This window comes from Lactuca sativa, chromosome 8 (assembly GCF_002870075.4).
Source record: "Lactuca sativa cultivar Salinas chromosome 8, Lsat_Salinas_v11, whole genome shotgun sequence".
NCBI classification, from domain to species: domain Eukaryota; kingdom Viridiplantae; phylum Streptophyta; class Magnoliopsida; order Asterales; family Asteraceae; genus Lactuca; species Lactuca sativa.
In genome coordinates, this window is record NC_056630.2 from 79,519,619 (window position 1) to 79,591,707 (window position 72,089).

General features: G+C 39.5%; 3 protein-coding genes across 3 annotated transcripts; 1 reads left to right on the top strand and 2 right to left on the bottom strand.

Moving 5' to 3' along the window:
* The first annotated feature begins 15,176 nt into the window (after nt 1-15,176).
* LOC111896083 (uncharacterized) lies at nt 15,177-17,072 on the top strand. Its single transcript, XM_023892103.1, has 5 exons — nt 15,177-15,730; nt 15,818-15,894; nt 15,995-16,226; nt 16,343-16,479; nt 16,846-17,072. The coding sequence occupies exons 1-5, from the start codon at nt 15,177-15,179 to the stop codon at nt 17,070-17,072; spliced, it is 1,227 nt and encodes a 408-aa protein (XP_023747871.1).
* A 7,473-nt stretch (nt 17,073-24,545) lies between these two features.
* Nucleotides 24,546-26,194, bottom strand: LOC111896054 (sphinganine C4-monooxygenase 1). Its single transcript, XM_023892079.3, has 2 exons — nt 25,689-26,194; nt 24,546-25,333 (listed from the first exon to the last, which is right to left on the bottom strand). The coding sequence occupies exons 1-2, from the start codon at nt 25,908-25,910 to the stop codon at nt 24,779-24,781; spliced, it is 777 nt and encodes a 258-aa protein (XP_023747847.1). The 5' UTR covers nt 25,911-26,194; the 3' UTR covers nt 24,546-24,778.
* A 40,380-nt stretch (nt 26,195-66,574) lies between these two features.
* Nucleotides 66,575-69,070, bottom strand: LOC111896106 (origin of replication complex subunit 6). Its single transcript, XM_023892130.3, has 10 exons — nt 68,769-69,070; nt 68,615-68,661; nt 68,426-68,530; nt 68,265-68,345; nt 68,053-68,164; nt 67,916-67,978; nt 67,722-67,809; nt 67,538-67,608; nt 66,891-66,987; nt 66,575-66,801 (listed from the first exon to the last, which is right to left on the bottom strand). The coding sequence occupies exons 1-10, from the start codon at nt 68,982-68,984 to the stop codon at nt 66,725-66,727; spliced, it is 957 nt and encodes a 318-aa protein (XP_023747898.1). The 5' UTR covers nt 68,985-69,070; the 3' UTR covers nt 66,575-66,724.
* Nucleotides 69,071-72,089: the final 3,019 nt, after the last annotated feature.

Below are 72,089 nucleotides of genomic sequence, written 5' to 3' on the forward strand. Positions count from 1 at the left end.
AGGACAAGTTCTTCCGTAAATTTTTTAAAATAAAAGGAAAATTTTTGATTTTATTTATTTTAAAATATCCTTACAATGGCATCAGTGGAAATTTTTGTTGCTTATAAGATTCCATTAATAGCAAGAGTGGAAGTATGAAATTGATTCTTTCATTTGTGGTAATGTCTAAATTTACCAAATAAGGAAAGATTCTCATCACCCAAGTTTCAATTGGACCGGAACTTGGAATCATGCAAGTTGTATAGCATGATGAATGAGAACTTTCAAGTATTGGAAAATTAAGACTAATTACTTGTTCACATGGATGTGTGAGTCAAGTGAAGGACTAAGGGATCGAGTACACAATCTTGTGCACTGATTAAGTCCACCACAAAAGATCGATAAGATTATTCGTCATAATTTACTATAGCTCAGTAAATATGGTTATACTTACAAGCTTAAGTGTAATTCTGAGACATTGGACAAGGTTCCAATGTATGGCAGAGCGAATAAGAAGAATCAAATTAGGTAGAAGGATAAAAGTTTCTCAAATCTGAAAAGATGGGAGAGAGTACTTTCGTATCAGTTTTGTGATCATCTTAATGATTTAGAGACAATTCATTCTCTAAGAGCCTTCTTATAGCTAAGAAGAGGAACTTGAATTGTTGAAGTGGTTAAATCAAGAAGATGATTCATACTTCGTTCCAAAAACAATTCTTAGAGTTATACTCTAAGATTGTAACTTGAGTGACATGTCTTAAAGAAGGTTTAAAACTCTTGTACATTTGAAATTGGTAAGTTGTGATGTTTTGGATAAAACAAAGACCAACTAAGGCCAATTGTGTGAAGTGTTTGTCTTGATTAGAATCCGCACTATCTCTTGGATGTTTGACAAGGGCGTCTTATATGTCAAGAGGACAGTGGGAGTCTTAAAGGTCTTGAGAGTCTCAAGAACTAATCAAGAATAAACCTGAAGTTCTTCACTAGCACACGACTTGAGGTTTATAACCTATCTTGTTGGCATATTCTGTGCCCATTCCAGTTAAAGTTGGCTTTGCATATGAGTTCTTAGAGTTCTCAATTTGTTGCACAACTACTTGGAAGCAATGGCAGGCCCTTGAGCTGCCAAGTGGGAAGAAATTAAGATTGAGTTCAGTCCATATGAGTTTGTGTTTGTCATTATCCTTGTCTTGTGTCTATGGTTTTGACAATTCACATGGATAGGAACTCATACACCATAAAAATCTAAGTTTCATAACGTTTCTCTCCGATTCATGAAAATGATGGTGAGGAAACACTTTCACTAAGTATATTTTAGCTAGATAGCAATTGCGATATTTGCATTCTCAAAGTCGTTAGTGGAGCGTGTGTGGTTAACCGGCACGCTAACCTGGACTTGTGAGAAGTGGCAAAAAGGTCTAACCATTATGATTACGGCATCCCTCTTCATAATTCTTTAGACACACAAGTGTGCTATCTAAGGGAAGGTGTATGATTCTGATAAAGTTTTATCAATCTAGTATCAGAAATCTAAACTTTGGTAAGAAAGTCAGCTGATTTCTGAGTACATGTCAAAGCTAGTGGGAGCATAAGTGTTATGCTAATAATCATCATGTTAGTGGGAGCATGATAATTATGATAAGTATTGCAAGTTAGCAATGTTAATTATAGAAAACAAAAGTTTCAATTGGGAAAGAGTTGTTTTGCTATAATTAAGGGAGAGGAAATTATACTTCATCTCAAATTTATAAGCTTAGATCGTGAGGTTTTAATCATTTAGTCAAGGATATATATATATATATATATATATATATATATATATATATATGAATTTCATGTTGGAATGGCTTAACATAAGGAAATTTTGTATATGAGTCCATTATTTGCGTTCTAAAATTCGATTATGATTACGGCATCCCTTTTCATAATCTGAATTATGAGAACTTGGCAAATTGAAATGGAAATGTTATAGCAAAAGACTGGTTTAGTCTTTATGTGAGACATCATGAATCGATTCTCATATGCTTCAGATATAGGATCGATTACATGTGCTATATTCATCCTTTCTAAAATTTTCCAAATGCCTGGGGCATTAAGAAGGGAAAAGCTTTAGAACTGGATATGACTAAAAGGATTAAACAATTTTCGAGGACAATCTAAGGTTTACCAAAGATTGGTTGCTCAAGGACAGTTGGAAGTATAGTGATAATTCTGGAAGGACCATATTGACATAATCTGTAAGGAGGCAACTCTTGGTCAGAAGTGATAGTCAAAATGGAATCTGGAAATGTTTCAAAGTTAGAATTTTCAATCTGTGTAAGATTAAGGAAACTTAATGCAAGAAGGATGTTTCCAAGGAGCTGATCTCCTTTGGAATACTCTGTAATGATTGTTGTCAAGTCTTTCTGACTTTGTGCATAATCATTACAAGGGGATCAATGCATATAAGTTTAGAATCTAACAGATTTCAGTAAATGGCATGAATTTGGAATTCTTGTATTTGCAGTAAGGATTTGGGAGTGTGAAAAAAGAGAATCATTGAAGTTATGTTCAATTGATCTAGTTCACAAAGTAAAGATCATAGAAAAACATAGTATGCATACTTGGTGTATGGCATGACTAGTGTTTAGAAAACATAGTGTACATGCTTGGAGCATGGGACAACTATTGTTTTAAATTCAAGAATAAAGTTGATAGCTGAAACAGTATACAATGAATAATGTGTAATCATATGGTGATAAATAAAAGGTGTTTTATTTATGTTCATAGGGTTTGATACCATATTGGATTCAATTATTATTGTGTTTCACTTTGCATGTTTTGACTTCCCGAATAAACTAGGTTATTCTTCCGGAATGACTAAGTTATTCAAACCATCCACAGTCGGTCATATGTAGGAAGTAGATATGAATTAAGACTGTCATGGGTTGGCTTGTAGAGGTCTAAGGTGTTGGACAAAGGGCTACAACACTCATGAGTGCTCATAAGTTCTGAGTATTGGATTCAACCCGCGCTCATTGGAATCACTTCATGGATTTTATCACGAGTGATCATGAGACGATAATATCTTATATTCTTCAAACCTAGAGATATGAGTTGTTACTATGAGTTGGTTGTACATTGATTGCACGAAAACGCATTTGGTAACTCGATGCTATAAAATGTGCCTTTGTGTATGATTCAACAAGTAGTAGAACAAGCCGTATGAGTCGAAGTTTATCCATTCCTTTTACCTTCGGGATAAAAGCGATATCTGTGGGCCCCTCGATGATTTGATGATGACAAATGGAAGTGCTCGGCCGGGCCAGGACTGATTTGATTTGTTCAATCAGTCAGTCGTCATAAATCGGAAATCGGGAAACAACAAATGGACAGAGAGAATGATTATAATCCATGTCTCAGTCCATATGATATCTAGAATGGAGGAATATATGATCCCTTATCTAATGGACAAGTTCGTTGACAAGATCAGAGTTCGACAGCGGCTTTAAGAGCTACGATTGCCAGTTAGGTTTGAAGTCATACGCAATAATAGTTTTAGACTTATCCAACCCCATATGGGCCATACCCAAAATCCCAACAATTCCCGATCCAAAAATAATTCTTGGATGGCCCAAAGGTCCAAGCCCATTGGGCCCACTAAAGTCTAAAACCATTGGGCCTACCAAGGCCCAATACAAAATCTTGGCCCAACTAGGCATGCCCAAAAGTCCCAAAACTCTCCAATTCCTCTGACCAAAAAGCCCAACACATGAGTCGAACACAAAACAGAAACCCCAAACATGAAACAAGCCCGAAGGCCCACAGAGCCACGAACGTTGGGAGTACTCGAGGAAACTGCATTGCGACCAAAGAGGAGGTATATTGGGCGTACCTCTAGTTATGCAAGGCGTAACCACAGATTCTCCAAACTCAGATTTCGACTTAACCCAATCCATACTTTGCATCCAAACTTCTGGAAACCTCCAAATGAAACTCTTAATACATAAAGTCGGCACCTTTATGCATTTTCATAGCTCAAAGGGACCCGATGACCAACTTAACCCAATAATACCCATCTTAATCCATCTACAACATGCATGGACCATATCTAACCTTAAAGATGGCAACTTTATGGACGTAAAACCTCAAAAATGCTAAGAGTAGCAACTCAAAGCTCCTAGAGTGGTGTCCAACCACTAGATCTCACTTAAGAGGTCAAAATGGGACCAAAGACCATATAATCATATATCTCAACTTCTAATGATAAAGTTAAGAACTTTTTACCTTCAATGATCAAAAAATGTAGCAAAGGGTTCAGATCCACTAGCCTTTCCTTGAACCACCACCTTGCACCAAGCCACCACTTCTTGAAATACACTAAAATCCACCAACAATGCATATACAAGGCACACAACCCTCTTAGATGAAGCTATGACTCGAGATTTAGGGTTTAAGACATTGGAGGATGAAAGAGAGGCGTACACCCTGGACTTAAGGTGCTTAAATAGTGAGCCAACCTTTAAAATTAGGGTTTGGGGGATCCTGAACGTATGTTGGGTGTACGTCTCGCAAACTCGCGTTTCACTTATTTAGCACTATGTTGGGCGTACCCCAGCTTATACTGGGCGTACTCACACACATGCCACCTTGCATGCATGGGACTGCCTTACCAATTATTTCCATTAGGGACCAAATTTGTCAATAACTTCAAAATACCAAAACTCCCCAATCCTAGGTCTATTTCCAACGAAACGTATATCCACAAAAAGGTGGCGAGAAGCCCTACACTCCTAACTGTTGGATTAATGTCTAAGTCCATAACTATATTTGGTATGTACTTGACCCGACCCGGCATGGTCCATTTGGGTTGCACTTCACCGACACAATTTATATGGATAATCTTTTGAGAATAGTATGTTTATGATTAATATTAATATATTATAAGTTCTAATATATTAATATGGAATCATATTATTTAATTAGTATTGATCAAGAATTAATTTATAATTAATTAAGTGATCAAAAGGAACTAATTAAATATGGACTCTTATATATATGGAATGGGCCAAGTTCATTTAGGTTGGGCTAAGCTTTCATGGATAGTCCATGGAGTGTTTAACCCATGGATCCTAGGAAATGAAAGGCCATGGGTATTAGGGTTTAACCCTAATCCTCCACACTATATAAAGATGTCCTTGGTTGCTGAAATTGGCACTAGTGTGGATACACTAAGAGGGCTAGCCGATTTCACTAAGAGAGAACCAAGTATTCATATTCTCTAAAGTCTTCCAAGGTGTCTTGGTGATTTGTGATTCCACTTGAGGCTTCCACACTATTGGGGCTAAGCTCTTAAATCTTGAAGACATCAAGCTACATCAAAAGGTATGTCCTCTAACTAGTACTTTGTAGATTAAGAACATCATAATATGCTAGTTAGGATTAAAGCCTTGGAAAGTTCTTATTTGCATGTATAATAGAGAAAACATAGATCCAAGGTTTATAGGGTTGCATGTACACCATAGGAGTGTTAGAATGCTCAAGACCCAACACTAACAACACACCTAAGCCTTAAAACCTCCCGAACAACACCCTAAATTCATAAAAGACCGAGATATCAAATTACAATTATACCCTTGGCTTTCGAAGACACCATCGAATGTGTGGATCCCTTATACCATGACACCCACATCAAAAATGGGCCAAATACTTCCTTTCCCGAAGCCCTAAACCTTGAAACAATTAATGACTGGGTCGCAGCCCCAAACAACGGAGCAAATCTGAAATCGAGTGTTATATTGACATTGGTAAGAGCCTTTCAGAAGCTGAGGGCAGGGTGAGGTCGGGAACCTTGGAGAGCCTAGGAAATTCTTCAGTGGGTTTTGTTGCGTGGTTTAGCGATGAAAAGGTGCATCAGTTTGAGAGGGTGACTTAGAGGATTCGGGATGATTTTTGAGGAAAGTATAGATATGTGTGGAAGGTAGTATTGGGCCCATACTATTGAAAGCACGGGATCCATATTCGAATCGGGGATTGTCTTAGAGAATCTAGAAAGCTTGAGGGATGAGGATTCTTAGGTATGTTCTGATCATTTTTATGTTGTATTTCATTTTGGTGATGAGCACTCAGGGAGGAGGATCAGGTTCTGGTTCTGGCTTAGGTGCAAGTGCAGGCACTGATCCTATTAGAGAGCAGATACGGGAGTTCATCTCGTCGGAGATTACCCGCGGTATTTTGGAGCAGACTCATGTGATCTTTGGTACAGTTAAGGAGGGGATTTTGGAGATTTTGGATGAGCACTTAAACGCGTTTTGTGCCAAGGTTATGGCTATCGTTGAAGCTTGAACTCTATCTTTCCGTGAGTTCCGTGCGTGTGGAGCTCCCGTATTCCATGGGGAGAAGGACCCCATTGCCAGTAGGAGATGGTTAGTAGATATGGCTAACACATTCAGGACGAGTTTCTGCCCCGAGGAGTCGAAGGTTAGATTTGCTTCCTGCCTTTTGAAGGACAAGGTGTGGGATTGGTGGGAGGAGGTAAGACGTGAGGTGGGTGATGATGTTGTTTATGAAATGATGTGGGATAATTTTTCAACTAGGTTTCGAGCTGAGTTTGCACCGGTGATTGAGGTGCAGAAGTTGGTGCGAGAGTTTCAGGATCTCCGCCAGACTATTGAGACTGTGGCAGAGATCAATGCCAAGTTCTGGGAGAGGGCTTTATTGGTTCCGTAGTATTCAGCAGATGATGAAATAAAGAAGGTAAGGTATCATGATCTACTGAGGGATGACATTAGGGAGTTTGTGAGTATATCGGGGTGCAAGACCCTGAGTGGTATGATTTCTAGAGCCCGAGAGCAGGAGATTGATTTGGAGCACCTGGGGAAGAGGAGCCAGATCTGGTGCAACTATAGGAGGGTCCTGGGAAGAGACCCGAGACTTCAGATCAGCGATCGAGGGGCCACCAGGGTTGGGGTCAGTGCAGCATGTGCAGGAAACTACACGATGGTGTTTATCGCTCTAGGGGTTTAGGTTGGTCATGTCAGCAGGGATTGTCCTCAGGGGGCAAGCCCATTATGTTTTCACTGTAACCAAGTGGGTCACAAGAAGTTCGACTGCCCGATGATGAAGGGAGGAGCAGTGAGTGCACCTGTTTCGGTTACTTTAAGGATCACTAATGGTCGTGAGGTAAAGACAGGAGCCCCAAAAGAGAGGATTTGGGCATTACAGAGTCAGATAGGGGAGGACAGGACTCCATCAGGTGATCTTGTAGGTATGTTATCTTTTGCCTTATCTTTGGTTGTTATTAGTATTTATGTTGCTTGGAATTTTGTATCAGTTTGGGTAAGCGTTATCTTGGGTTTAATCCTCTGTTATTTTATGAGTTGTATCATCAAGAATTGTTATATGCCATGAATCATTAGTGGGTCATTAAGGGGGTTGTATCTTGTTGTGTGAATTTCAATGTGTTCGGTAGTTGTTTCGGTTCTCTGTCGGGATCAGTTCAGGGGTATCATTTGGAAGGTCTATGGTCAAGGTCAGCGGTTTGGTATTTCAGTAAAATCAGGGTTCAATGGTTTTAACATTTGATCTGTTGGGTTGGCAGTCATCTGTGGAAGAACATTTAGGGTTGTCGGATATGCTGAGATTTCAGGGAGCGTTCATCTGGTCTTCAAGTGTTGTGCGGTCTTTGGGTTTGACTAGTAATGGAACACTAGTATTTGGTAACCACAAGTTGTCAGTGGTTCAATCATAAGGGGTAAGATGGATTGAGAATCCCTCAACTTTGTGTGTTAGGAGAGCTTCGACGAATTCAAGTAAGGGAGAATTTTTCTGATTTCTGGAAGCCGAATCAGGCGTGAGACTTGGATGAGTTTCACATTTTTGTTGGGAGTTCGGGAAATTTCCAACAGTTGGTTTGCGCCATCTTAGTGATGGATAGCAAGTTTTGATGGACCCAGGTTGGGGTTCCAAGCATGACCCGGTCTCAGTTTGGGTGCATAGTCTGGTGCATGTTCGACGCAGGATGAGTATGGATGGATTGTTCGATGAGTGGTAAGACCATGGGCGGTGTCCATGGATAGATAGGAGTGTTGTAAGATTGTGTGGTGGCCTGTAGCATTCACTAGGTTGGCCATTAGTGCATGAGTCTTGTAAGACAATAGGGTGGCCCGTAGCATTCACTGATCCTTGTGTAGTAGTAAGGACATGGCAAATCCATGATTGGTCATGGATTTCTTCAGATGGATTGGACTAGCATGGGTCAGTTCGTAAGACTGTGGGAAGGCGACAACATGCATAGACTATAGTTGGAAGTCTATGCATTCACTTCAGGAAGTGGTAGGTCGTTGGAAGTCGGTTATGATATAAGACTACAATTGGTCATGTAGCATTCACTTTTAGCATTGGAGTTGGTGGCGTCTGGTTTGTCGGGCGGTTAAGATCGGTTGGAGCCATAAGTGGCGAGATAGCTTGGGCAGTTATTTCCAAATAAGGCTTTCATTCAAAAGTCAAGTGGGGCGACTATGTGTCTTTTGACTTAGCAACCGAGCAGGAATCCGGTGTTTTAGTTAGTTGGCAGGCAAGTTGGGGCCAAGGTGGTCTCGGCTGCTTTTGGAAAGCAGCTAGGGGCATAGAGATAAGTCATGGTAGTGTTGTGATTTGGGAATCGTGTGTGGAGTCGCTTGTTATTTGGAAAATATGATGAGTTGCTTGCACCTTGGATTGGATAATCTTAGAGTAAATGGTTTGACCCTGTTGCACAACTCTCGTCTGAGTCTAATCGTTACACGGACGAGTTCTCTACTCGAAGGATTATCTGAGCCTTATGTCAAGTATAAGTATTCTACAGCAATAATGGTCAATGAGTTTGTTACCATTAGAAGCATCAAGTAAATCAAGGGTTGAAGCATTATGTTTAAATATGGACTTCAAGGAGGTTTTGGCCTGGTAATGGTGCAATATGGGTGGTCTGTCAGGGAGTCAGACCAATTTGAGATTTCAGGTTTCAGGTAAAGTAGGGTTGGTTTTCTGCATGGGATTATGGATTTATCTTCTTCGGGTTGGAAATTTCTGCTTGGGTTGGGTTTGGTTGCCTTGGGAAGGTCGTTGTATGCTCAAAGTTGTGGTTGTGTCCTTCGGGTTGTCGGGGATGCCGAGGATGATAAGGAATGATTTCAAGGAAAAAATCGAATTTAAGTGGGGGAGAGTTGTAACACTCAGTATCTAATCGCTTCATTATTCTGGGTTGTGGCCCTATCGTTAGTCATCATAAGGCTTAGGGCCTTGGGGAAGAATGGATTTGGCCCTTTTTAGATGTGGGTATTATAGATTAGATGATCCAAGAGTTCGATAGTGTTTTAGAGCCCAAGGGTATAATCGTAATTTGATAATTTGATCCTTTATGAATTTTGGGTTCTTGTTTGCGAAGTTTTAAGGTACGAGTGAGTTGATAGAAGTGTAGGAATTCTCGTCACCTTTCTGTGGATATAAAGTTCATTGGAAATGGACTTAGGACGAAAGAGTTAGGGTCGAATGAAGTTTTAGGGTTTTGGAGGGCCATCTAGTACGCAAGGCGTACTAGATATGTACGTAGGGTGTAATGGTTAAGTTGGTTGCAGATGGTCATTAAATACATCGAGCGTACTAAGGCGTATGCGGGGGCGTACTCCCTTCAGCACCAAACCCTAATTTTGGGGTTTTACCCCTATGTCACCATCATTATAACCTTCCTTTGGCTCTTTGATGTCAGCCTCCATCCCCTTTAGTATACATTGAAACCCTAGAGTGCCTTGAGTGAGTTTTGGAGCTTGGAAGAGTGTTTATGGTGGTTTGTGTAAAAGAAGAAGAAAGTTGAAGACTCATTTCTTGGATAGGAGCTTAGAGATCTAGTGTTAGCATCTTCATGTCGTGACTTTGGAGGTATAAAGTCCATATCTTGTATACTCATTGTATGGATCTTCTTTTGGGCTTGTTTATGGTCATTTTAGCCTTTTTTGGTTGGTCCTTGTGAGATAAGGTTGTTCCAGAAGCTTAATCTTGTAGATCTGGATGTTTTAGGTGTCTGAAAGGCATAAAAATGTGATCTTTATGGTTTATTTGGACTCATGCATGTGTTAAGACCCTTTATTAAGCTCTTTTGAGCTCTAGATCCTTATTAAGCCATGAATGCAAGTAAAGTACCCAACTTTATGTGATAAGTCATCCATAGGAATTAGATCTGAGAGTTTGGAGAAAGTGCTTAAGTGCTTAATGGAGAAGAATGGGCTTCAGGGGAGTACGTTGGGTGTACCCATCTGGTACGTTGCGCGTACTAACCCCAAAGGATGTACGTTGGGCGTACTAGCTGAGTATGCGGGACGTACTCAGCCTGTTTGACTTTTCTTGTTTTGTTGACTTATAATCCATGGATCGTTAACCAGAAGTTTGACCAGGGTTGACCATTGGTTATTTTGAGCCTTTTAGGCTATTGGGCCTTCTTGGGTTAGGCCCATAATGGGATTGAGCCCAATTTGGATATTTAGGCTTTGTAGTGTCATTTCAGGGTTTGGGCTTATGGTGCTTGTGGATTAGTCTTTGGATTTTGGCAAGTAAGGAAAAAGGGTAAAATGGACTTTTACCCTGAAGGTTGGTTATTGGACTAGAATTCTGGTTAGGTCGAGAACCGATTATAGATGAAATATTATTTGATGTTGTCAGTGCGCGGATTCCGGTAGCAACAGCTTGAGTATTCAGTTATCTTGGTTTGAGGTGAGTCTCCTCAATGTACTATGGGTCGAAGGCACCAATGCCGGCCCAGTTGGTTTATGTATTATAGGAAGAACAGGGGTAGCCCTTGGCATTTATATGCAAGACCAGGAGGTGGCTCCTGGCAATCTGTATGCAAGACCAGAGTTTGGACTTTGGCAGTTAATTAGATAAGTAGTTGTAGATTGTATGTTAGTTGTCTTTGTGATGCTTGCATGGAAGACCAGGAGGTGGCTCCTGGCACTTTTCTGTAAGCGTCAGGGTTTTGGCCCCTGGTCTGGCAAGGAAAGACCATGATACAACTCATGAAAAAATGGCAAGACTATGGTTGGCACATAGCACCTCTTATTACATGTTCGATATGTCTGACTTGTATGTTATGTATGGTATGTGGTATTTGGGAAACTCACTAAGCTTTGTACTTACAGTTGTGGTTTATGGTTTTCAGGTACTTCCGGTTCGAAAGGGAAGGGCCCGACTTGATCGAAGCGCATACACCTGTGTTTTCCGCAACTCGTGATTTTGGGATTGTACTTTGATAATTGTTTTATTTTAAATGTTTGAATAAAGGATATATGAGTGATTTGATTATATTAAAAATGAAATTTTTACCTTCATAATTTTGGGATGTTACAAAAGGGGTCTTCCACATTGTCACGTATGCCTCTTTTTAGAAAAAAAAAATTAAAACTTCCAAATCCCGAAAACATAGATCGTGTTATATGTGTTGAATTGTTAGACAATGAGCTTGAAACAGAATCGTATCGAATTGTTTGTGACAACATGATACATGGCAATGAATTTCCATTTATTCCATGTATGAAAAAAAAGGTTCTATGTAACAGCCCGAAATTTCAGGTATTGTTATAATTATGTTTTTGGGGTGTTTTAGAGGGGACTCGGCGAGTTGGAGCCTAGACTCGCCGAGTAGGATCGCGGGTTCGCGACTGGACTCGACGAGTCCGGATATGGACTCGGCGAGTCTGCGCTGTTTAACGAAAACCCTAACCGTTCAGGTTTGGGACGTATATAAAGGACTTATTGGCCGTCATTGTTCACTTTAGCCTTCTGAGAGAAACCCTAATTCGATTGTGTGCATCTGGAGCAAGGTTGAGGACCATTGTTGATTTTAGAAGAGTTGTTGTGCAAGGAAGAGAAGGCTTGGTGAAGGGAACAACAAGAGAAGTCACGTTCTGAGGATTGGGGACACAGAGAGCACATTATTCAGGTAATAATTCGAATTACATTCTTCTATGTTGATGTGTATATGGATTTAGGGTTTATGGAACCCTTTTGTAGCTAGATTGAATGTTACCTTAGTCCCCAAACGATTGGAACCCTGTATTGGGACCTTTAGAGGTCCAGAATGTCCCATGCCTGGGCATTTCGGGAATCAATGGAGGTTTTGGATTGGAATCCTTATGCCTTAGGTCAAAATGTAAATTATGAGTCATGGGGTGTATTATGAGCACCGAAATGGGGACATTACATGATGAATCAGTCTAGGAAGGCCAGACCTATGAATGGTCGGAGCAGTTCTGACCTTAGAAAGCAATTTGAGCGGTTGCATGGCATGGACTCGCCGAGTCCGATGAGCAGACTCGGCGAGTAACTTGAAGATTAACTGGAACCCGTCGAGTTGTTCTTCAGACTCGGCGAGTTGAGTCGGGGTGGCCCCGCGATTCTTCCAGGAGAAACTCGTCGAGTCAAGGAGGATACTCGACGAGTAGAAAGAGGATCTTAGAGAATTGGTGAGGACGTCTAGACTCGCCGAGTCGCCCTAGCACTCGCCGAGTCAGGTCAAGCTGACCGTTGACCGTTGACCAGAGTTGACCTATGTTTGACCTCTTAGGGATAATCAAGCTTAGAAGATAAAAGTGTTAATAAGAGATGTATGATGTTATAGGGAGATTGTAGCTCGGCGGATCGAGTACGAGTGACTTTGGGATTTGTTAGCTTTCGACAATCACGAGGTGAGTCTTCTCACTATACTATACCCGGAATGGTTTGACTGTGTGACCGGAAGGTCGGATATGATATGTGATATACGTGCTATATGTGGTAAGTTAATTGTTATGCGTGCTATATATGTTTATGTGGGCCGGAAGGCAATATGTTATGGGCCGGAAGGCGATTATGTTATGGGCCGGAAGGCGTTGTGTTATGGACCGGAAGGTCGGCGTGGGTAGGACCGGAAGGTTTACCCAGCAGGGACGGAAGTCCCCTGAGACACGTGGACCGGAAGGTCGGGGCCTGGAAAGGCGTATGTGCGTAAGTTGTATATTGGGGAACTCACTAAGCATTTATGCTTACAGTTGTTATGTATGTGTTTCAGGTGTTAGCGAGGACCGTGGGAAGGCGCCGGCGTGATCTGTACACACTGAAGGATGTTTTGGGATCTTGGGATTTGGATGACTTGTATTTGTGATATGACACTTGAAATGTTTATGCCTTGTTTGAATGAAAATAACTTATTTTGAAATGAAAATTTTGTTTGGAAATTTGCGTTGTTACAAGTGGTATCAGAGCCTTGGTTTGAGGGATTCGGGTGCACCTTCGGGCGTAACTGAACTCAAACCGAGGATTTGAGGAAAACTTTTAAAAATAAAGGCATAAACTTTTATAAATGATTTTGTGGTAAACAGGAAGGAAGCAGTGTGTACGATCAGTCAGCGCCCGAACGGTAAAAATCCCCAAAATACCTTACAATGTTATGTTATGAGATAAGTTATGATATGAACTGTTATGCATGCTAGAAGACTAGGTATTCATGATAGGACTAGAGTGGCCTGATTTGTGATGCCTTAGTCTAGGGAAGTTTGTCGATATGAGATGCTTGATAGCGTGTAGGTAGATAGTGCATATCAAAAGTAGAGTACTCACTATCCGGGATTTGGGGAGGAAGATTTGGGATGAATGCTGATTCGATGTGGTCGGTAGTATTGGGCCCGTACTACCGAAGACACTGGGTCAGTGGGAGACTCAAGTAAGAATCCCTGGATATCGGAGACTGAGTAGGGTTGCATTATCGAGTGCAATTATACTCGATGGAGTCTCTGATAGTTTTATGTTGTATTTCAGAGACATCATGGTTAGACCACGCCACGGAGCGAGTTCGAGCGGTGTGAGTGACAAGGAGATTCGTCAGATGATTCATGAGGAGGTAGCTGCAGCGATCCGGGCTGAGATTCCGGAGATGTTCGGGTCTATTAAGACCACCTTGATGGAGACGTTTGAGGAGCGGTACGCCGCAATGACTGAAGCTGCAGCCGCTGCAGCTACCGCAGCTGTGGCCGCTGCCAGGCCACAGGGGGGTGACTCGTTGCTGTTCCGGGAGTTCAGCAACACGAAGCCACCTGAGTTCGATGGGACGCAGGATCCGATTGCTGCTATGAGGTGGATCGCTGATATTGAGGGGTGCTTCTACACTTGTTCATGTCCGGAGCACCTGAGGATACGGTTCGCTTTGAACCAGCTCCGTCTGGGAGCGAAGGATTGGTGGAAGTTCGTGACGGCGAACTTCACCTTGGCAGAGATTTCAGCAGTGACATGGGAGGGGTTTACTGCTATGTTCAGAGACGAGTACGTTCCCCCGGTGGAGAGGGAACGATTGGTGCAGGAGTTCTTGACCCTCAAGCAGGGTACTGATTCGGTTGCGGTGATCACGCGGAAGTTTCATGAGAGGGCGATGTTCTGCCCCGAGCTGGTGTCCACAGAGCAGGCTCGGATGAGCCGGTACTTGGGTGTTTTGAGGAGGGATATCCGGGAGTTTGTGTCAAACTCCACCTATCATACCTTTGCTGAGCTTCAGGCGAATGCCAGGAAGCGCGAGATCGAGTTGGAGACCCAGGCCAGGGAGGAGGCCGAGTCTCAGCGGGTGGACCGGCGGCCGGGTCAGTCTCAGCCGGCAGCCAAGCGGACCAAGTCCGCTGATTCGAGGACGGGAGGTCCGAAGGGCCGCACTTGCGGAAAGTGCGGCAAGGGTCATGATGGGGCGTGTCGATCTGGTGCTTGCTACAAGTGTGGCAAGGAGGGGCACATTGCTAGGGAGTGCCCCAAGGGGTTTACAGTTTGCTTTCATTGCAACCAGACAGGCCATCGGAAGGCCGAGTGCCCTCAGCTTCTTCAGGGATCTGCACCTACTGCCAGAGCCACTGCGACTCGACCGGTGAAGGCCGAGGCCCCGAGGGCTCGTGGGAGAGCCTTTCAGCTGACTGCGGAGGAGGTCCGCGCTGCGCCCGATGTTGTGGCAGGTATGCTGTATTTTATGTATTTATTTTGATGTCGCGATGTTATGCTCATGTTATGATATACTTAGGTACCTTCCTTGTGAACTCTGTGCCTGCTTTACTATTATTTGACTCGGGTGCGAGTAGGTCCTTTGTATCTTTGGCTTAAGTGGTGTAATCAACTTGGATTGATAAAGTATCTTTTTAAGTATATTAACAAAGGACCAGACAAGATCACATCCTCTTTTTATGACATCGAGAATAAAAAAGCTACATAAAGAAAATAATGACCATAATGAAATTGTTGATTTTTACAATTGTCGTTATATTTCTGCTTATGAGGCTTGTTGGAGACTTTTTGGGTATGATATGCATTATAGAACAACTCCTGTTGAAAGGTTGTCATTTCACCTTGAAGACAAACAACCTATTGTGTTTCAATCATCCCAACATGTTACTAATGTTGTTTCTAAACCCACTATTGTTGCTTCTCAATTTTTGGCTTGGATGGAATGTAACAACTATGGTGAAAAGGCACGAAAGTTATCATACGTTGAATTCCCAAGTCAATATATGTGGAATAAATCAAATAAAGTATGGACAAGAAGAAAAACAAAGACAAAGTCACTTGGTAGAATTAATCACTTGTCTCCCAAGTCTAGTGATGTTTCTTACTTACACATTTTGCTCAACAAAGTAAAAGGTCCTACTTGCTATAAAGATATCAGGATAGTTAACGGGACCGTTTATGAATCTTACATAGATGCTTGTTACGCTCTTGGTCTATTAGAAGATGATAGATAGTACATATCTTCTATACATGAAACACATCATTGGGCCACTACTTCAATATGCAGGTCTCTATTTGTTATGTTTATTACATCGGATAGTCTATCCCGACCTCATCGTGTTTTTAAAGAGACCTATAATTGTCGTTCTGATGATGAACAAGAAATTGGCGTAACATGTACATTTTTAAATAATCTAACCCATTTACACAAAAAAAAAACATTCTAAAATTAATTGATATTAAAAATAAATAATTTCATAATTTTTTGTCTTTTCAGGCTTGAAGCTAAAACCGGAAGCAATTTTCCACCTTACGTTGTCATACATTGAGAAATATTTATTGAGTTGTGGACTGAGTCTGAAGCAAATACCCAATATGTCATTACCTGATCATAAATATATTCAAGATTCTTGCAAAATGTTAATTCAAGATGAGCTTAATTATGATCCGTCCATTCTTGAAGTCGAATATCAACAACAGCATTCCAAATTAAATGTCGAGAAAAAAATGTTTATGATACAATTATCAATGTTGTTAAAAACAAAAAAGATGGTGTCTTTTTCCTATATCGTTATGGAGGAACAATAAAAACATTTTTTTGGAAGACATTGTCTGTTGCTATTAGATCTAAAGGTGAAATTGTTATCAACGTTGCTTCAAGCGGAATTGCAGTACGCTTGCTCTTTGGTGGTGGGAAAGGGCATTCAAGATTTCATATACCAATCAACTTAAATGAGAATTTGTTTTGTTCTATTACGCCAGGTAACAGTGTAGCTGAACTGTTGAATAAAGCTAGACTTATCATATAGGATAAAGCCTCGATAATGCACCATCATTGTTTCGAAGCAGTTGATAGGACACTTAGAGACGTTATCCTTTCATCGGACAAGAATAAACTATTTGGAAGCAAGACCATTGTATTTGGAGGTGACTTTCGACAGGTTCTTCCAGTAATACAAAGAGGAAATCATTCAAATATTGTCCAGGCATCATTGCATTCATCAAGATTATGACGTGAATGTACACTTTTACATTTGAATGTAAACATGAGGCTTCAGGTCGGCTGTCCAAACAATGATTTCGAAGAGACAAAATCATTTGTTGAATGAATTCTTAAAATTGGTGAAGGTATTATTGGTGGCCCTAATGATGATGAAGTTGAAGTTAAATTTCGAGAATATGTTATCATTCCCTCTACGGGTGACCATATTCATTCAATTGTATCCACCATTTATTCATCCTTTCAGAACCATCTTGTTGATCCTTCATATTTTCAAGATAAAGCTATTTTGGTCCCTACAAATGAAGAAGTCGATACTATCAACGACTACATGTTAGAATTGATGAAAAGATGAAGGGAAAACGTATCTGAGTTCAGATTCTTTATGTGAGACTAAGGCATAAGATTCATTTGAGGAATCGGTATACTCTCCAGATGTGTTGAATGGTTTTAAGGCTTCCGGAACTCCCAACCATAAACTTATACTAAAAAAGGTGTTTCGTTCATGTTACTTATTAATATTAACCAAACTAAAGGACTATGCGATGGTACTAGATTATAGATCGTAAGGCTTGGAAGACACGTCATTGAAGACCAAATCATATATGGCATATTTTTCAATGAGACTATTTATATATCTCACATGAAGTTAACCTCGTCTAATAAAAAAATTTCATTCCGTTTTTAGCGGAGGCAATTCCCCATAGTTGTTTGTTTCGCTATGACCATTAACAAAAGTCAAGGTCATTATCAAATCTTGGATTATACTTAGGGTGCAAACGAGTCAAGCTACTCGCGAGCTACTCGAGATCGGATCGTTAAAAGCTCGACTCGAAATCGATTTTAAACTAGCCCGAGCTGAGCTCGAGCTTAATATTAAGCTCGCTTATTAAACGAGTTCGAGCTCAAGCCTATGTCATTAAGCTTGATTAGGCTCGCGAGCCTAAACGAGCCTTTATATAATATCATTTAATATTATTTAAATATATTAAAATAAAAACATATTAGGGGAATTATGGATTTAGGGTATTAGTAAACGAGCTTCTTAATGAGCTCGAGCCGAGCTTAAGCTTATTTAAACACATCAGATAAAAAACGAGTCGAGCCTGAGCCCGAGCCAAGCTTGTATAATTCTTTACGAGCTCGAGCCGAGCTCAGTACAAGAAAGCTCGAATCGAGCCGAGCTCAAGCTCGAGCCTTATATAACTTAAACGAGCCCGAGCCGAGCCTGGCCAGGCTCGGGCTCGGCTCGGCTCGTTTGCATTGCATAAACTCGTTTTTACTCATGGTTAGTTATATGTAATTGTTTCCTGTATCACAATTAAAAAAGGTTTGAAGGTACTCATATGTGATACGGAAGGTCGTTCAACTAATAAAACAAAAAATATTTCTACAAAGAGGTCATTCAACGATTATAGATTTTTATCAATTTCAGTATATCTTCTAATACCAATAGCCATAATTTTTTTTAATTATTATGCAGTATCTATAGATATTTGTATGTTTTTTATACGTCCCCGCGTTTAATTCAGATAATAATTTAATTATTTTAAAAATACAAAATTTACAACCAGTTTTTTAGATCAGATTTGTGCCCGGTTATACATGTTCAGGCACTTCATATATAAAAACAGTTTTTGGAAAATTTGGTGGTAAAAATCGAGTTTCCACCCCCTACAAACTAAATTTAGTAACTTCTAAGATAAAATGATGCGTTATCTTACGTTAGATGTCTGCAAAAACATTCGGGGTCAAAAGCGCATATGGTTGCAAAAAAGGGTTTTTGGGGTAAATAGTTCAATCATGAGAGAATCTCGACAGCTCAAATATGAAGGTATCCATGTGTTTAACAATAATTGTCATAAATAATTCTCGTAGAAGAAAAACATTCCATCATGTGACACAGTATTTTAGTGTAAAAAAATGTTTTTTTTCTGCTGTGAACTACTAATCAACCCCACAGCCCATTCTAATGAATGAAAATCACAAAACGGCCAAAATTTGAGAATATTTTTATCATAATAGAAATCTTCAAGAAAAGTCTATAAACGGGACAATTAACAATAAACTTTGTACTTTATTTTTTTAATATAAAATAACAAAAACTGACAATTATTTATAAAAAAATGACAAAAAACCAACAATCATTAAACATGTAAGATTTTAGATGGTAATTTCCAGCCAAGCCCTATATTCCTTCCGAGTACATTAACAATACCACGATTTTTTAACTAAAATACAGTAAATTATCTTAAAATGATCTTCTTGTATTTATGGGTTGATAGAAGTATTATTTTACTTAATCTTATTAATTTATTGTATTTTCTCGATTTTATAGAGGATATCTTACTCTGAAATTATTGTATTCTTTTTGTTTGAGATATAGTTTTATTTTATTGTAATCTTATTGTATTTTCTATGTCTAAAAAAGGGTTTTGTCTTGTTATTATCTTAATGCTTTTCATCTATATGTAGGAGGGTATTATCTTATTGAAGTATCTATATGTGTCAAAAGCGGCGGACACAGACTCTTTTAGTAGGGGTGTCTCTCGTCTTTTAAACGGGTGCACCTAATAGAAAAAACCAAAAAAAAAAAAAAAAAAAAAATTTACATTGCGTGCCGGAAATCGAGTAGTGACACGGGACCCCAAATGCCCCACTAAGATCTGCCACTGATTATTTTACTGTATTATCTCTGCTAATAGGTGATATCCTTTGTATGGAAATAATTGTATTTTTGTAATTTTTCGGTCGAGGCTTTTGTAAAAATAATAGTTTTTATAACATTTTGGTCGGGATTTTTTTTTTCAAAGTAATTGTTTTTGTACCTTTCTAATCGAGCATTTTAATCTTATGGAAAGACAAGGTCTTCTGTCTCGGACAGAGAATACATAAGAGTACAATAAAACAAGACTCTCTATCAGACAAAAAAAAATACAATAATGTGATACCCTTGATGGTGGTATTTCTCGATAGTGCAAGAAGAGGGTTGTAGATGGTGGAAGAAAGAGCTCCGACAGCAATAGTAGGGTAGGGATGTTGGTTTCCATTGGGGAAGAAGGTGGTGGCAGTGGTGGTGCTATGGTGGAGTAATGGTTGTTAAAAGTGGGTAAAATGGGAGGAGGGTAAGGGAGGTCTTATAGATCGTGTGTGTGTGTGTGAGAGGGAGAGAGAGAGAGAGAGTGAGTGGGGCCCTTTAATTAAATAATTATATTTTTTTCTTTTTTTTTAAATAGAGAAAACCTCATAAATGGTCCCTGTGTATTGAAATGACGAAAATATCCCTCACTTAACGGTAGAAAGCTGACGGCGTTAGGCGGAATGACCATTTGTTAAAAGTTTTGAAACCACAGGGACCATCTGTGAGGTTTTTTGAACTTAGAGACTAAACTTGGTATTTTCGAAAACCACAAGGACCATTTTTGAAGTTTTGTCTACAATAAAATAATACCCTTTAACGATAATATAGTAAGATAATAATTTCTTTGAAACAAAGATAGTACAGTAAGGTTATAATAAAAATATTTTTTATTCTTTTAAGTTAAAAAAATATCATCATTTTATCTTTAAGAATCTTATAATATATACATTGTTCTTAAGATTACCGGCTAAAATACCAAATATTTATAAATATGATAAATGATTGTTGCTTTCATGTTTTTTTAAATAAACAATTGCCCGTTTTTTGCCATTTAAAAACTAAAGTCACGGCATTATCGTTAGAAAAAATAAAAAAATAAATAAAAAAATAAATCTCTTAATACAAAGACTTTTTTAAATTTACTTTAATAAAATGGTAATGTTTTTTTAGTTTTTTTAACATAAAATGGCCACCAATTTAAGTTTGGAAGTGAGATAGACTTGTTCATTGCAAGCAGGGTAAGCAAAACCAAACCCGAAAACAGAAAAAACCGACAAAATCGACGTCGAATAAAAACCTACAGTATGAGTTTGAGTTTTTAAAAAACCAAAATATCTGCTTCAGTTCCAATTTTAAGATATGGAAGAACCGATAAAAACCAAACCAAACCGAATTTACAAATTATCAAGTTGTGTTATGTTCTGTTCTAATTTTCTAAAAACCAATAAACTCAATTTTGGGTTCAGTTTAGTTCAAAATTGATCCAAACCGACCAATCACTGCCATGGCAATAACGCCGGCCTCCATGCCCATCTAAGCTCGACACTGTCCAGCCTTGGTTTGGCTTCAAGATTGTGTTTAAAGTGGTTGCCTACACGAATCAATTTGGTTGAAGAAGGGATTCACGTAGATACCCTTCACATTCTAGTTTGTGAATTTGATCTGTTGGACTAATAAAACAAACATTGTTGTAACTTAACTTAAAAGGAAATGCTTCGATGCGGTTATTTTTTTTAATATATATATATATATATATATATATATATATATATATATATATATATATATATATATATATGGGAAAAGGGAATATATATTACAGCCCCACCTAAGCTTAGGTACTAAACCTCTTGAAAATATATTGTTTTACTATATAAAGATTACGGTTAATGGATTCACGATTAATACTTCAAGATGTAAATTCAAGATCGACACAATAGGGTTTAGGGTTTAGAGTTTAGGGTTTAGGGTTCAGGTTCTAGGTTTATGTTTAGGGTTTAGGGTTTAGGGTTAAGGTTTAGGGTTTAGGATTTAGGGTTTAGGGTTTAGTGTTTAGATTTAGGGTTTAGGGTTTAGCTTTAGTGTTTAGGGTTTAAATTTAGGGTTTAGGTTTAGGGTTTAGTAATGTTCACTTGGATGAAGTAATAAACAATAATTGAGGAAAGAAAACGGAGATGATAAAACGATAATGAAAGAAAGAAATGTTATGGAGAATGATATATTTACCAAGTGAAACCAAACCGGGTATATTTAGCATGTTAAGATGACATATTACAGAGGTTTAGTACCTAAGCTTAGGTGGGGCTGTAATGTATATTCCCTATCCCATATATATATATATATATATATATATATATATATATATATATATATATATATATATATATATATATATATATATATATATATATATATATATACTATCTTATAAAAGAAATCTCACTATTTCTAAAAATAAATTAAATATAATAATATTATTTTTTTAAGACGTTCAAATTATTAAGCTAATAGTACAAGTAGTCATCAATAAAATAATATTAAAATTTAACCTGTGTTTTGAATCCTTATATTTCTCAACAAATTCTATCTCCTTCCTTGAATTTCGGATAATTCAAAATTTGAAACCATCAGAAAATACATGTTGATTCAAATATCCCTCCTACAGATGGCTCTTTCGTAACAGGTTTTTATTTTAATCCTTACTTGTAATTGATTTCATCATTTTTAACTTTTTGTATTTTTATCTTATAAATATATTGGATGAAGGCTTTATTATATCAGGTTTGTTCCTAAAGATGTTTTTACTATGTTTCTTTAATGTGTTGGCTTTGCAGGTTCAAAGAACTCAACCAAGAGGGCCAGTTAGAGCATTGTATTATCATTAGTTTGTATATTTTGGCATCTTACTTTTGCAATAAAGAACGGTTAAACACAATATTTGACATGATTAAGGTAGTTTTTATATTTTTCATCTTGTTTAGTCTAAAAATGAAACCTTTTTCATCATTGGTCCTTATACTATCAAGTTTCATCACATGGACTTCCTGATTACTGTGATTATTGTCCTTATTATAAGGTTCTATATAGATTTTGTTCAATATTTTAAGGTTTCGAGAACCTAAATCAATATGAATCCTTGAATTACATACCATCATTGAAAATGTTTTAATTTGTGACCAAACTTGGTTTAAAATCACAATGAACAAGTTGACATCTGAGTATTTTGGTCTTCTCAAAGGCCTATTTATCGACTTTTGAATCACAGCACCTGATATGTTAAAAGTTTATTTGTATAAACTATTATTTATATATTTTAGCATTTTACTTAGTAGGACATTAAATTAATAAAGGAAATAAGGAAAACGAAAAAAAAAAAAAAAAAAAAAAAAAAAAAAAAAAAAGAGGACGATAAACAGTACAAAGGGTTTGGGTATGTATAAATGGAAGTAATAACCATTTAGGGGGTGTTTGGCAAAAAAGTTTATTGCTTATTAGTTTATTAGCTTATAAGTTAATAAGTAAGTGTAGGGTAACTTATGAAGAAAAAAAAATGACGTATTAGTGGTTCCCCACCAGAATAAGTTATTTTAATCCAAACACTTTTTTAACTTATAGTGATGTGGAACCTAATAAGTTGTTTTAAAAAAGCTTCGCCAAACACCCCTTAATATGGTATGGTAATGCTCTTGAAAAATAGATGTCATTTAATATTCATTTTTCGAAGTGAACGCAAAATGGTTTTAACTCTAAAGAGATCAAATTATTCGCCGCCCGCCGCTTTGCGCGGGTAGACGGCTAGCATATATATATATATATATATATATATATATATATATATATATATATATATATATATATATATATATATATATAGTAAGGTTCAATAGAGAACCATAATTAACCAAGAAATCAAGGAACCAATCTTTTTTTCAACTTTTAGAACTTATTTTGTATCAAAAAAAAAAACTAAAAATACATAAATTCATAACTTTTTATCATTTTTCCAATGATATCAAATTCGAAAAAAAAAAATTGTCAATTTCACAATGTGAATATTTGAAAATTCACATGGTGAATTCGAAAAATAAATTTAACATTCACAATGTTATATTATGAATTTAGATATTTTTAGTTTTTTTTTCGATAAAGAATAAACTCTAAAACTTGAAAAAAAAAATGGTTCTTTGGAGAACCAATAGTTATGGTTCTCTATTGAATATTTCCATATATATATATATATATATATATATATATATATATATATATATATATATATATATATATATATATATATATATATATATATATAAAAGATGAATCGGGTTAGATGGCTTCACACCGTTCTATTGTTATTTCCTCTTTGTGATATGTTTATGTTTCTAGCATCATGTTGGTTTTGATAATATTTATATAAAAAATAAAAATAAATAAATAAATTAAAAAAAAAAAAAAAAAAAAAAAAAAAAAAAAAAAAACTGTAACATGCTTAACGACATTTTTTAAGTTGTTTTTGTTGTGAGGAGAGAGAGCCATATAAATTCAATTTTGCTGCCAAAAGAAATTTTGTATCTCAAAATGAAATGTTAGGTTGATAGAGGTTTCATAGCATTACACTTACCTTTTTTTACCATTATAGACAATGCAATTTATCTTCCACCCAAAAGAGCAATTACTTTTAAACCTATAAAATGATGACATGGCATGATTTATTGCCATGTCATTGTCCACATCATCACACATGCGGATTACTTTTATGCCACAATCTGCTTACATGGATCCACATATAAACTATAAACATAACAACTCATTAGATGGTTAAAATAATGTAAGTTAGTAACCAAACATTTTTTGCTTTTTGTATATATAAATAAATTGAAGTCTTAGTTTTTTTTCATTAATGTATATACAATGAGGGTATTTTGGTCATTTACAAAAAAAAGAAAGAATCCAATTCAATTCCTTCCACCCTGGAATCCGCTATCCTCTAGGAATGGTGAAAAAGCCAGCAAACATGGAATTAAAACAATTCCCAACAATTTGAATCCCATCCATTTGGCAACCAAACATGCCATGGAATGGAATCTCAAATTCCAATTCCAATCCATCAGAACCCATAAACCAAAAGCACTTAAGCACCCCAAGTATTCTTCAACATTTTCACAAAGAAATGACAACAAGTTTGCATCATATGTTTAAAAACTCCCTTTATCTATCAATAAGTTTACAAACATCAACATAAATGAAACATTGGTTACAATACACAAAAAAGAATAAAGAAGATTGTAATCCCAATATTTTACAAAATTGGTAGACACTATATATATTGGACACTTATGATGACAAGATAAATATACTTAAACATTTAAACAGTGAATGCAAACATAGTGATACATATATAATCTATTAACCATAGAAAAGAATCATTCATCCTTGACATCTTTTACAGGTCTTACTTCAAACCCACCATTCTCTCTCTTTTCAAGTGAATAAGGCATATAAGTCCCAAATATTTTATCCCAAACAACAAAGAAAGGCTGTGAGTAGTTATATTTTGTCCCATAAAGTTGATGATGAACATCATGGTAAGCAGAATTATTCCAAAAAAACACATGGAAAAGATTCCCAGGAAGCCATAATCCACAATGATCATCAACTGTTTTGATTGTGGCAAATGAGAAAAAGAAGATGGAAGCTCGAGGGGACATGCCTGATATGAGGAAAGCAAGTGCTCCACCAATGGTGTCCAGTAGAAGACCTTCGACTGGATGATTGTAAAGAGCTCCAAATGCGTATGGAACAATGAGGCGATGATGAAGGGAGTGGATATGGCGATATAGAAACTTGTTTTGATGCATGTATCGATGCATGAAGTATTGCCAGGTGTCGATTACCACCATTGCTGTGAAGAATTGTCTTGCGAGATCAAAGAGTGAGTGGGTTTTGGTGGTGGTAGAATCTTCATCGCTTCCAGTAACCTAAATCGTAGATCGGAAATCCTAAAAGATTAGAAGATGAAATTACATAGAGACAGAATTTAGAAATTATAACTATTGATGAAGAAATTATGGATGATTAACAGGATCTAACTTGATACCAACTCCATTGAAGATTCGTATTTGGAAGAAATCAGTAAGCATAGTATTTATGATCACTTACGTTTTGGTAAAGGCAGAGTAACTGATTGAACCATACCAACAACCAATTTTAAACCACTTTTTCCAAAAGAGGAATCATTTGTCATTCATTCATCGTGTACAACAAAATCAAGTTTTTGCAACAAATTAAGTTATATATTCTCAAAATAAGCATATTAGGAACAATTAAACGTACTGTGAAAAGAATAATGGCGACGACAGCTTGAATAGCCTGTTGGAGAAGAACACCTTTGACAACAGTCGTCTTCGAAACCAAATTCTTATCTTCTTCATCTTTTTTCGAATGCAATCGATACTTCTCTCCCGATCCAACCAACACGTAAAATCCAGAATACAACCAATACACCACTAACGGAGCCACCGTCCCCAAAAACTCATCCGATACATTGAACTCCATAATTTTTTTTTTCAGAAACAGAAAAACACTCAACACATACAGATACAGAGATACAGAGATACAGAAACACGAATTTTGAATCTAAGATTTCAGGTTTAGACGAAACCCTAACCTTAAAAACCACGTGAAAGTATGAATACTGGAATTGAGATGAAGAACTGGAACCTTTTAGGGTTTCAACTTTCAACGACGGGTATATCCAGAAGAAACGAGATGATTGATCGTTGAAAACGACGATAGGTTCAATGGAAGGAGGTAACGAATAAGTCGCTGCTTCCATTAGAGCGCTGTTTAGGAGATTGATATATGGTGTGGGAGGGTGTTGTGTGTTATCGTGGTCAACACATGTTGTAGGAAACGTGGCGTGATGTGATTGGTTGGATAGGAGAAAGTTCTTAGAAAATGCTGTTTCGTAGGTGTTGCATTGTCGTCGGCTCGTTCGACGCCACTATTGACCATATGAGAACATGCCATTAGTGATTATTTTGAAATTATTGTGATAAATATCTTTAAAACATATCATTTTTTAAAAGAATATAAATATATTTATATAAGTGTGACTGATATTATTTTTTTCAGTAATAACATGATGCCCGATCCAGACAGTATGCGATATGTACGATTGTTTAAGGCTAATCTCTCACAATTACCCAAATATTTAAGTCCATCACAGATATTATCTAATAAATATTATATGACTATAAAATAAAGTTTCATGGTATTTAAAATATTAAATATTGTATTACGTGATATGAATTGTTGTGATGTGGAGAATTGGATCATCAACACGAATATCAAGAATTGAACAAGACAGGTTGTTTTTTGAAAAAATAAATTATGAATAGTTTATTATAAGTTAACTTTTAATAAAAAAATATTTATAGAATCTCTAAGGGTGTCAATTTAACAACATCCAATTTATAAGTTAGAAAATTGAAAAAAGCAAACATCCTAAATTATTGTACAACTTAAAACCTGTGTTGGTTTATGTACAATTGGCAGTTTCAAGTCGAGCCCTTACCGCCTGGTTTGAGCTAAGGGTTTTCTTCCCATTAAATGGTTTTGAGTGGCTGCAAACATTATGGGGTATACTATCTTGCATAGGCCAATTGAATTAAAGGAACCTATGCTTCTTTGTTGAATTGGCTTATTGAATTCAAAGTTGCATAAATGATCTTTATATTTTTCTTTCTTCTTCATAAATCTTCCAGTTAATAAGATGTTGTCTATACTTTTTTCTTTTTTACACAAACCACCTTATGTTGAAAAATATAATGAAAATATGTATGTTTAAAAAAACAATCTAATCATAAATATGTACCGTAAAACTTGAATCACGACAACAACTTTTCCGACTCGTAGTGAAGCGAGAGTACCCTTCTAGTTATGATTAAAGCCAATGGTTTATGAATTTGATACAAGAAACATCAATTCAATAACAACCAAATTTCAATAGCGCATTTACAACACCTTATCAACAATTCAAACCCAACCTCCAATTCAACATCAACATATTCCAACAAAACCCCAATAATAACCCACAACTCAATCCAATCAATTCCAAGAAAACTCTTATCCATAAATCGACGATTTGGGTTGGTAATATTTAGAAACCGAAAAAATTGGTTCGGTTTCAGTTTTAGCAATATAAAAATCGAGAGAAACCAAAAACCGAATCAAACTTTATAAAATAGATGTTGTAACGCCTTATTTTTTTGTGTGATTTTAATTCAAAGTATTGCATTTCTCCTAAAGAACTCGTCGAGTTGGAAGCCCCAACTCGACATGTTGAAGTTGTTTTAACCGTGGGATTTCATGAGGCAACTCGGCGAGTTGACCGCTCTGGAGGAAATCCTAATTTTAGGGTTTTGCACCCTATTTAAACACCTTATGTCGCAGGTTTTGGCCTCATTTCCAGCCTCCAAAGTCCCTAACCCTAATCTTGAAACCCTAAAGCCTTTTTGAGTGTTTTGATCCCTTTGAGAGTGTATTTTGGTGTGTTTGAAGACATTGGAAGAAAGAGAAGTTTGGTGCAAGGTGGTGATTCAAGTTGGAGCCTTCAGGATCTTGATTTTTTGCTTCATTTCCATATTTCTGGTATAAATTTCTAACCTTGCTCAATATTTGATTAGATCTCTTTTTGGGTTAGTTTTGAGGCTTTTAGCCATGTTTTGGTGATTGGTGGGGTTGAAGATCGTCCCAAGTGCTATTCTTCCAGATCATTGGTCCTCTTGAGCTCTTTTGGCATAAAGGTGTCAACTTTATGGTCTTAAGGGCTCCATGCATGCATTAAGTCCATCTTATGGCTTCTTTTGAACACTTGAGTCTCTTCCAAGCATACTTGAGAGTAAAGTTGGAAACTTTACGTGTGTTTGCAGCCTTTAAGGACCAAAATCTGTATTTTTGGTTCTTGTCTTGGTGAATAAGTGTTTATTGTTTAAGCCTTAACCTTTTAAGCTTAGGGTTTGGGTTCTTTACCCATTAGGATGGTTCTTAAGGGTAAAGTTGGAAACTTTACCCTTCTAGTCGATATTCTAGCCTAGATCTGAGTGGTGGACCTTTTAGTTTCGAGAATAGTGACTTAATGGATTAAGAGGTGTGTTTCTTGAAGAACTCGACGAGTTGGATCGACTTTTCCCGATTCTGTTGGCTAAAGTGGAAACTCGGCGAATTCATGGGTGAACTCGGCGAGTTGGACTGGCTTTTCACGATTCTGTTAATTAATGAGGAAACTCGGCGAGTTGAAGAACAACTCAGTGAGTTGAGTCAACTCGGAACGTTGACTTTAACTTTGACTTTGACCAAGTTTGATCCTTATGGGGTTTTGAAATATTGATCGGTATCTAAGGGATTGTTTCTGTTTAGGGGTCGAGTAAAGCTTATTTTCGGGGCCGGGATTTATCCAGTTATCTTTCAGCATTCGAGGTGAGTTTTCTTACCCGGTTTAGCGGGTTAAAGGCACGAAGGTCGGACCATGTTTATATTATATTGTTAGTACGCTAGTTGTCTCCGTGACTCTTGCATGTGTTGTGTTTATATGTTTTCCGGGTTAAGGCCCGATGTCGGGCGGGGCCTAATGGATATATGTATGCTATGTATCTCTGTGATTATTGCATGTGTATGTGTTTATTTTGATATATGTTATTGTATGTTGGGTGGGACCCGTTTTACCGAGCTCAGCTCGATGCCGGGCGGGGCCCACTATATGTTATTATATGATTGGTATGTGGTATTTTAGGGGAACTCACTATGCTGTGTGCTTACAATTTTCAGTTTACGTTTCAGATACTTCTGGTTCCAATGAGAAGAGCTCGGGATGACTACATTGCACACACCATTGGGATTTTGTTATGATGTTTTACTCTGATTATGATAAATTGATACACTAGTTCATTTCAAATGTTTGGATGTTATGGGAAATTATTATTTTATCTATTACTTAAATTGAAAATTATTTTGACCGTATTTTTGGATGTTACATATGCATTCTTTGAATTATATATGTATATAAGTGTTCAATGAATTGTAAACTGATGTGAGATTTTTATACTAAAAATTATTTAAGTTTTAAATTTATAAAACATTTATCTAACACTTCTTAACCAACACTCACACAAGCAAAGAACCGGATAAGATATTTTATAGTTACGGTAAATAAGAGAGTCGAACTCAACAGGAACATGTATGACTAATAACAAATTAAATTAATTGAAAAGAAATTTTTTAATGGAGGAAGGGGTGTTGTTTAATTGAAATCTAGATTAATAAATTTGAACTAATGAACATAACAAAGTTTATGATACTAATTTTAGAAACACTTCTACTTAAACTTCGAATCCTAATTTTCAATGGTGGATATATGATAATGCAATGAAGTATAAAGATTTTACTAATTATACTAATAAGCATGATCTAATTACTAGTTTTTATGATTAATAAGTGACTAATTTAATGTTCATAAAACTAGAAACATAAAAACCAATTAATTATTTGAAACTACTTATGATTTAATCAAGAGTTTAATCTTAAAGTTCATAAAATTAAACCTAGCATAAGTTGTTAAACCAATGCTCTCTTAGATGTTAAAGTTACTAATAAATATTACCTAAACCTAGGATTGGTTAAATCACTAATCCTAATAGTTTAAGATAAAAAAAACTATTAAGATATAAGTCACAACAATCAAATTTGTAGTCTAAACTATATGCAACTCAAATATAAGCAATAAAAATCGAAAACTTTGACAAGTAAAGAAGAAGATTTGATCAAAAAACAATTTTATATCAACTTAATAACTTCAAAATCATAATTACACCAAAGTACTTTAGTTCTTCCACATTTAAGTGAAAGGGAAGGTTTTTAGCCTCTCACGTTTATAGAAAAACATCAAAAACAAATAATAAGAATGTCAAAAATTGCAAACCTCATACTTTTCTTCAACAATTTTTCTCTAAATCACATATGCAACTCTTATGCCTTTTAGTATGAAATACAGATTATTTTTTCGTACCTCAAAGGCTTTTCTTGCACGCTTAAATTAGATGTCAAAATCTCGTATTAATAGAAAAATAAACTTAGTTGCGCTAAGTCTTTGTCTTCGTGGCACTAACTGTTATCCTTATAGAATCTTCCCGAAGTAAAACCTTATTCCGCATCGCTAATCTTCAAATTCCGCAGCACTAGCCCCGTCTTTTATGGTATCATTGAAATTCTTCTGTATCTACTGCATATTTACCTCCATTTTTGTTCTTTAATGATTATCTCTAGATTTTTATTGCATTTATCAAATATGAACATTTTTATATCATTTATATCCTTATTTTGCACTTATTCATTTAAAATACTGATATATTTAATCATTCTTTATGAATAATTTATCAATATCATAAACACAAATAGAAGCTCGGTTTGGTGGTTAAGGTTGGAAGATTATGAAACATGTCCTAGTTTCGAAACTTGTATACACCCATTTGTTCTTTTTCCAATCCCACGACGCTAAATGTATATAAACTTATCATATTTCCTCCCTTATATAAACATCCGCCTTTATATAAATCTCATCTTGGAGTCCTGCATCGCTTGAGGGACCAAAAATACAGCCATCTTCAACTTTATAAAAATGATTACTGGAGGCAATTTAAAAATGGTGTGAGGTTTGCTTTAAGTCATAAAACTAAAACCGAATCCAAAAACCCAAGTGAAAAAATCGAAAATCGATAAACCAAACTCATTGGTTTGGGTTCAAATATTTAGAAAATGATGTTCTTTGGTTTGGGTTTGGTTTTAGGTGGCCCATGTCGGCCATACATAAAACCCTTTCCAATCTCGGCAACCCCAACCTTCTCAAACTTAAATTTTCAAGGATGATGAAAAAGTCATTTTCGAAACTCAACCATCGAAACAAAAAAAAATAATGAAAAGAAAAATAAAACAACGTTCCAAACAAAGGAAAAAAAAAGTCGCTTGAAAATTAGGAAGTGACTTTGGCACAAGCTTAGATAGCGATTCCTACGATTCTCAATAAGGCACCGATATTAAGGCTTTGGGGGAGCGAGTTTTAGCATGCTTCCACAAGATAATGGGAAAATACATTTACTATAGAACACTTATAGTCTAACCGGAAAATTTCAGGAGTGAAGGCAAGCTTACACAAGCTTCAGCGACATATTCAATTGTTGGAAATAGTTATACAATCACAAAAATTAGTAATATTATTATTAATCATAGGGTACTTTTGGGTTAACGTAAGGATAGAAAGTAAGCAACTGATGACACGAATTTTTTATTGGGGTCTAGTTTTTTATTTAATTAAGGGTTTAATTAATTAATGGGAAATTTATAGACTTAAGGACTTTAAGTGTAAAGATTTTAAAGTCAAATCATTTAGAATAATATCAAACTTAGGATAATTGTTCCAAAGAGTTCAAAACCCCTTCCCTATAAATAAAGGGGTCAATGGTTAGATTTTTTGATGAGTTTTTCACTAGACAAACCCTTGATTCAGCTATACTCCTCTCTCTCGAAACCCTATGTTTTCAAGAAGAATGTGGCGTGTACAGGGATTCACGCGACATGTCCGCTCGAACCCAGATTCTTTGTTTTGCATTCATGGTGTTTTCTGGTTGGGTTGATATCAGAAGTTGTTGATATGTTCATTGGGTGCGATTTGGAAGAGGAGTTCTACTTTGGACTCTTAGCAATCTACTTTCCATCAAGATTTATGAAAATTTTAAAGGAATACAAGGATATGTTTACTTGTTTCTGTAGAATAATATCTCGTGTATATTTTCTCTAGAATTAGGATCAATTAGTATCTCCTATTTTAGGTTGTGTATATTTTGTTTCCATATCTCTCATATTCTCCATTGTATATATTTGTATTGCTCGATTGAATGAAATAGAAAACAATTCCCAAATTGCTCTGTGTCTTCATGGTATCAGAGCGGATCCAATTCACACAAAAACCCTAAATTGTATTATGAATCATTCACCCTTGTATTCCTTGAAATCCAAACTCGAAATTTTCAAGGATGTCTGACGAAAATCAATCCTCTGAAGAACAAAATACCCAATTATCCTCACAAATCATCCACCACCACTACACCCAACATGATAATTATGTTTTTCCAAAAACCCTTTCATTGGACGAATCCAACTAAACCATTTGGGAGCCGCTCATGAGAATGCGTATTGGAGCAAGAGGGAAGATTGGATACTTGACCGGTGCAAAAGCTGAACCCTCAAAGAACTCTCCTGAATATGAAACATGGTCCACAGAAAATGAGATGGTAAAAAGTTGGTTAATTGATTCCATGGAAACTTCCCTTATGAATAGGTACATTCGTCTCCCAAGTCCTAAAGACATTTGGGATGCAATAGAGAAAACCTTCTATGATGACTCATATTAAACTCAAATCTTTGAATTGAACAAAAAGTGTTTTGAAGCAAAACAAAATGGTCGACCTATTCCTACTTACAACAATGAATTGGTAGCCATGTTCCAGGAGATCGATCAAAGAGTTGCGTCTCAAAACAATGATGTAACAACAGTTGTTCTTGAGACATCAATGATGGTGCGGTTGCGGGTGCATATGTTTCTGAGTGGACTTGATCATGAATATGACCAGGTAAGAGGAGAAATACTACGTAAGGATCCTAAGTTCTCACTGGAACAAAGTTTTGCATACATTAGGAAAGTTCAATCTGAAAAACAAGCCAAGGGACGCTCAATTCTTACTGAAGCCTCCGTGTTAGCTGTTCAACGCAGGTCTGCTCCTGTACCTGATGGTCCTCACACTCGTCGTCCCACAGGTAAAACAAACTCCTATGCGAATAAAAAATGTAATGTGTGCGGAGAATTAGGTCACGGCAAGGAGAGATGTTATGAAGTGATCGGATATCCTGATTGGTGGGATTTCACTAAGAAACCACGAAAGAATGTGAGCAGAACTGATGTGGCTACTACTGAAGATGAACAACCGAATGCAACTGCAAACATAGCACACTCAGGTACAAATCATGATGTTCTTTCGAATAGTACATGGATAATTGATTCAGGTGCGTCTGACCATATGACTAATTATCCAAAACTTATAAAAAAAAAAACCTTAAAACCTCTTCCCAAAATGGTGTCTCAACAGCTGATGGTTCAATATCTAAGGTCAATGGTGAAGGCCCGGTAGTGTTATTGTAACGACCCAAAAATCACGACTAAAAATTTCTTTTAAAACATTACTCAATTCATATTTATAAAAAAACCGTTTCATAAGTCATAACATAATTTCTCGAGTATTATATCGAAACATAACATCATCATCAGAGTCAAACGTTCCCAGGCTAACTGACTATGGTGTGTGCACTACAATCTTCCCGAGCTCCTCTTTTGAAAACCGAGTACCTGAAACCAAAACTGAAAACCGTAAGCACGAAGCTTAGTGAGCTCCCCCAAACTACCACATACCATACAATACATATAAAGCACATACTGGGCCTTGCCCACTGCATCGGACCGAGGTCCGGACTAACTGGGGCCTTGCCCCCTCCATCGAACCGAAGTCCGAAGCTGACTGACTGGGACCTTGTCCCCTACATCAGACCGAAGTCCGAAGCTGACTGACTGGGACCTTGTCCCCTACATCGGACCGAAGTCCGAAGCTGACTGACTGGGACCTTGTCCCCTACATCGGACCGAAGTCCGAAGCTGACTGACTGGGACCTTGTCCCCTACATCGGACCGAAGTCCGAAGCTGACTAACTGGGACCTTGTCCCCTACATCGGACCGAAGTCCGAAGCTGACTGACTAGGACCTTGTCCCCTACATCAGACCGAAGTCCGAAGCTGACTGACTGAACATAGCATAGCGTAACATATCAACTAGCATAAACACATAAATCCTGTCTGAGCCACAGAGACGTCAAACATACTAACTACTGCATTGGACCGAAGTCCTGAAACTACAGCTAAGTGAACGGGCCGGCATTGTGGCCTTAGACCCATTCCTACTGGAAGGAAACTCACCTGAGATTGCTGAACTAATGCTGCTAATCCTTTGACTGCTACTTGACCTCCGACTCCAAACAGCTGCTCCACTAGCTCCTCGAGCTACCAATGCCAAGATAACACTTAGTCCAACTGACCTCAAAAAGGTCAACTAGGCCAACTCTAGTCAAGGTCAAAATCCTGGTCAAAGTCAACCTTCTAGGTCAACCCTACTCGCCGAGTCCACCTAATAACTCGCCGAGTCATCTATTCCCGAGTCCTGACCTGTCCAACCCGCTGAGTCTCCACCCGACTCGCTGATTTGAGTTTCAACTCGAAGGGCTTGGGGTTTTCGCGACCTGACTCGCCGAGTCCAAGAATAGACTCGCCGAGCCCAAGGCAATCTTCATCCAACTCGTCGAGTTGTTCATCCAACTCGCCGAGTTCATGCCTAACTTCATTCGACTCGACGAGCTGTTCATCCCACTCGTCGAGTTCCTCCTCATCTTCAAGCTACTCGCCGAGTCCACTCGAAGGACTCGCTGAGTCTATCCAGTCCTTAATCCATGCAGTGGCTTTTTGAGCCAAACAGGGCTTCCAACTCATAGATCCATACTTCTAAGGCCTATCCCCCACGTAAAGTGGCAAACTTTACGTGTAGATCAAGAGATCTAGGCTCAAAACACATTCAAACTAGGGTTTATGGCAAACATACTTCTTCAACATACCAAGGGCTGATACTTTAGGGGATTCTAGACCAAAACAAGCATGGATCTGAGGTAGCAACCTCAGATCTGGACCTCTAACTCGAAATGGTTACTTATCATGCCAAAAATGTCCAAAACTCACACATAAGAATAGATCTAGGTGCAAAGGGAATCCAAGCAACAGCTTATTACCTCCAATTGGTCTGAAATGTCTTCTCAATCCCGAATCTACAGTCCCTTCTTGCACCTCCAAGGCCTTTCTTCCTTCTCCAAGCTTTAGTGCACTCTTCAAGGCAAGATCTAGCTCAAAAACGGATATGGTGGCTAGGGTTTGGCGTTCTGGGGTAGAGAGGCAATAAAGGAACCCTAGGAAGGAGAATGAGACGTTTAAATAGGCTCCAAGTCCGTATTTAGGGTTTTCCTTTCTCAGGCCTGACTCGCCGAGTCACCTTGGCCGACTCGCCGAGTCGGTCGCTTACACCTCAACCCGGATCCCGCTCGGACTCGCCGAGTCCCTCCTTGGACTCGTCGAGTCTCCCCTTAAAATTGGGGTTTTCTTTCCTTTCTTGGCTTTCCAAACTTTGGGTGTTACAACTCTCCCCCACTTAAACTAAACTTCGTCCTCGAAGTTTGCTATGACCAACTGTCCTACGAGCTGCCTCCAACTCTCTGTCTGGGAAATCTAACACCTCCTTCTTGCCCAACACTCCAGACACTTGTAGTGTTGGTCACTACTGTAGGTACATACTGAATCCTTCTCTTTTCCATAATTTCCTAAACGTTACTTCCTCCGACTAAAAATCTTGTTGCCCTTCATCCGTCTACCGGATGCACTGAGACTACCCAGGTCTAACTAATCTGCCGATACCGGACTCCCACCGGTCACCACACTCCATCGCAATCTCCTAGTCGCTCCCAGCGACTCCGCAAGATTCCTTGACTATTTATAACTGTTCTGTCCACTCTGCTACTCATACTGAAACGATGTTGCTGGAACCAGCTTGCTTATCTCCCATCTGATTACTCGACTCCTACTAACTCGAGCCTTCCATCCTTAAGGAAAACTGTCTGCCTAGCTATCCTTACAGATCACTTATACTTGGAAAAAGGCTCCACTGATCCTGCTGAGAGGGACTTGCCATTTCCAAATCAACCACCTATACCGTCAGCACTTGCATTCCAACACAAATACTAATACTGTCTAAAACTCTGAAACTTTCCAAACACAGAACTGACTGAAACACTGAACCGACTGAATCACTGAACTGACTGAAACACCGAACTGACTGAATCACTGAACTAGCTGAACCACTGAACTGACTGAAACACCGAACTGACTGAAACACTGAGTTCCAACTCAACTGTGGAGTCAAAGGACTCCTCACTTAGTCGCTCCCACAACTTCTGAACGAAATCTTTCTCTGGAACTAGTTTCCACTAGTTATCATGTCCCTGTGGCTCTAACATCCTTCCGATCCAACCGATCGGGTCCATAGGTCACATCCTGACATCATAAATTCCGCGACTAACAACACGACGGCTCCCAGACTGAAGGTAGCCCTTAACATGCCCGAACCCCATCGGTCCACTACTACTCTGATCTCATAACTGAAATACTTGGAAATCCGAAATCTAACCCATGGATTCCCATATCCTCACTGCTGCACCCGAACGGGTGTGAACTACTGCTTTCCCGCGCCCAACAACGCGCTCATGCAGCCTACCAATCCGATAAAGGCCACGGCTACACCCGCGGACTTACGACTCTCTAATACTATCTGGCTGCTAGTGAATGCTACGGCTACCCCCGCAGACTTACAACACTACTACTACTATCTGACTGCTAGTGAATGCTACGGCTACCCTCGCAGACTTACAACACTACTACTACTATCTGACTGCTAGTGAATGCTACGGCTACCCCCGCAGACTTACAACACTACTACTACTATCTGACTGCTAGTGAATGCTACGGCTACCCCCCAGACTTACAACACTACTACTACTATCTGACTGCTAGTGAATGCTACGGCTACCCCCGCAGACTTACAACACTACTACTACTATCTGACTGCTAGTGAATGCTACGGCTACCCCCGCAGACTTACAACACTACTACTACCCCAGGGACATCCTGACTGTCCCTAGTCCCGCTAGTAATTCCTCATCCTGATTTCTCAAAAACAGCCCTCAATCTTTGAATATTGCATCATCCTCGACATCTTATATCCTTGATATACTTAGCGCTTCATCGAGGAACTCTTCGGCTTGGTTTCCAAACCAACCGTCTACTAATCCGGATACAAGAAGCTATTGTTGGGAAGTTTCCAAACTCCCAACTCCTGAGTCTACGCAATCTTGCATGCTGACTCTGCCACTGGCTACTAATACGAAGGCATCTCTTGCTAACCGTTCTCAGGATCCTCATTCCGACTCACTTGAGCCTCTACGGGTGGTCCTCCAATCCTGGATTCTCCACCAGCTTCTAACCATATCGATTACGTGAACTAACTGCTGTGAAGGTCCCCGAACTTCCAGTTCTGAACCTCTCAATCCATCGATCATTGTGCTACTATCATTTCCTCTCAGAGGACGCGCACTCATTCTGAGTCTACGTGGCTCTTATCCTTGTATACTCGGAGGGTTCTCCCCCACTTGGTTTCGACTAGATCCTTACTGCTCACTGGTCGAAAGGATTTCCATCCCTCCTTCCATTAAAAGGGCGATATGCTGTCCGCCGACTCTTACCCTTGCCAGCGCTCCAACTAACTCCTACCAGATTCGCACCCTTCCTGCTATCTGACTGAGCACCCTTCGATCCTTAACTGTATTTGCTTTAGGGACTACATCCCGAGAACCTGCGTTTGGGGTGCACCTCCCCAACCCACTTCCTTATTGACCGCTAGCTACTCCACTAAAAACTCTGGGTTATCACTACTGAAAATATAACTGATCATTACTCGACTAACGCCCTCCGCAAGTAGTAAGGCACTACTGCATCTTACACATACATGGTACAGTTACTGTATCCGAAGTAACCTGATCTAGAGGGAACGACCTCCAATTCACCATTCGAATTCCAAGGTATGCAGATGGCATAAAACTCGACAATAAGCAGGTATTATAATACCTCAACACTCCAGCTTACTGATAAAAATGCAGCAACATAACAATAATATCACAATAATAAATGACAGAAAAGCAAAGATACATACCTCCATCACTCAGAGTCCCACAAAGCACAAAGCAAGCAGCATTCGGATAAAGGAAACATACTCAGGCAAAAACTATTCTCATAACAAGAAACTGCACTTAGCATTCAATGCTAAGATCACACTATCAGGCATAACCTACGCAGGCTATCCTACTATTGTCTACTCAATACTAGCATGCAATTCTCATCAAGCTGGAACACATAAAGCAGGCACATAAGGCATCATCCTAGATCCTTAGTCCCCTTCTAGCATGCTGTTCTACTGAAACTGAAACTGAAAATCATAACACAACTTGTATGGGTAAATTGGGAGTACTTACTTGAGCTCGGCTGATTGCATGCACCACACCCTTATCTTGTTTAAGAATTCTTTTCTTTCTAAGTGCTTTTTAAAATTCCATTTGAAAACGTTTTTCCTTTTTGAAAATCTTTTTATCTTTCCCTTAGTTTGAGTCCAGATACACCCGGAGGTGCATCCGAATACCTCAAACCAAGGCTCTAATACCAACTTGTAACGATCCAAAAATCACGACTAAAAATTTCTTTTAAAACATTACTAAATTCATATTTATAAAAAAAACCGTTTCATAAGTCATAACATAATTTCTCGAGTATTAAATCAAAACATAACATCATCATCAGAGTCAAACGTTCCCAGGCTAACTGACTATGGTGTGTGCACTACAATCTTCCCGAGCTCCTCTTTTGAAAACCGAGTACCTGAAACCAAAACTAAAAACCGTAAGCACGAAGCTTAGTGAGCTCCCCCAAACTACCACATACCATACAATACATATAAAGCACATACTGGGCCTTGCCCACTGCATCGGACCGAGGTCCGGACTAACTGGGGCCTTTCCCCCTCCATCGAACCGAAGTCCGAAGCTGACTGACTGGGACCTTGTCCCCTACATCAGACCGAAGTCCGAAGCTGACTGACTGGGACCTTGTCCCCTACATCGGACCGAAGTCCGAAGCTGACTGACTGGGACCTTGTCCCCTACATCGGACCGAAGTCCGAAGCTGACTGACTGGGACCTTGTCCCCTACATCGGACCGAAGTCCAAAGCTGAATGACTGGGACCTTGTCCCCTACATCGGACTGGAGTCCGAAGCTGACTGACTAGGACCTTGTCCCCTACATCAGACCGAAGTCCGAAGCTGACTGACTAGGACCTTGTCCCCTACATCAGACCGAAGTCCGAAGCTGACTGACTGAACATAGCATAGCGTAACATATCAACTAGCATAAACACATAAATCCTGTCTGAGCCACGGAGGCGTCAAACATACTAACTACTGCATTGGACCGAAGTCCTAAAACTACAGCTAACTGAACGGGCCGGCATTGTGGCCTTAGACTCGTTCCTACTGGAAGGAAACTCACCTGAGATTGCTGAACTAATGCTGCTAATCGTTTGACTGCTACTTGACCTCTGACTCCAAACAGCTGCTCCACTAGCTCCTCGAGCTACCAATGCCAAGATAACACTTAGTCCAACTGACCTCAAAAAGGTCAACTAGGCCAACTCTAGTCAAGGTCAAAATCCTGGTCAAAGTCAACCTTCCAGGTCAACCCTACTCGCCGAGTCAGCTATTCCTGAGTCCTGACCTGTCCAACCCGCTGAGTCTCCACCCGACTCGCTGATTTGAGTTTCAACTCGAAGGGCTTGGGGTTTTCGCGACCTGACTCGCCGAGTCCAAGAATAGACTCGCCGAGCCCAAGGCAATCTTCATCCAACTCGTCGAGTTGTTCATCCAACTCGTCGAGTTGTTCATCCAACTCGCCGAGTTCATGCCTAACTTCATTCGACTCGACGAGCTGTTCATCCCACTCGTCGAGTTCCTCCTCATCTTCAAGCTACTCGCCGAGTCCACTCGAAGGACTCGCCGAGTCTATCCAGTCCTTAATCCATGCAGTGGCTTTTCGATCCAAACAGGGCTTCCAACTCATAGATCCATACTTCTAAGGCCTATCCCCCACGTAAAGTGGCAAACTTTACGTGTAGATCAAGAGATCTATGCTCAAAACACATTCAAACTAGGGTTTATGGCAAACATACTTCTTCAACATACCAAGGGCTGATACTTTAGGGGATTCTAGACCAAAACAAGCATGGATCTGAGGTAGCAACCTCAGATCTGGACCTCTAACTCGAAATGGTTACTTATCATGCCAAAAATGTCCAAAACTCACACATAAGAATAGATCTAGGTGCAAATGGAATCCAAGCAATAGCTTATTACCTCCAATTGGTCTGAAATGTCTTCTCAATCCCGAATCTATTGTCCCTTCTTGCACCTCCAAGGCCTTTCTTCCTTCTCCAAGCTTTAGTGCACTCTTCAAGGCAAGATCTAGCTCAAAAACGGATATGGTGGCTAGGGTTTGGCGTTCTGGGGTAGAGAGGCAGTAAAGGAACCCTAGGAAGGAGAATGAGACGTTTAAATAGGCTCCAAGTCCGGATTTAGGGTTTTCCTTTCTCAGGCCTGACTCGCCGAGTCGGTCGCTTACACCTCAACCTGGATCCCGCTCGGACTCGCCGAGTCCCTCCTTGGACTCGTCGAGTCTCCCCTTAAAATTGGGGTTTTCTTTCCTTTCTTGGCTTTCCAAACTTTGGGTGTTACAGTTATCTGATTCCTTAACACTAGACTCTATCCTTGTGGTTCCATCCCTCTCATATAACCTCCTATTTGTCAGTCAAATTGTCCTCGAACTTGCATGTACAGTGATATTACATCCCTCTTTTCGCGTATTTCAAGACATTCTAACTCGTCATACTCTTGGTTATGGTTTTAGAAAAGGGAAAATGTATTACATGGACCTAACTGAGACTAGAGAAAAATGCAAATGTTTAGATCATGCTAATCAAATCAGAGGAGTGAAGAATGCAAGAGAAATTGTATGGTTACGGCATCGCCGATTAGGACATCTATCTTTTGGTTACCTTAGGAAGTTGCAACCTTATTTATTTACAAGTATAACTGATTCTGAATTTCATTGTAACATTTGTGAACTTGCAAAAAGTCACCGTGTTTCATATTTACCAAGTAATAATAAATGTCTTATTCCTTTTATGAAAATTCATTCGGATGTGTAGGGTCCTGCAAAGATTCCTTCTTTTTCTGGATCCCGATACTTTGTAACATTTATTGATGACTGTACCCACATGACATGGGTAGTTGCATTGAAAAAGAAAAATGAGGTCTTTGACAGGTTTGTTGATTTTTACAAAATGGTGGCAAATCAGTACCAACAACGTATCAGAGTTTTTCAATCTGATAACGGAGGAGAGTTTATGAATAGTTGCATGTCAGAGTTTTGTCATGACAACAGGATCCACCATCAGACCTCAAACTCTGTTACACCCCAACAGAATGGTCTCGCAAAACGAAAAAATAGATAACTGTTAGAAATTGTCTGTGCTTTCTTGTTTGGCATGAATGTCCCTAAATCATACTGGGGTGAAGCAGTTACATCAGCAACATACGTTCTTAATCACACCCCTTCACGAGTAATCGAGTTTCAAAATCCCCACCAAAAACTTCATCAACTGTTGGTTGTTCCTTCTATTCCAAACTTAGAACCTCGAGTATTTGGATGCACAGCCTTTGTTCACATCCCAAAACAACAACGCAGAAAACATGATCCACGTGCGACAAAATGCATTTTTGTGGGTTATGCAGAGTTCCAAAAAGGGTATAGATGTTATGAACCACTCACTAACCTGTAACGCCCTGTCTCTGGTATGTTGCTTCCGTGGCATTTATTTAGAAGTTTTATTGAGGGACTCGGCGAGTCTATGGCCTGACTCGTCGAGTAGGGTCGAGTTTTTGTGCACGTGTTAGTCGGCGACTCGGCGAGTCCATATTCGGGACTCGGCGAGTCTGCCTGCCTGGAAGAAACCCTAAATCCCCGGGTTGCTCACTATTTAAGCAATGCTATGTGCCCCAAACTCGCCTCCTTCACCCTCAGAGAGCTGTGAGAAAACCCTAATCCATCCCTTATTGTTTTAAGTGCTTTTGTGTGTGGATTTTGAAGGCTTGAAGAAGAAGAAGAAGAAAGGAGCAAAGAGAAGAGGTGTAGAGCAAAGATCCAAGGGCAAAAATCAGAGTTCATTGAGGTATTCTCGGATTCCTTCTGTTTTATGCTTTAGACCTCCATTAGAACTCTTCTAGGGCTAGTTTGATGCATTTTCCAAGCCTTATAGTTGTATGGATGCCTTAATAGGTCGAGATATCCCTAGATCTGTTTATTTAGGAGTTGTAGAGCCCGGATCTATTGCCTTTTTGAAGATGCTTTGCATAAGGACCCTAGATCTAGCCTTTATTATGCTTTTTGAGCCTCATTATCTTCTTGGTCGCTTATGGGCACGTAAAGATAGAATCTTTACGTGCTAATCGAGTTAAGGAAGCCCAGATCTATAAGTTTCATATGCTGGATTCAAGCAGAATCGAGTTTAGAGTAGCTGCATGGATGTGACTCGGCGAGTCGGAAGAACGACTCGGCGAGTCAAGTCGCGAGTCCCGTTTTTCCCCTTTTTGAGTGATGTTGAATGGAAGCCTGTGAGTAGTAGAGTGGACTCCGTGAGTTGGAGGGTAGACTCAGTAATGGAGAGACTCGACGAGTTGTTCATACAACTCGGCGAGTCCAAGGCAATCTTCTTAGTTCAAGAACAACTCGTCGAGTTGTTCATATGACTCGGCGAGTCGGATGCAGATTGTCTGAGTTTTTGAATCGAGAGGGTACTCGTCGAGTCGATGCCATGCTCGACGAGTAGCCACGAGTAGGGTTGAGAAGTGAGACTAGGGACTCGGCGAGTTGGCGGCCCAACTCGGCGAGTCAGGTCAACTGTAGGTTGACTTTGACCGGGAGAGTTGACTTTGACCAGGGGTAAAAGAGTCATTTTACCCAATGCAGTGATTAGCATCTGATTGAGTGTGTTATGGAATTGTAGCCGGGGAGACACCGGAGCAGCAGTAGTTAGTTTCCAGAGCCATACACACAGCAGCCAGTTCACGAGGTGAGTTTCCTTCCAGTAGGAACGGGTCTAAGGCCACAATGCCGGCCCGTTCAGTTAGCTGTAGTTTCAGGACTTCGGTTCAATGTAGTAGTTAGTATGTTTGACGCCTCCGTGGCTCAGACAGGATTTATGTGTTTATGCTAGTTGTTATGTTACGCGATGTTGTGTTCAGTCAGTCAGCTTCGGACTTCGGTCCGATGTAGGGGACAAGGTCCCAGGCAGCCAGCTTCGGACTTCAGTCCGATGTAGGGGACAAGGTCCCAGTTAGTCAGCTTCGGACTTCGGTCTGATGTAGGGGACAAGGTCCCAGTCAGTCAGCTTCGGACTTCGGTCCTATGTAGGGGACAAGGTCCCAGTCAGCCAGCTTCGGACTTCGGTCCGATGTAGGGGACAAGGTCCCAGTCAGCCAGCTTCGGACTTCAGCCCGATGTAGGGGACAAGGTCCCAGTCAGTTAGCTTCGGACTTTGGTTCGATGGAGGGGGCAAGGCCCCGTATGTGTTTTATATGTTATTGCATGGTATGTGGTAGTTTGGGGGAGCTCACTAAGCTTTGTGCTTACAGTTTCAGTTTTGGTTTCAGGTACTTCCGCAAGCAAAGGGAAGAGCTCGGGATGATGGCATCGCACACACCACAACTTCAGTTTTTGTCCTGGGAGTTGATTCAGTTTCTTGTTATGTTTGGATACATTGTGATACAGTTTTCCTCACAGTATTTTATCGTGGTTTTGAAACATGCAACGTATGGTTTTATTATAATAAAAGTCGAAATTTTTGGGTCGTATTTTTGGGTTGTTACAAGTTGGTATCAGAGCCTTGGTTTGAGGGATTCGGATACACCTCCGGGTGCATCTGGACTCAAACTAAGGGAAAGATAAAAAGATTTTCAAAAAGAAAAATGTTTTCGAATGAAATTTTGAAAAGCACTTAGAAAGAAAAGAATTTTTAAACAAGATAAGGGTGTGGTGCATGCGATCAGTCGAGCTCAAGTAAGTACTCCCAAATTATCAATACAAGTTTTATTATTATGATTAATTGTTCCAGTTTCAGTAGAACAGCATGCTAGTATATGACTAAGGATCTAGGAGGATGCCTTATGTGCCTGCTCTATGTGTTACAGCTTTATGAGAATTGCATGCTAATATTGAGTAGACAGCAGTAGGATAGCCTGTTTAGGTTATGCCTGGTAGCGCGAGCTTAGCATTGTATGCTAGTGCAGTTTCTCGTTATGAGAATAGTTTTGCCTGAGTATGTTTCCTTATCCGAATGCTGCTTGCTTTGTGCTTTGTGGGACTCTGAGAGGTGGGAGTTAGCCATTAGGTGAATACGTCACATCACATGTGAGCAGGGTTGAATAATCTCAGAGTGCTGGATTTGGCCCTATTGCGCAGCTCTTGTCTGAGTCCAACCGTTGTAGGGACGAGTCTATTACTCGAAGGATTATCCGAGCCTCATTGCATGTGATGGTATTTAGGTAGTGGCTAATTAGCATTACAAGGAGGCCTTCAGCAGCTGAGGACTGGTTTGAGTGGAGTCAGAGATTTCCCTAGGGAAAGCCTAGGATGAGAGTAGCAGAGATCAGCAGTAGTAGAAGTGACTTGGTGGAGTCAAGGCAGTTCTTGAGGAAAGTACGGATAGATGTGGAAGGTAGTATGGGCCCGTACTACTGAAAGCAGAGGATCTGTACTCGAATCAAGGAAGGCCGAGACAAGACCAGGAAGCTAGTAGTAGTATCAATGATCCCTTGAGATATTTCAGTTTTCTGATGTTGCTATGATGTGTTTCAGAATGGTGGTTTTGCGTCCGAGGACAGCAGCCGGCAGTGGAGGTGCCGGGGAGGGATCAGGATCAGGCTCGGGGGACGAGCGCATGGACGAGCAGACCAGAGAGTTTCTTTCTTCAGAGATCACTCGTATCATTTTAGAGCAGACTCCGGTGATCTTCAGTTCGATCAAGGAGGGTATCCTAGAGCTGATGGATGAGAGATTGGGCACCTTCTGGGCCGAGGTGGCAGGCATGATGGGGTCGCGTACACTTACATTCAGGGAGTTCAGGGCATGTGGAGCTCCGGACTATCATGGGGCGCGGGACCCCATAGCGAGTACTAGATGGTTGGCGGATGTGGCCAACACGTTCCGCACTAGCAGATATCCCGAGGGGGATAAGGTCAGATTGGCGTCCTGTCTTCTGAAGGACAGGGCACGGGATTGGTGGGAGGAGGTCGGACATACCATTGGAGATGATGCAGCGTTGGATGCCATGACCTGGGCTGATTTCTCTACCAGGTTCAGGGCGGAGTTTGCACCAGTTATTGAGGTGCAATAGTTAGCCAGAGAGTTTCAGGACCTCACCCAGACTACAGAGACCGTGGCGGAGATCACCGCCAAGTTCAGGGAGAGGGCTCTTCTTGTTCCTCAGTATGCGGCCGATGAGGAGATGAAGAAGGCCCGTTATCATGAGATGTTGTGGAGTGATATCTGTCAGTTTGTGAGCCGGTCCAGCTGTAAAACGCTGGATGACATGATTGCTAGGGCTCGGGAGAGGGAGATTGATCTCGAGATGGAGAAGAAGAGGAAACCGCAGGCGGTTTCGGGTACAGGCAGTTCGGGCAAAAAGCCCAAGGTTTCAGATCACATATCCAGGATTCAGCCGAGCCACAGTCGATGTGGCAGGTGTGGGAAGATGCACGATGGGGTATGCAAGGCAGGGAGTTCCGGCTGCTTCAAGTGCGGTCGGACTGGGCATTTGAGCAGGGATTGTACGGCCCCTGCTACTGCCGTTGCAGCATCATATCTGATTTCCTTTCAGTGCAATCAGAGGGGACATAAAAAGTCCCAGTGTCCGAGTTTAGCTGGAGTAGGGAAGGTGTCTGCACCTGCCCCTGCTACTTTGAGGATTACAGATGGCCTGCAGGGCCGAGCCGAGGCGCCAGTGGCGAAGAGTAGGGCGTTTCAGATGACAGCAGAGGAGGCGCGAGCGACTCCTGATATGGTGACGGGTATGTATCTTCCCTTCATCTCTTTATTATTATTGATTGATTATTGCTTATGATTGTATGTTTTATATAGGTTTGTTCTCTGTGAACGGCATTTCTGCTATGGTGTTATTTGATTCGGGGGCTACCCGATCATTTGTATCACTTGCGCTTAGCAAGAGATTTAGTAGAGCTCTAGGGAAGCTGGATTGTCCACTAGAGGTTGAGATAGCAGATGACAGGACCGTGAGGGTCGTCAGAGTGCATAGAGGGTGTTCTCTTCAGTTGTTTGACGAGCAGTTTTCATTGGACCTGGTTCCTATTCCCCTGCGAGGGAATAAGGTTATAGTAGGCATGGATTGGCTGAGCCCCAATGGGGCGGTGATTGATTGTGAGCTGCAGCTAGTGAGGGTTCGCACTCCCAGTGGGAAGAGTTAGTGATTCAGGGCGAGAGGCCACAGCGCGGACCGACCTTTTGTTCTGCCGCAAGGGCGAGGCGCTATTTCCAGCAGGGTTGCGCTGGTTACGTAGCTTATGTCTTGGATACCCGGGAGAAGGACAAGATGACATTTGATGATGTTCCGATAGTGCGAGACTTTCCGGATGTATTTCCCGAGGATTTACCGGGAATACCTCCTGAGAGGCAGGTTGAGTTTAGGATCGATCTGATTCCTGGTGCGGCTCCAATAGCCAAGGCACCGTATCGCCTAGCTCCCCCTGAGATGCAGGAGTTGTCTACGCAGCTGCAGGAGCTGCTAGACAAGGGTTTCATTCGGCCGAGCAGTTCGCCTTGGGGAGCGCCGATCCTGTTTGTGAGGAAGAAGGATGGGTCGCATCGTATGTGTATAGATTACCGGGAGTTGAATAAGGTAACGGTGAAGAACCGTTACCCACTTCCGAGGATAGATGATTTGTTTGACCAGCTTCAGGGAGCGTCTTGGTTCTCCAAGATCGATCTACGCTCCGGGTATCATCAGATGCGGGTTAGGGACGAGGATGTGCAGAAGACTGCTTTCAAGACCAGGTATGGTCATTATGAGTTTGTGGTGATGCCATTTGGGCTCACCAATGCCCCAGCCGCGTTCATGGATCTCATGAATCGCGTGTGCATGCCGATGCTAGATCGGTCAGTGATAGTATTCATAGATGATATCCTGGTATATTCCAAGACGCAGGAGCAGCATGAGGAGCACCTGAGGGAGGTGATGGAAGTTTTGAGGAGGGAGAGACTTTTCGCAAAGTTCTCCAAGTGTGAGTTCTGGTTGCACGAGGTGCAGTTCCTTGGTCACCTCGTCAACCAGAAGGGTATTTTGGTGGATTCGGCCAAGATAGAGGCCGTGATGCAGTGGGAGGTCCCAAAGTCTCCATCTGAGATTCGGAGCTTCCTAGGGTTGGCAGGGTATTATCGGAGGTTCATTCAGGATTTCTCCAAGATAGCAGTGCCGCTCACCCGACTGACCAAAAAGTCGGTGGTATTTCGTTGGGGGCCTGAGCAGCAGGCAGCGTTCGAGACCCTCAGGCAGAGATTGTGCGAGGCTCCGATCCTTACCTTGCCAGAAGGAGTAGAGGACTTTGTAGTCTACTGCGATGCCTCAATCATAGGTATGGGAGCAGTGTTGATGCAGCGAGGCCATGTGATAGCTTACGCCTCGAGGCAGTTGAAGCCTCACGAGGCTAACTATCCTACCCATGATTTAGAGCTAGGGGCGGTTGTGTTTGCCCTCAAGATTTGGAGGCATTACCTTTATGGGATCTGTTCTACTATCTACACGGATCACAAGAGTTTGAGGTACCTTATGGATCAGCCGAGTCTGAACATGAGGCAGAGGAGGTGGTTGGATGTGCTGAAGGATTATGATTGTGAGATCCTTTACCATCCAGGGAAGGCCAACATGGTGGCCGACGCTCTAAGCCGCAAAGTGTCGGCAGCCCCTATCAGAGATTTGTGTTTGAGGATGATTGTGATTACTCCATTGTTGGAACGGATCAGGGAGGCTCAGGTTGAGGGCCTCAAGGAGGAGAGGCAAAAGTGTGAGAGGATAGTGGGCTGAGTATCATCGTTTGATTATGACAGTCGGGGATTGCTGACACTTCATGGGAGAGTGTGGGTACCGTACTGGGGTGGGGTACGGCAGGTGTTGATGGATGAGGCTCATAAGTCTCGATTTTCTATCCACCCAGGGGCGACGAAGATGTATAGAGATCTTCGACCCGATTATTGGTGGCCCTGCATGAAGCGGGATGTTGCTTGGTATGTTGAGAGGTGCCTGACCTGCAGGAAGGTCAAGGCGGAGCACCAGAGGCCTCACGGCAAGATGCAGCCGTTAGACATTCCCGTGTGGAAATGGGAGGACATCACCATGGATTTTATCACCAAGCTTCCCAGGACCGCACGAGGAGTAGATTCGATATGGGTAGTAGTGGATCGGTTGACGAAGAGTGCTCATTTTATCCCGATCCAGGAGAGTATATCGGCAGAAAAGTTAGCCGATATCTATGTGCGTGAGATCGTGGCACGTCATGGAGTGCCGGTATCGGTGGTGTCAGACCGAGATGTCCGTTTCACATCCAGATTCTGGAAGCGGTTTCACGACGAGATGGGTACTCGTCTTCATTTCATCACCACTTTCCACCCTCAGACGGACGGACAGAGTGAGGGGACGATTCAGACTCTCGAGGACATGCTCCGGGCATATGTTTTAGACTTCGGTGGCAGTTGGGATACGTATCTTCCGTTAGCAGAATTTTCGTATAACAACAGTTATCATGCGAGCATTGATCGACCTCCCTTTGAGATGCTTTATGGGAGGAAGTGTAGGACCCCGATTTGTTAGGGCGAGGTCGGTCAGTGAGTCGTTGGGAGCACTGAGGTGGTGCTCAAGACGACCGAGTTGATTCAACAGGTCTGTAGTAGACTACAGACTGCGCAGAGTTGGCAGAAGAGTTACGCTGACAGGAGGCGTTTATACTTGGAGTTCCGTGTGGGCGATATGGTCCTTCTGAAGGTCTCACCCTGGAAGGGTGTCATCAGGTTTCGTAAGAGGGGCAAGCTGGGCCCCAGGTTCATTGGTCCTTTCAGGGTTTTAGCCCGGGTGGGTCGGGTTGCTTATCGGTTGGATCTTCCGGTAGAGCTTAGCCAGATCCACAACACTTTCCATGTGTCTCAGTTGAGGAAGTGTTTGGTGGATGAGTCAGCAGTTGTTCCCTTAGAGGATATTCAGGTTGATAGCAGCCTGAATTATATTGAGAGGCCGGTCGTGATTCTGGACCGGAAGACAAAGACCTTGAGGAACAAGGCAATTCAGTTAGTGAAGGTGTAGTGGCAGCACCGGAAGGGGTCTGAGTGGACGTGGGAGGCTGAGGAGGAAATGAGAGAGCACTACCCGGAGTTATTTGCAGATTCAGCCACAGCAAACTTCGAGGACGAAGTCTGAGACAAGTGGGGGAGAATTGTAACGCCCCGTCTCTGGTATGTTGCTTCCGTGGCATTTATTTAGAAGTTTTATTGAGGGACTCGGCGAGTCTATGGCCTGACTCGTCAAGTAGGTTCGAGTTTTTGTACACGTGTTAGTCGGCGACTCGGCGAGTCTGCCTGCCTGGAAGAAACCCTAAATCCCCGGGTTTCTCACTATTTAAGCAATGCTATGTGCCCCAAACTCGCCTCCTTCACCCTCAGAGAGCTGTGAGAAAACCCTAATCCATCCCTTATTGTTTTAAGTGCTTTTGTGTGTGGATTTTGAAGGCTTGAAGAAGAAGAAGAAGAAAGGGGCAAAGAGAAGAGGTGTAGAGCAAAGATCCAAGGGCAAAAATCAGAGTTCATTGAGGTATTCTCGGATTCCTTCTGTTTTATGCTTTAGACCTCCATTAGAACTCTTCTAGGGCTAGTTTGATGCATTTTCCAAGCCTTATAGTTGTATGGATGCCTTAATAGGTCGAGATATCCCTAGATCTGTTCATTTAGGAGTTGTAGAGCCCGGATCTATTGCCTTTTTGAAGATGCTTTGCATAAGGACCCTAGATCTAGCCTTTATTATGCTTTTTGAGCCTCATTATCTTCTTGGTCGCTTATGGGCACATAAAGATAGAAACTTTACGTGCTAATCGAGTTAAGGAAGCCCAGATCTATAAGTTTCAGACGCTGGATTCAAGCAGAATCGAGTTTAGAGTAGCTGCATGGATGTGACTCGGCGAGTCGGAAGAACGACTCGGCGAGTCAAGTCGCGAGTCCCGTTTTTCCCCTTTTTGAGTGATGTTGAGTGGAAGCCTGTGAGTAGTAGAGTGGACTCCATGAGTTGGAGGGCAGACTCAGTAATGGAGAGACTCGACGAGTTGTTCATACAACTCGGCGAGTCCAAGGCAATCTTCTTAGTTCAAGAACAACTCGTCGAGTTGTTCATATGACTCGGCGAGTCGGATGCAGATTGTCTGAGTTTTTGAATCGAGAGGGTACTCGTCGAGTCGATGCCATGCTCGACGAGTAGCCACGAGTAGGGTTGAGAAGTGAGACTAGGGACTCGGCGAGTTGGCAGCCCAACTCGGCGAGTCAGGTCAACTGTAGGTTGACTTTGACCGGGAGAGTTGACTTTAACCAGGGGTAAAAGAGTCATTTTACCCAATGCAGTGATTAGCATCTGATTGATTGGGTTATGGAATTGTAGCCGGGGAGACACCGGAGCAGCAGTAGTTAGTTTCCAGAGCCATACACACAGCAGCCAGTTCACGAGGTGAGTTTCCTTCCAGTAGGAACGGGTCTAAGGCCACAATGCCGGCCTGTTCAGTTAGTTGTAGTTTCAGGACTTCGGTTCAATGCAGTAGTTAGTATGTTTGACGCCTCCGTGGCTCAGACAGGATTTATGTGTTTATGCTAGTTGTTATGTTACGCGATGTTGTGTTCAGTCAGTCAGCTTCGGACTTCGGTCCGATGTAGGGGACAAGGTCCCAGGCAGCCAGCTTCGGACTTCAGTCCGATGTAGGGGACAAGGTCCCAGTTAGTCAGCTTCGGACTTCGGTCCGATGTAGGGGACAAGGTCCCAGTCAGTCAGCTTCGGACTTCGGTCCTATGTAGGGGACAAGGTCTCAGTCAGCCAGCTTCGGACTTCGGTCCGATGTAGGGGACAAGGTCCCAGTCAGTTAGCTTCGGACTTCGGTTCGATGGAGGGGGCAAGGCCCCGTATGTGTTTTATATGTTATTGCATGGTATGTGGTAGTTTGGGGGAGCTCACTAAGCTTCGTGGTTACAGTTTCAGTTTTGGTTTCAGGTACTTCCGCAAGCAAAGGGAAGAGCTCGGGATGATGGCATCGCACACACCACAACTTCAGTTTTTGTCCTGGGAGTTGATTCGGTTTCTTGTTATGTTTGGATACATTGTGATACAGTTTTCCTCACAGTATTTTATCGTGGTTTTGAAACATGCAACGTATGGTTTTATTATAATAAAAGTCGAAATTTTTGGGTCGTATTTTTGGGTTGTTACATAACCAGATGCACATATCTCTTGATGTCTCTTTTCGTGAATTTGAACCCTACTACACAGGGGGAGTTTCTGAGTCTTCCCTTCAGGGGGAGAGTAATGGTGAAGGAAATCCTAATTCTCATGTGTTGTTTGATGTTTTGAGGAAGTAGAGAACTTGGAAGAACAACTCCTCAACACAGCAATAGGATCAACGATACCCCAAGAAATAAATGACCTAAGCGAACAGATAAATAACACAACGGATCCAGGTGATTCGGTTCATCACGAAACCGAACCCGTTCAACTGAATCCACTAGTAAAATCAACACTGAAAATCAAAATATTTCTTCCCCTACACCAGAACCTGAAAATAATGACAGAATCGACCCTCCACAGGTTCCTTTAACCCATGTAACAGAGAACCATGAACCTCGAATCTCTAATCGAATCACAAAAGGAGTTCCCAAAAAACAGTATGAACCAGACTTCAAATCTAAAACAAAATACCCCATAGCTAGCTTTATGTCCAACCACATGATCTCTGAGTCACATGCACTTGTCATTAATCAATTATCTACTGTATCTATTCCTAATAACGTGCAGGATGCATTGAATTATCCAAAATGGAAAAATGCAATAAATGAAGAATTAGAGGCTCTTCAAAAGAACGCGACTTGGGATATCGTAGAGAAGCCGGCTGGAACGAAAACGGTGGATTGTCGATGGATATTCACCATAAAACTTAATGCAGATGGAAAGATCGACAGATACAAAGCAAGGCTCGTTGCTAAGGGATACACACAATGCCATGGAAAGATTATAAAGAGACGTTTGCACCAGTAGCTAAAATCAACACCATTCGAATTCTCATCTCTCTGGCAGCAAATAAAGATTGGTCGTTGCATCAACTTGATGTGAAAAACGCATTCTTGAATGGAAACGTAGAAGAAGAAGTATACATGGATATATCTCCGGGTGTAAAAACCAACCCAAGTAATGTTGATAAGGTGTGTAAGTTGAGGAAGTCATTGTACGGGTTGAAGCAATCTCCAAGAGCTTGGTTTGGAAGATTCTCAAAATCAATGAAAGCTTTTGGGTACAAACAGATCAACTATGACCATACTTTGTTCATCAATCAAAAGAATGGTAAGATCACAACTCTGATTGTATATGTTGATGATATGGTTATCATTGGAGATGATCCAAAGGAAATAAATGAGCTGAAAAAGTATTTATCGAAAGAATTTGAAATCAAAGACCTTGGACAACTAAAGCACTTCTTAGGTATTGAAGTTGCAAGGTCAAAGAAGGGAATCTCTCTCTCACAAAGGAAGTATGTTCTCTATTTACTCACTGAATCGGGGATGTTAGATTGCAAACCTGCAAAGACTCCTATTGAAATGAATCATGGGTTGGACATTTTCCCTGATCAAGTCCCTACAAATAAAGAAAGGTATCAACGGCTGGTTGGAAGGTTGATCTACCTATCTCATATGAGGCCTGATATTGCATACGCGGTGAGTGTGGTTAGTCAATTTATGCACTCCCCCAACGAAGAACACATGAAAGCAGTATATCGTATATTAAAGTACTTGAAGATGAGTCCAGGAAAAGGTCTTTTGGGTATTTCACATTTGTTGGTGGCAACCTTGTAACATGGAGTAGAAAAAAGAAAAAAAGTAGTGACAAGGTCAAGTGCAGAAGCTGAATTCCGAGGCATGGCTCATGGAGTTTGTGAAATGTTGTGGATCCGGAATATAATTAAGGAATTGGGTTTCAAGATGAATCGCCCAATGAACCTTTTTTGTGATAACACCGCTGCCATTCAGATTGCTCATCATCATGTCCAACACGATCGAACTAAGCATGTTGAAGTAGACCGTCATTTCATTAAATAAAACTTGGATAATAAAGTTATTTGTTTTTCGTTTGTTAGATCAAAAGAACAAATAGCAGACATCCTCACTAAGGGAGTATCTCAAAAACTGTTTGATACATCAGTTGACAAGTTGGGCATGATAGATATCTATGCACCAACTTGAGGGGGTGTAGAATAATATCTCGTGTATATTTTCTATAGAATTAGGATCAATTAGTATCTCCTATTTTAGGTTGCGTATATTTTGTTTCCATATCTCTCATATTCTCCACTGTATATATTTGTATTGCTCGATTGAATGAAATAGAAAACAACTCCCAAATTGCTCTGTGTCTTTAGTTTCTTCTGTTTATGTTTTGTTGCATTAGATCTGGCTAAACTTGGATCCATGTTTTGTCTTATGAGATTCATTTGTTTATTTCTTCCCATGTGCGCCTTTATGACCTTTTAGATCCCTCAAAACCTAACGGTGGTTTCAAAGCCACTTGTTCATGACTAATGCACATTAATTTATGTTATGCTTCTGTTAACCAATTTTCATGTTAGTAATCTGATTAGATCACGAGACATGTTTGCATTTTTTCGGGTGTTTCCATTTTTATGTGGCGTGTTCATTCATCTTTTGCAACACGTAAGCTACAAAAAAACAGAAACCCTAATTTATGCTAGTAGGACGCAATGCATAGGGATCTCCCACGCAGCGAGTTGATCATTGTTCATAGATGAAGTTTTTTGTTTTTTGTTTCAAGTATGCTTTGAGCACACTTATGCATCTAACTCGAATCTCATGCAAATATGTTGGTTTTACAAAAGTTGGTGTAATGTCCCAAAAATTCATAATAAAATTTTCGTTTTAAAAGAACTTAAACCATACAAATGAGTTGTTCCAAAACTAATCAAAGTGATTATATAATTTAAACATAAGAGTAATTATCATAAATAGTCATTGCGGGAAACTCTGGGGGATATTGTGCAGTCACGTCAGGCCCTTCCCTTTTGAACCGGAAATACGTGAAACCATATACATAAACCGTAAGAACATGACTTAGTAAGTTCCCCAAAATACCACATACCATACATATCATTGGGCCCATCCACTAATAATGGGCCTATCCCACATACAAATAAGGATAGTGTGACAACCAGAAACTTTTATCTTGTACACTTAGCCAATTCAATCAATGTTAAACTTGTTCTGTTGACTTCTCATACTGTTTAAGGGTTAATTTAAGTGTTCCAAGCTTGAGTATGTCCAAGGTCGAGGTTAGGAATGAATCAACAAGTCGTGTAGTGTCAAAATCAGGCCACACAACCCTTTTGGAGGAGTGTGCGGCTGCACACATGGGTGTACGGACGTACACACCCCTCATGGCCACACACCCACTCTTATATAAAGGGTAGACCCATTTCATTTCAATCTTTTCACTCCTTGGCCGCACACTACACCATTCTCTCTAGCTTCTTCAACCGTGAACCCTCCAAAGCTTCAAGAACGTGAATAATTCATCCTCTAACTTGATATCCATGAAAGACCACTCTATCTAAGCCTTAAGTGTGCAATATTCGTCATGTTCTTCATGTTTGGAAGTGAGTGCGGCCGCACACCCCCCCCCCCTTTAGGTGGACGCACACTTTTAAAACACCCTCCAAAGTGGGATTTTGACTTCCATACTCGAGATAGACATGACCCCAGCCTTATTGCACCTTGGAATTGACATTTTGGACATCTTCATGCGAGGTGTACGACCGCACACACCTATATACGGCCGCACACACCCTTGTGTGGCAGCACACTCCCGTGTACGACCACACACACACACCCTAGGACCACAAACCCACTTCTGGGACCCTTAACTTGCACTAAAATCAAGTATATGCCTAGAAAACTTCATGGATGCAAGTATGGACCTTGAAAACACCGCAAAGGCACCTCTCATCGTGAGTATATGGCCGCACACCCCTTGGGCCGCACACACCTTTAAGGTGGCCATACACCTCCCTCATGCAATCCTTTAAGGTCCTAACACTTAGTGCAAGTAGTTCCAAGTCCCTAGAGTGGTTCTCCATCACATCTAGTAATGAAATACCCTCATTTGACTCATTTATGTGTCATTGCGTGTTAATTAGGATCAAATTATGTTCAAGGCTTCACTTGAACATCCAGCCTTCCGTATCGATCCTTCAATCAAACCACTCGCTCAAGGTAAGTTCATACCCCTACGTTTTTCCGAGTTTTCATGTTTTCAGGGGGGGATACAAGCAAAATTACAAGGAAACTTGTGCTCAAAATATATTACTTTGTTTAAGATAATTATATTTTCAGTATGCTTTTAATATGGAAAACAGATTTTACCAAACGATTAAGAAATCAACTCGTAGAAACAGTTTTCGAAACTTGTGAATCATGTAAAGATTCATGCAAATCATAAACAGGATTTTAAGTATTATTACTTGTAAATTTGTTAGTCTAAGTTGGAGAAACGTCCTTGGTAACACTCCCACAGAATCAGAGTGTAGTACTAGCACTTGTAACCAGAATCTCTTGTAGGGAGAGAGTGTGACTGTTGTGTATAGATCTATATGGGACTGACAACCCCGCACCTGGTTGCTAGCTACAGTCGGACTGGTAGGTCTACGGGTGACAAAGTCATAAAGGATACCGGTCGTTGCGGGCCATATCCAGTCAGTTATGGTTATAAAACTCGCAACCTAGATAGCAGAGATTTACTTTTGTAATAATGAATCAAGTGAACTAATCTCAAAGTAATAACCGATTTGATTACTAGAGGGTATTAATAATACCTTCAGGATTTACTTCACTATGTGTTTATTAGTTTTATTTATGTAATAAGGCTAATATACCTCACTGGGAGTAACCAGGGTTTTTCAAGAAAACCACGTTTAACGATATAAGTATGGTAGATACTTGTACACTTCATTCTAGAACGGATAACCAACAACCTACTTTTAGGGAAAATATAGGATTTTCCCGGGATAACTCGGCCTTTCATAAACGGATTGTTTAACAAGTAACTAACAGATGTTCATATTCATTCCACGACCCCTTGGATTGTACATACCTTGTATGAATCTGGAAGTCATGGAAGGAATGGGTGTTCAAACACACTTTTCATAAGAAAATATAGGATTTTCTTGAGGAACACTTTTCAAAAGGATCAAAGAAACATTTTCCATCAAAACTAAACGCTTATGAACTCACCAACTTTATGTTGGTATTCTTTCAAACTACTTTTATTCTCAGGAAATCAGTAGACATGTAATTCTTGGATTTAGAGGAGCCGGAGCAATAAGAGTCATGTTTCTAAATTCTACATACTTTTGGTGTATTTAAAACAAGTTCCAAACGGATGTAAACACTTTTCATATATATATATATATATATATATATATATATATATATATATATATATATATATATATATATTCATTGTAATGGTTGTGTTACTATGATTGCTATTGTACAATGGTTGTGATGCTAAATATGACGTCCTCTACCCCGGAAAGATTCCGCCGTTCCGGTTTTGGGGTTTGACAGATATCCCATCATGCCATAGGCCAAGCCCAACATACAATGGCCCATCCCTACATGCATGCCAATGGGCCCAGCCCAATACACAATGCAAGAGTTACAAAGACAGCTAGAATCCTACATAATATATCTTAGTGGGCCAACATTGGTGCCTTCGACCCACGGATACAGTGAAGAGACTCACCTAACTCACGAATCAGCTAAAACCATAGCTCTAAGCCTTGCAACCTCTGTTATAGCACTCCTGTCACATCATACAAGGTCCAACCTTAGTCTACATACTAAAACCAACTATTTTTACCAAAAACAACCTATGCCAAAAGTCAACGGTCAACGTCAACGGCCATTGTTCACTTCAATGAACTATCATGTCGTGGCCTGCCATGGCTACGTTGTGGCCCTCATACAATCGCACAGACAGGAAATTCACAATCGCCACGCCGTGACGACCTATGGCCACGTCATAAGCACTAGAATTCTAACAACTTAATGGATTAAGTCGATTCCAAGAGCTTCAAAGCTTACATTTGGTCCATTATGTGGTCTAAATGGATAAAGTTTCCAAGTTTATCCGTTAAGACACCCAAAGAGATCAAGATCTCCAAACCTAGGTCCAAATGAAACCAAATACCACAATGTCTTAACCATTAAGTCCTTAATCTAAAAAATTCCTTAACCCAACTACTCCATAAGGGTTTCTAATACCAAATCTATCATAACGATGAAAGCTTTATAGGCATGCATGTCCAATACATGTCTAAAATCCATTTTAGGTCAAAATGAGATCTAAAGACCAAAACTTAAGCAAAAGACAAGAACTTCTACCAAATACTAGATCCACAACATATGATGCTCTTGGGACTCAGGAGAGTCATAAAGTTGCCAACTTTATGAGCTCCCTCATTCCAAACTTGCCCAATCATGAAAAACATGGGACAATATTCAAGATCTAGCCACTTTAAACCATAAAGCAAGGAACCTAAACACTTACAAAGGTCTAGAGATGCCCAAAAGAGGCCTTTACTTCAACCAAGAAGCACCATAATCCTTTCCAACGCCTCTTCTTTCTTCACAAGCAACCAAAGTCACAAAAATGGACTCACAGCTCATAAAGAGGAATTAGGGTTAGGGTTTCTGAAACTTGAGGATGATGGAGGCTGAAAATGAATAAAAATGGCTTAATGGCGTTTAAATATGAAGCAAAACCTAAAAGAATCATGGTCTTGGGCCAGAACAGCTGTCACGTCGTGGCAATCCTTGGTCATGCTGTGGTGGTCCAATAAAAGACGCGGTCCATTTAATTAGTTCCACGTTGTAGGCATCCTTGCACCACGTTGTAGGCATCCTGATGATACCATTGGAAAACAAAATCCTTGATCAATCATTGCTACTAAAACCTTTGGCGGGCGTCAGACAAGGCTAGCAGGCAAGCATCAGGCAAGGCTGGAGCGCTAGCCGTCTAGGCCATTCTAATGGACCTGACGTCAACAACACCTAAAGAAAAATCAATATTTCAAGTAACATTTTCAACATCACTATTTTATTCCTAAGATATTGGGTTTGACCAAGATCCTAAGTACGATTCAAGATCTTAAATATTTTTCAAACCAATCTATCGTTTAAAAACATTACACCGCACTTAATAATTTATTTACAAAATTAATTTACTAATTTTTTACCAAAACAATTTGGTGTCATCCGTAGGACAAGCGGTGTTATTTTATTTTTCTTGAGATTGTTGAAAAAAGTTTTTCTATGATTTTCTCACTTACACCATTTTGCAAAAAAAAATGTCTACTCTGCCAAAATTCACTTCTAGCACTGCTCCATCTATTTTTGTTGGTGAAAACCTTCCCCCGCCTTCTGCAATTAACCCACAAAGAAAGAGTATTGAATTACCCATAAGGGCTAATGTCAGTTATGATTTCCAATACTAAAGTCATATCTATGTTGACCAGAATTGAGCAGGGTATCACCAAAGAGGGTGAAACCAAGAAGATACTATTTGGAAGAATAAAGAAGCTAAGCTCAAACTCAAGAAGGACTATGGAAACTACTCCAACTTCGCTTTCATTGTTGTAGCCCATGATCTTGAACTTCAAAAACCGTGCATCTTTAGAACACCAATTTGCAGACTTCATCTCAAGGCACATGCCTATCTTCACAGATGGTGCAACTGTTAGCACGGGAGGTCCTACTGCCCAAGATCTTGTAGGAATATTCAACATCCTATGTAACGCCCCGTTCCTGGTACGCATTTAAAACATTATTTTCCTTTTTTATTTTAGAAGCTACTCGACGAGTCAGTGACCCTAACTCATCGAGTAGCAGCGGGTCAGCACGTGAAGTTGGCGTGGCGACTCGACGAGTCCATATTCTGGACTCGGCGAGTCCGCCAGTCTGGATGAAGCACTAATTTTCAGGGTGTGTACCCTATTTAAACATTATTATAGCCCCAAACCAGCCTCCTTCACCTCTCAAAGACTTATTCCCGAAACCCTAGCCTCCTTGAACTGTGTGTGAGTGATCTTTGCCCTTGTGAAGGAATATTAGTGCATTGTTGAGCAAGAAGAAGAAGGAGAAGGTAGAAGAACTCAAGGAAGAAGAAGTAGATCCAGATTATACTCCTCTTTGGTCATCCTTTCTGGTAATAAAGCTTCCATCTTGGTTATTTTATTGCTAGATCTAGTTTGTCCCCAAATTGATGGTTTTGAGCTCAAAAACCCCAAATCCCTAGTGATGAAGCTTTGTAATCAATCCATATCTCGGATCTAGCCTCTCTTGAGTTCCAGGAGCTCAAGAAGGCCACCTTTTGGAAGCCATGGCTTTGTTCTAGTCAAGTAACCCCCATAATAGCCAAGTTTGAGTGTTATTGATTCATTGCATCATAGATACACGTAAAGTTAGCAACTTTACATGTTCAGATAGTCCCAAAAACCCAAATCTATGAATTGGATGCACTAAAACTGATTAGAATCGACTGAATAGAAACTGCATGCAAAGGACTCGGCGAGTCGTTCTTCTGACTCGGCGAGTCAGGTCATGAGTCTTAGATTCCCTGTTTAGTGGTAGCGAACTTGTTTAGTGAGTGGAGTAAAGACTCAGTGAGTTAAGACATGGATCTGAGTGTAGAGGGACTCGGCGAGTCCAAGGCAATCTTCTTACCCGTAAGAACAGACTCGACGAGTTGTTCATACAACTCGGTGAGTCACAAACTGGACGTGTTCTTATGGTGAAGGTGAACTCGACGAGTTGATCATACAACTCGGCAAGTTGGATGAAGGTTGGCAAGATATCAGTAAAGAATGAGAACTCGTCAAGTTTTGGTTAAACTCGACGAGTAGAGTCAGGAAAGGGGGTAGAAGGAAAGATAGGGACTCGACGAGTTGGCGGCCCAACTCGGCGAGTCAGGTCAACGGATTGTTGACTTTGACCAGGGGGTAAAATAGTCATTTTACCCTAAGATTAGTTATCAGTGTTTGATTAAGTGTCTTTGGGAATTGTAGCCGGGGAGTTACCGGAGCAGCAGTCAGACAGTTCCCAAGCAGCATTTCAGCAGCCAGCCTTACGAGGTGAGTTTTCCTTCCAATAGGAACGGGTCTATGGCCACAATGTCGGCTCGTTTAGTTAGCAGTAGTGCCAGACTACAGTCTGATGCAGTAGTTCAGTATGCTTGGTGTCTTTATTAGGGATGAGCAGTGGAAGCGGGTACCTGCTTTCGGAACCGGAACCGCCTTGGAACTGCCGGTTCTGGAACCGGAACTGCCTTAGGCGGTTCCGGTTCCGGTTCCTAAAGTCTCAGAACCGCCTTAAGCGGTTCCGGTTCCAATTCTCATTTTTTAAAAACCGATACCCGCTGGATACCCGCCGGTTCCGGTTCCAATACCGGGTACCCGGAACCGGCGGTTAACCGGAACCGGTACCGCCGGGTACCCGCCTCTTTAAAATATATATTTAATTTATATATATATATATATATATATATATATATATATATATATATATATATATATATATATATATATATATAATTTAATATTAATATTTAGGAAAAAGAAGGTGGCGTAAATTCCTCTTGCCTTATCATTTTTAGGGTTTGTGATTTGTGACTGAGAATTCATTCTCACCAAAAAAACGCAAACACTCACACTCCCCTCTCGCTATCGTAACTTCGTATTTCTTAAGGCGCCGACACAGCGACACTCCAATCTCCCGTCTCGCAATCCTTTGATTCCCTGGAGTAGATTAGTAGAAGACGAAGGTGGACAGTGGACTCATTCGATTCTTAGACCCCCACTTAGTCGCTCACGTTGTTTTGTCTGTTCAATCGACGAACGAAGAAAGCTAATTGCCGACGCAATCGCCGACCATCGCTGTAAGCTTACAACTACAAGGTTAGATTCGAAGTCTCAAATAGTCAAACTGTTACCTTTCAGAGATCAAGATGGGTAATATAGTCCAATTTGAAATAAACATAAGCTCACGTTGTTTTGTCTGCTCCTGTCTCTATGAAATAAACATAAACTTTCCATTGGATATGGAATGAAATAATTTATAGTTCTATACGTATGTGTTTTGATTTACTGATTTAGTGCCCTGTATATGTGTTTTGATTTACTGATACCCGTGCCCTGTATATGGAAGGAAATAACTTATAGTTAATAATCCTTTCAACTTTAATGCATAACAACGAGTGTTTAAGAGCTCAAACTAAACCCAAGTCAGACCCTGTTTGAATTTATTGAGTTATTGTACTTAATAGCTCATATAGACATGACATGTAATAATCAGAAATTCACTATTTTTTTTTGTGTTTTGTGGTCTCAAAAGTTCATTGTATATTTTGGTTGTTATTGATTTATGTTTGTTGTCTGAAATTTTAGGTTCAACAATGGAAAGTAGTCGAATTGATGTTGACTTGGATGGTGAAAGTGAGGCTGTTGAGCAAAACAAAGTGCCGGTAGTTGGGGACAAAAGGACATCAAACGCTTGGCGCAACTACACAGATGTTAGAGATCCAAAGACGGGCAAGATTGTAAAGGCGCAATGCAAACATTGTTCCAGAATCTTGACAGTTACTACAAAGAATGGTACATCATCTTTGGGTAAACATAATGCTGTATGTTTACAGAATCCTGATAATATTGATAAAAAACAAAAGAAAATTAGCACTTTTAGAACAAGTCAAAGTGATGCGACTACCGTTTCTAATTGGGAATTTAACCAAAATACAATCAGGCTTGCTTTAGCAAAAATGATTGTCATTGATGAGCAACCGTTTTCATACGTTGAACGTGACGGGTTCAGATATTTTTGTAGTGTTGCTGTTCCACAGTTTTGTATCCCGTCACGTTTCACGGTTGCTAGAGATATTAGTAAAGTGTTTCTTTGTGAGACGCAGCAATTGAGAAATACCTTGAAAAGTTTGAATTCTAGGATTGCTCTTACTACTGATTGTTGGACTTCTGTGCAAAATTTAAGTTATATGTGTTTAACTGCTCATTTTATTGATGATAATTGGAAATTACATAAAAGAATTTTGAATTTTCGTAATATTGATAGTCATAAAGGAAAGGAAATCGGGAAAGAAGTAGAATCTTGTATTCTTTATTGGGGTATTGAAGAGAAGTTATCTTGCATCACTGTAGATAATGCAAGTGCTAATGATGTAGTTGTTGCTCATATAAAAGACAATCTAATGGATAAACTTGTCTTAGGAGGTGAGTTTTTCCATATGAGATGTGTCGCCCATATTTTAAACTTGATTGTTAAAGATGGTCTCGATTTGATTAAAGATGCCATTGTTAGGATTAGGGGTGCAGTTAGATATGTTAGGAGCTCTACAGAAAGATCAAAATTGTTTGATACTTGTGTTTCAAAATCAAAAATTTCGAGTAAAGCATATCTCTTGATGTACCAACACGGTGGAACGCCACTTACATTATGTTGGAAACGGCACTTAAGTTTGAGAGAGCTTTTAAAAGAATGAGACAAGAAGACCCGGCATTTGAGAAAGATCTTAAAGATGGATTTCCATCCCAAAAAGATTGGGAAAGTGCTAGAAATTTATCTCTTTGTTTGAAGCAGTTTTTTGAAGCCACGAAAAGGATGTCGGGAACTTTGTATGTTACGGCTAATATGCATTATCATGAGATATTAGGTGTACTTGCTTCCTTGTTGGAGTGGACACAAGATGAAGATATCAATATTGTTCTTATGGGTGATCAAATGAGGAAAAAGTTTGACAAGTATTATGGAGACTTTGGAAAAACAAATGTGATGGTGTTAGTTGCGGTTGCACTTGATCCAAGGTATAAGATGAGGTTTGTGAAGTTTTCTCTAAGAAAAATCTATCCTTTAGACTTCAAGAAGGTTGAAGAGCTATACGCTCAAGTGTTTGAGGTTTTGAATCAACTATATAATCATTATTCTAATGTTTCTTCAAGAGGCAAGAATGATGGTTCTAGTTCTTTCAATACAAATGATAATGATGGTCAAAATTTTGATGGTGTGGTTAAGAATAAGCAAATGAGAAAAATATATGATGAGTTTTATGAAAATGATGTTGAAGATGCTATGGAAAAATCTGAATTGGAGGAATATCTTGATGCTCCACCCGAAAAAATGAATAATGAAACATTTGATATTTTGAAGTGGTGGAGTGACAAGTGCACAACATACAAGGTGTTAGCATCAATGGCAAAGGACATTCTAGCCATTCCGGTTTCTACGGTTGCTAGTGAGTCCACTTTTAGTACATCCGGACTTGTGGTTGATGACTTTCGTAGTAATTTGCTTCCAAAAACGGTGGAAGCTTTGATTTGTACTCAAGATTGGTTAAGGGCATCAAATGTTTGTATTGACCCTGAACAGTTACTGGAAGATGTGGAAAAATATGAGGAAGGTAATATGGAAGATACACTTTTATTTATTCTTTTATTTTATGTTTCTTGTATAATATTTAATATTCTAATTTGAATTTTTATGTTTATTTCCACTGCAGAAATCAGTCGCAATACGGAAGATACACGTGGAGGGAATAAGTAGTTGTTGTTTTTGATGTTGGGATGTGCTGTTTTTGCTGCTTGCTGTTGCTGTTGCTGTTGCTGTTGCTATTTGCTATTTTGCTGTTGCTGTTTGGTGTTGTTTTGCTTGCTGTTTTGCTGTTTTTTGCTTGCTGTTGGTGCTGTTTTGCTGTTGCTGTTTGGCTATTTTGCTGTTGCTGTTTGGCTGTTTTTGTGCTGTTTTGAAACTTGATAAAAATTGTTTGTTGTTTTGCTGTTGCTGTTTTGACTTTTTTTATTGCTGAAAATTGTCATTAAATTTTTATTTTGTTATGTTACTTGATAAATTCCAATTGTGTTGGCATGGTGTTTTGAGATTAAGTTTTTATGATTATTTTAGTTTTATATTACAGTCCTAGCCTCCTATTGTTTATAAAAGTTTATTTCAATGAAATGTATACAATAAAAGATGTAATTTATCAAGAAGCCGGGTACCCGGAACCGGAACCGGTTCCGGCGGTTCCGGGAGCGGTTTCAATTTTCTAGGAACCGGTGTAGGCGGTTCCGGTTCCAATACCCAAAAACAAAAAACCGCCGGTTCCGGGAGCGGTTCCGGTTCCGGCTAAAATAGGCGGGTACCCGGTTATGCTCGTCCCTAGTCTTTATGATACAGGCATGGTATGTGTTATGTGTTCCGGACTATGGTTCGATGCAGTATGCAGTATATGTGCTCATATTATATGATATGATTATGTTATGCTATGTTCAGTCAGTTCCGGACTTCGGTCTGATGCAGTGGGCAAGGCCCTAGTCAGTTTCGGACTTCGGTATGATGCAGATCCGGACTTCGGTCCGATGCAGTTGGCAAGGCCCTAGTCAGTTCCGGACTTCAGTCTGATGCAGTGGGCGAGGCCCTTGTCAGTTCCGGACTTCGGTCCGATGCAGTAGGCGAGGCCCTAGTTAGTTTCGGACTTCGGTCCGGTGCAAAGGGAAGGCCCAGTATGTGTTTTATATGTTATTGTATAGTATGTGGTAGTTTAGGGGAGCTCACTAAGCTTCGTGCTTACAGTTTCAGTTTTGGTTTCAAGTACTTCAGCTAGCAAAGGGAAGGGCTCGGGATGATGGCATGACACACACCACAGTTTAGTCTGGGAGATTGACTCCGATATTTTGATATGATCTTGACACTAGTTTTGATTTGATAATTTATTATGACAATTGAGATACACGATTCATGGTTTTTATCTTTTGATATTTGATATTATGGTTTATTAATGTTTTCAAACAAAAAATTTTGGGTTGTATTTTTGGGATGTTTCATCCTACCTAATGCCAAGATATGGGGATAGGTCCAGTCATGAAAAAAAACTCAAACAATTGAGAGACGTGATCTCAAGTGTACCATCTGTGATTCATTCAACCTATACCAGAGGTGTCACCAATTGGCCATAGGGAGATTTGCACCCCCTATATGTGACATCAAAGTTCAAATGAGGTTCCAAACACCTAACATGAAGATGTATGATGGGACCACAAATCCTGAAGAACATATCGTCCAATACAAAGAATGCATGGAGATTATTCTTATTCCCTAACATCTTAAGGAGGCTTGTCTATGTAAGGGTTTTGGTGCAACCCTTATAGGATTTGCATTAAAGTGACTCTTAAACATTCTTCGTTACTCTATTACTTCTTTCTCACATCTCATTAACTTGTTTAATAATCATTTTTCTTATAGTTTGAGAAACTAACAAGTGACATTTACAAAGTAACCCAAGGAAGTGACGAATCCTTAAGGGATTATGTTAGCAGGTTCGGGAAAGAAGCCCTAGACATTCCACGTCTAGATGTTGCAACGGTCATGAAAGAAGCCCTACTATTACTAGGTACATTTCATGTCTAGATGTTGCAACAGTCATGGAAAAAGCCCTATTACCAAGTACATTCTACATCTAAATGTTACCAAACTTAAAGATAATTAGTCCGACTAAATGCATAGTTTTTTTTTGTAAACAAAAACTTTTGATGTGAATATCCAATGTAAAATAGTATAATCATTTTTAATAGCTCAAAATTTTATTATAATTGGTTAAGTCCTTATTTCTAAATGTATTATCCCTAAAGTAACAATAGTTTTTAATAAACATTTATTCTTATATTAAATTTATTTCCCATTTATTTTACTTTGAATCTTATTGAACACTCAGTAAAAAAAAAATCATAAAGTACAATAATAACTTTACACTTTTATCTACTTTACAAAATTTCATTACTTTAATATTTAAAGAAAATATCCGAAATGTTGGTTGATATTTCCTATGCTTGATATTATATTTGAAATAACCTTTTTTTCAAAATAACACAAAAGATCAATGAGATAAACAAGTGATCAAAATTTCTTCAATATATTTCCAAAAAGACTTAAAACACTATACATTTAGTCAACACTAAATTAATTTCTTCATTAACTCCCAAAAAAAAGTGTTCCCAATATCTAAAAAACAACAAATGAGTTAATATTAGCTCAATTGTTTTTTCATGTAGCTCCAACTTCAGTTCCTTGATCTCTCTTCAAAAAGTTAAGCTGTGCTTGTTTTGTTCGTTTAACACCAACTAAAAAATAAAAAATAATCCATCAAAATTATTTTTATTTAAATTTGTTGGTGAAAATGAATAAAAAGATTGAAAAAAAATATTGTTACCTTTTTCTTTGTTTTGTTTATTTGATTCTACTACGGTTGATTTCCATTCCTCATATTTGTGGTTGTCCTCACGTTTACGTTTCTTATAGGCTGAATGCTGCAACACATTACAAAAAATAAATTAAATTTATTTAGAAACAATTATTGGATACTATATAAAAAAAATGTATAATTTTTTATGAGTTTTATTAAAGTTTGTTTGATATAATGGAATTTAAAGATTATATTACATTGTCACATTTGATTGAATCGAAAGAATAAAACAAAAATATAAAGAAAAAGAAAAATGTTATTATTTAAAAACATATTTTGATCAAATAGCTACATAAATTACATATAAACAACATTTCATGTAGTTTAAGTATTATGATATATATGTATTTTAAATAGTCCAAAAAAGTTAACCTAGCACTTTCAAAATAGAAATTAATTAAATACCAATAGATCTAAAATACATTTATAATAAAAACTTTCTTTAGTTGTTTTTGGAAAACAATACATACATAATTTAACTAAGTAATGAACTGTTTTTTTGTAAACAAACATTATTTTTTTTAGTTCCATTATATTACCCAATTCAATTCCCTTTGATTATTGCATTATAATTTGTAAATATGTATTTATGAGAAATTAAAAAGGTTATATACATCTTCGCCTTCATCAGATGAATAACCACCATCCTCAGTTTGCCTTTTTTCAGGTAAAACATCCAACAAATCTGCAAATTGCAAAATCATGCAATAATTATAAACAAATGTACACAAATTATTTTGCTTGAATTATTAAAAGAAAGTAATAAAAAAATTTTGTATATGAGATTTTAATTTTTACCTCTGTTCCCTTTCACAGACTTTGGATCTTTCTTTTCTTGTGCAACTCCAAAGACATCATGACAAAGGTCTTTCATTGATGTACATACCTGCATTGATTCCAACATTAGGGTTCCATACAAAGGTTGATATGTATATATGTATATATGTATATATGTATATATGTGTTTATAGACATTGTAAATTGCTTCTTACACTTGAAAATTCATCTTCAGATGATCCAGAAAGTTCAATCAACTTAGTTTTATCGACTTTGAGCTGTAAAAGTAACCAAATTAGTATCAAAAAGATGAGATAAACGCTTAATTAAATCGTTATTCATTAAGACATACCTTATGCTTTTTAGCACACAAGTAAAACCCTGCAGCTGTGAACACAGGCTTTGAACAATCAGTGGTGGCTCGTCTCCAAGCAGGTAATGATGACATGAATCGATCTCTGTATCTGTAATGGAATCGGATTTAGAGATGGAAGATTGATATGTGTTATGAGTTATGAGGAATGTAAAATGGTTGTTATTTGTTAATGGTGGATATGAACTTACAGTGATAGTCCTTTTTTAACAAGAGGGATGAGCCTAACACATCCAAACTGGATAGCTAATTCCCTAATATCAAGTCGATTCCTGCAATTCATCGCGAAATGATTATTCAATGTTTGATCTGATGTATGTCAATGGAATCAAAAGTAAGATGAAGAGCATACATGACGCCAATCCCGTTCTGCATCACATTGAAAGATCTAATGTAAGCCTTTTCCGACATCCCACTCAACTTTATTGCGTTTGGACGATCAAATAGAACTTGCTTCCTACAGTTATTAGGGATAAACAATCAGATTCATCATCAAAAATTAGAACGAAATAAATTAAATCATTCTCGAATTCACACATACATGTTAGCGGCAATCTCAAGGCAGATGAGAGCTTTGCAAGTTTCTCCCTACATTTTTATCAAATGAAAACATTGTGGAAAATTAGGCATAACAAATCTACTAATACAAGTCAACAGTAAATGAAGAAACATCATAACAGAAGCTAACTACTTACGATTCCGGCATTGGATGAGTCGAATTGAAGATCGGAGACGCGACGGAGCTCAGCGGCTTTACGAACGACTTGCTTCGATTCCTTGAGCCCTAACTTCTTTGCAATATCCGACAAATCCATTTCAAGAGAGCGAGGGGGGGAAAGGGAAACAATCGGTATTTGGCTTTCTGTAATTGTTGTGGTGAATGGCGGAAGATGATATCGACGAGCTACCATGGCGGGAATGTTGAATCTGGTGTGTTTCTAGTTTTCGTTTGGCGCCATTCCGAAAAAACCAGTAGACGCCATTTTTCTTTCCTTGTTTCTTTTTTTTTTTTTTTTTTCAGTTTTATATTTTTCATTGGCAGGCTGTAATTAACTAATTATAATTTAAAAGTATTAACATCCTCTTATTTGATTTTTAGCGCCAAAAATGTGTGAGTTAATTGCCAATTAGCCCCTCAAACATTGATAAAATAACTTTGGAAAGTACAACATTATTAGGTTGGCCCAAAAGCAAATATATAATGTATGTGGTCCTTTAATATTTTAATTTTCTACTTATCTTATTTCATATGGTTTCAACTAGAGGAGTAAAAGCAAATATATAATGTATGTGGTCCTTTAATATTTTAATTTTCTATTTATCTTATTTGATATGGTTTCGACTAGAGGAGTACATTGGGATTGGATACTAATCTTTGAAATTGAAATCGGTTCCAAACCTAGGGTGAGCAAAAACCAAACCGACTAAAGAAAAATCGACAAAACCGCAATAAACCGCAACCGAAACCGATGCAAAAACCAATGGTGCGGATTTAATTTTTACAAAAACCGAAGGTCAACGGTGCGGTGCGGTTTCTATCCTAAAAACCGGTTCACCAAAACCGAACCGCACCGCAAGCGTGTATAGTAATAAATCAATCAGTGTATATTATATACATGCTATTTAAAATAGTTATAAACGATAATATATTTATTATATGTTTATTTTGTGTTTGTATAAGACTATATGGGGTGCAAAAGAAATGTTCTATTGTTAGCCAAACGTACTAATCGATTACATGTAATAAGCTTGTAACAAATTAAGTCAAAATCAACCAACCTTCAATTATCAATTAGTTTGTGAGAGTGGTCACAAGTTGTATTTTAAGCGACTTACAATTTTTTATTATGTAATTTTGTTTTGAGCTGAAAATGAATGTATTACAAAAATAGCACAATACAAGCTTATATGCACATGGTTTTTAGTTCTTACAATTTTAAAAAACCCCACCAAAAAACATAAAAAAAACTGCATCAAATTCTTAACACGGTTTAAAAACCGAAACCGCACCGATACAAACCGAAACCGCATTTAAAAACCGAAAAACCGAACCATTGCAAAACCGCACCCAACGGTTTTAAAAATGCAAAAACCGCACCATGCGGTTTGCGGTTCGGTTTGGTCTGAAAACCGCACCATGCTCACCCCTATCCAAAACTAACAATTTCGGAATTAGAACATATGTGATTGGACTCGTTCGGTACCCAAGGTTTGAAATCGGTTGAGATGGTTCTTGTTATGGTTTCGGGTTTTTTATATTGTTGCCAACTAAACATCCATCGAGGTTGGGGGTTTATAAATCTCATTGTAATTATTGTAAAATCGTAAATAGGCAAAATGAAACCAACTATATAATTACTTTCTACTATTATACATGCCAACAAATTGACAAACCATATAAACAATAACCGGATATGTATTTTGTATGGTGTATGCACTTGACTTTAGCATAAAAAGAGCTGACACTTAAATGTACTAATATAGTATTAATTTATTTTAAGCTAATGGGGCTTATTAACGTTTGGTCTAACATGATGTATTAATATTCAATAATTCAACGTATTAGTTTAGTTTATGTTTTTCTATTGTTTGATATTGTTGGCCAAGAAGTTTTTAATTTAACGAGAATAAATTATATGTGGTTGATAAAATATTACGGTTTAAGTCCAATTTCTTTTTGTAATAATTCGGTCCTTAAGTACTTAGTGTCTTGAAGATTCGGTTAATGCAACTCACATAGTCAAATTTCAACCCTTAAAGTCCATCGTATACCTCCCACGCAAGGGTAAATTAGACATTTCCTCAGTATCTCTCATTCTCGAGCATTTGTGAATATCATGAATATATGACATTATGTAATAGTTATGGTGATCTAGTTGTCAGTTGTATAACAAACTATTCGTTTTTTATTAAATTTGAAAAATCATCGTATTAAGATCGCTACTAGTCCGAGCATGCTCAACATAGAAGAAAAGTGTGGTTCTATTTTATAAAATCAATTGGTGATATAATAGATTACACATTGTCTTATATGCTACCATGTTAGTGATTTTAGTGTCACCGTAACATTTTATGTAACTGGAACTAACATGTGAGCTAAAGGGCTTTATAATTTGTACTATAATATATGTACGGGTTTGTGCGGAGTGCATGCATGTATAAGATCGAATTAGAAGCTGGTTTGACGATAAGTCCGGGGTCCGGGGCAGCGCCCCTGGGTCAGGGGTTTCCAAAGGGGCAGAGCCCCTGGCTTGAGTCTCACTTGCTTCCAAAGCAACCCATGACGATCCAACCTAAGAGAAACCCTAATCTCGTTTATTATATAAACAACTCTTCTATTTGAGAAAAGATACATGGAATTCTTAAGCTCTTGTTTTCATCAAACAAACACAAAATACTTCTAGTAATTGGCTTACGACTTCTGTGCCTATAATCGTAGGTGTTATTTTGGATTATCTTAGGTTGAATTTCTTGCAACCCATGCATATGGTAGAAATATCAGTTCGGAAAGTGTTTTCATGATCCAAGTGGTATCCATATCTCAATTACAAACCATACTATTTCTAACATACCATGTAGTTTTTTTTATTGATGTGGGATTTTGCACACAAACAATCCTCCCCTCAAACCCAAATTTTGTACTTGGTCTCCCCTTCAATAACTGTTCATTAATATAATCCTTTTCATACCGTCGATATTCTTGTGACACGCTCACCTGCCTTGGGTCATCGGGAAGACTTTCGATACAAGGCTTCAATATCAACTTTGTTGGATTGGGATTGCGTCGCTTGCGCCGACCACATCATCTAAGTTACGACTGTATCTCTGAATCCGCTTGTTAGGATTGCTACTAGTCCAACCATGCTCAATACAGAAGAACATGAGGTTACATTTTCTAAAACCAATTGGTGAGAGAATGGGTTACCCATTACCTAATATGTTAGCATATAATTTCTCTTTTTACCATTATGGGATTGAGTTTGCACCCCACCACATCAAGCTCACTTACAATATAC

Excerpts from the sequence above, each read along its gene's own strand:
- LOC111896083 (XM_023892103.1), top strand. The coding sequence starts at position 15,177 with ATGACATCGAGAATAAAAAAGCTACATAAAGAAAATAATGACCATAAT. Across the intron at positions 15,731-15,817 it reads CTATTAGAAGATGATAGATA|TCTATCCCGACCTCATCGTG; the intron begins GTACATATCTTC and ends TACATCGGATAG. Across the intron at positions 16,480-16,845 it reads GTTTTGTTCTATTACGCCAG|GTATTATTGGTGGCCCTAAT; the intron begins GTAACAGTGTAG and ends AAATTGGTGAAG.
- LOC111896054 (XM_023892079.3), bottom strand. The coding sequence starts at position 25,910 with ATGGAGTTCAATGTATCGGATGAGTTTTTGGGGACGGTGGCTCCGTTA. Across the intron at positions 25,334-25,688 it reads TCGCCATTATTCTTTTCACA|GTTACTGGAAGCGATGAAGA; the intron begins GTACGTTTAATT and ends TCTACGATTTAG.
- LOC111896106 (XM_023892130.3), bottom strand. The coding sequence starts at position 68,984 with ATGGTAGCTCGTCGATATCATCTTCCGCCATTCACCACAACAATTACA. Across the intron at positions 68,165-68,264 it reads GTTAAAAAAGGACTATCACT|ATACAGAGATCGATTCATGT; the intron begins GTAAGTTCATAT and ends ATTCCATTACAG. Across the intron at positions 67,979-68,052 it reads TGTGTGCTAAAAAGCATAAG|CTCAAAGTCGATAAAACTAA; the intron begins GTATGTCTTAAT and ends TTACTTTTACAG.